This window comes from Solanum dulcamara, chromosome 5, assembly GCF_947179165.1.
Source record: "Solanum dulcamara chromosome 5, daSolDulc1.2, whole genome shotgun sequence".
NCBI lineage: Eukaryota > Viridiplantae > Streptophyta > Magnoliopsida > Solanales > Solanaceae > Solanum > Solanum dulcamara.
Genome location: NC_077241.1, coordinates 76,968,563 through 77,038,520, shown reverse-complemented (window position 1 = coordinate 77,038,520; position 69,958 = coordinate 76,968,563). Strand labels below are relative to the sequence as shown.

Below are 69,958 nucleotides of genomic sequence, written 5' to 3'. Positions count from 1 at the left end.
GGGCATAAACAAGAGAAAGTTGCTATGTTTTGTGACAGTCAGAGTGTTTTGCATCTTGCAAAGAATCCGACATTTCATTCAAGGACAAAACACATACGAGTTCAGTATCACTTTGTTCGTGAGAAGGTGGAAGAAGGCAGTGTGGATTATCAGAAAATTCACAATAATGACAACCTTGCAGATACGTTTACGAAGCCAATCAACAGTAACAAGTTTTGATGGTGTCGATCTTCTATTGGCCTAGCAGCAACGTAACATTGCAGTAAATGGGTAGAAAGGATAATGTGAAGACTTAATTGATTCTCAATTAAATCTTCAAGTGGGAGAATAATAAATAATGAAAATAAATTGGACATGGAAATTTTACGTGGAAACTCCTCAAACAGATAGAGAAAAAAACCCATGGGGTAGAAGAATTTTACTATGATATTATGGGAGTACACTACTCTCAAATACAAGAAGAAAACAACAATTAACACTACTCTCTTGTAAAAGGTACAACTTACTAAAAAGGATACTCAAGACTACAATATTTATGTTGGTGTATAACTCTCTTTGTGTTCTTACTCTTTTTGGATTGTATATTTTTTAAAGAAGACCCTCTATTTATAAGAAACAAAAACGAGTAAAAGAAACAAAAAATGCATTTTTTTTGTTTCTGTTATCTTTTCTTCAAAAAAGGACGGTGCATGTGCAACACCTCCTTTTTGACTTTCTTGTTTCCTACCTTTTCTGAAAAAAGGACTGTGCATGTGTTGCACCTCTTTTTTGACTTTCTTTCAGAATGTGTATCTCTAGCAACCATAAAAATGAAAAAAATACTAAGCCAATGTGGAAGCAGGGGTATAAATCTAACAAACCTTAACTATACTTTTTCTTATTGCATCATATGGATGCCTCATTTTCATGCACTTGTGATCTTTTTTTTTGTAGTCCATTTACGAAGAAATTCAACATTGACATGATCTACTTCTAGGCAAAAAGGTGATGATAAATGAAAAAAGAAAAGAAGTTATTTTTTGAAACTGGTCAGTAGAATATAATATTTTTAATGTGAATTAAAAATACATATAAGGAAAATTTATATTATTTGTGAGAATTAATCTAATTCGTCGTCTGCCTTATTTCTTTAAGAGAAAATTCAATAAATGACAAATCAATATATCGGGTGATTTCTCCTAAGAGTTATAACATATTACATTCTTTTTTGGACAAATTACACCCAATGGCCATTCGGCCAAAGTAATTATCAAAAAAATGATCATTCGTTATATATTTCATGTATAGTCAGCGTATATTTCATGTATAGTCAAGTTATATTCAGTTTTTGAGTGTATGATAATGTATATTCAGTGTATAATTCATGTATACATAATCTATATTGTATAGTCAGTGTATAGTCAATGTATATTTCCTATGATTTTGGTTATTTTTTATGTAAATAAAATATGGATATATTTGTTGTAAACTAATTAGTTTATTGAATATATTTGAAATTGTATAATTACATCAAATGACCATTCGGTCATTTCAATTACCAAAAAATGACCAATTTCTTCTCCACCTTCGTTGTCATGGTCGTCTTCTGTTGCTAGTTCTTCTTCTTCTTTCGATTTTTTCTTTCAGTTTATCTTCTTCTTCTTCTTCTTAAAAATTTGATGTATCACAAACGTAAATCGTTTTGAGTGAAGTATATCACAAGACTCGAAATATCGAGAGGATTTCATATCTAAATTTTGAGACTGTTTATAGGTGATTTTAAGTTGATCATGAATGAATCGGTGTATACTTCATGTATACTCAGTGTATATTTCATGCATAGTCAAATTATATTCAGTTTTTGAGTGTATCATAATGGTATAGTTATAGTATAGCTTGTATAGTCAGTGTATATTTTCTATGATTTTTGGCAAACTATATTGTATAATCAGTGTATATTTCTTATGATTTTTGACTATTTTTTATGTAAATAAAATATGATTATATTTGTTGTAAATTAATTACTTTATTATATATATTTTCATAATTTCAGTTATGGATCATGTATAAATTTAAAATTGGTAACACTTAAATTTATCTCATTTTAGTTATGCAACAATATGGGGATTAATTCGAAGAAAGACTAATGTAGAAGCACACAAAAATAAAATTCAGGGCATTTTTAGAATTACTGGAATCTTAGAGAAAACTGCAAAACCCAACCGTTTAGGTGCAGTTACAGGCGCGCCAAAACCGTATATAGCACACTGAAATTACCAATTCACACGCAAAAAAATTTCAAAATTTCACAATGAAACCGCTCGTTCTCCTATTCTTCGTCACTCTATTTCTTCTTCTCCAATACGCTTCCGCAATACAAATCCTCTCCAAATCGAAGCTTCAAAAATGCGAGAAAGTTTCCGATTCGAATAGCCTAAACTGCACCAACAAGATCATCATCGACTTGGCCGTTCCCAGTGAATCGGTAATCGATCTCTCTATCTTCTTCTAGAAACTTCTGATTTATCAATCGATTGTTGTAATGAACGAATTGCATGTTAATGTGAGTTTGATGTTTGAGTTTATTTTTTTTCCGGTGACGGTAGAGTGGAAATGAGGCTTCATTGGTGGCAGAGATAGTTGAAGTGGAAGAGAACTCAAGCAGTAACATGCGAACACTTCGAGTTCCGCCAGTGATCACGATTAACAAATCAGCAGCATATGCTTTGTATGAATTGACATATATACGAGTACGTCTTTAAAAAAATCTATGTTTGATTGGACACGAGGATTATATTAGTTTGACCTCGTATACTTTTGGAAGAAAATATTGAAGTCATTGGTGTAAAGTTAAGCTTTATTGAGAAATCGTTGCATCAAAGTTTAAATTTGAGTATTTAAATGAAGTGGATTTGCGAAAGCAGTAAGACAATCACGTTTTTATGTTGTTAGTTTTTTTTGGCAAATAGTTTGCAACATTTCAAAATGAAATATTTTTATATAAATTGGAACAGATGGAATATTTTGTGTTTTGCTATTTGGAGAAGTGAGTTGGAACTTTGTTTCATTCAGTCAAGCTGCTGAATTGTACCTTAGAAATATTTAGTTCTTCTGAGAACTTGCCGGAGTTTTTTGGAATAATTTATTTTTGCTAATACTAAGTTATCTGCTTGAAGCCGGAGGCCCTTAGATTACATCTTTAAGCAAAGCTGATTGTAGCATGGATATTACAATCCATTATGTAGATTTTCTTTAGCAATGCCTATTTCCAAGCAATCTTTCCATCTATGTGATCCAAGTAATTCCTCCAAATGCATGTCACATGTTTTCTCGTGGCACTTGTTCCCGAGAAAGCTTCACTATTTCTGTGTGTAGTAGTATCACACACACTTCCATTTCTCTTATGGCAAGTAATTAGCTCGTCTGATTTTCTTAGAATGATGGAACATTGAACAATGCTTGTAGATGGACATTGGAGTCAATGTTATGTAAGGCTTCATATTAAAGATTATACTCTTTTCTCGTACAAAAACTTGTTTAGGCCACCAGATAGTAGACAGTTCGATAAGCAAAGAAAAAGAATAGATAACATATCTGTCCTTATTTGAATTAATTCCATGGTTTTGCTTTCTCTCAGTTCAATTGACTTTTCTCGTGTAGGATGTTGCTTATAAACCGCAAGAATTTTATGTCAATACACGCAAGTGTGAGCCAGATGCAGGGGCAGATGTTGTGCAGATATGTGAGAGGTAATTCATTTGATAGTGTTCTTCTCCAAATTGGATTTCCTTTAGGCAATTTCGCTCTTTCATAAACAATCTTTGTTTCTGTTGTTATGATAGCTGAATTTGGTTAAGTCACAAGTATCTGGGGATTAAGTAGCTCTGCTATTGAATTTCATAAATATCAGCTTTGACTTTTCTATCTAATTGGTATGGTCTAATTTGATTCCATTTTCTGGCTTCCTAAAATATCTCGAGGCAATATGAAAGAGATAACCAAAAGAAAAAAATAATCAGTAGGGTATCTAGGTGGATACTTCTCCTTGGAACTTCACTGCGTTAAACATAGATAAATTTAGATCTAGTTTGTCACTCAAGTTAAGCTTGTTCAACTGAAGCTAATGCTATGCTGCCCTTCCCTTGTTCTAGAGAAAGTGAGGATTTAGTCCATGGCTGCTTCAAAACGTTATTCTTAGCTGCCCATAACCTTTTTGTCAAGGTTAAGCTTGTTCAATTGAAGCTAATTCTATGCTTCCCTTCCCTGTTCAAGAGAAAGGGAGGACTTAGTCCATGACTGCCTCAAAACATTATTCTTAGCTGCCCATATTCATAGGTGTTATGTAGCATAAGCTACAAACTTGTCTCCGAACCAACTGTGCCTTATAGCTTCCTTTTTGGATATATTTTTATAAAGACAATGGAATTGGTATGCCTGATTTAAAAAAAAAAAGTTCCCTAAACCAGATGGATGATTAACATCATTTGATGATTGTGAATCGATGTTTGATATAAACCTGTATTTCTTTTATGTTCTAGGTATAGATAATGAAAAAAAATACAGCACATAATTTAGAATGCAGGAGTTTTCATTCTTATAGACTTTCCATCACATCAGTAACATAATCAATAATCAAGATTCAGAAGACAGATAGGATGATAAGTTAAAGTAGCTTGAAGTATTGAGGATGTGTTTCCAGGCTTAGAGGACCCTGTTTCCTCCCAAATGTACACCTTCATTTGATGGGAACAGTTTGAATGCAAAAGGAGATTATTCAAGCTGCAAAAGATGCCCTATAGTGTTCCACATACATACCTTTTCCATTTAGTATGCCCAGACATACCACTGTCATGTCCGTAACACTATCTAACTATGTTATTAGGTTCCACAAAGACTCATACAGATAGAAAAAGAGAATACAGCCATCTATGTATCTCCATACTGCTACTTTTTTGAATTTCCACCAACCATATAGGAAGTGAGGAAATTGATCTAGAAATGATTGCTGGCCTAAGTTTTAGTTTGCCTCCGATTTGTGTGGTGCTAAGATACTAAGTTTAGACAAAATATTCCTGTCTTTATTGTGGTTCAGATATAATGTTTTTAATCGACATTTCATCATTAAACTATTTTTCCAGCAACTTTTCTGCTAACACTTTAAGATTTGATGTTTATATTTTTTTGTAATATCTTACAGTAATTTTTATGAAAGTGTTTTCTGTCAGCTGAGTAACTTTTTGATTTGTTTCCATAGGCTGAGGGATGAGAATGGACACATTATTGAGAATACTCAGGTAACATTTGAGATTCTTAATTGTTTTTCATCGTAGCAGAATGTAGAATATTGTTGCTGTTTGGTGATGACAAGTTCATCAACTTGTCATATCGACGACAAGCTTATCTGATATCTAGGCTGGGCGAGATATATACAATTTCTTAATAGCTGCTATAACTAAATCTCTAAGGAAATTTGTTGCTTATCATGATACCTAGGGGCTGTTTTTCAAATTGAATTTTTAAAGGTAAGTTATAGACTCCCAGTTAAAACTATATTTAGTGAGTCTTATTGGTGAAGTGAATGAAGATTTGTTTTGTTTATGAAATACATTATCTACTAATTATCTGCAGGTTACCTTCTCTTCACAGTATTTTCTCATATTGAAGATTTTCCTTTCCTGATTTCTCCGAGTATAGGATATAAATCTTCTTCTATTTTTTCTTCTCAGCCTACTTGTTGTCCGTGTGGGGATCAGCGAAGGGTTCCTTCGTCATGTGGAAACTTTTGTAAGTTTACCCTTCAGTTCTCAGAGAATATTTTTCTTCATTGCAGATTACAGCATTTGCAAGTAATTGCTTCCTAGCTCATATAGTTTCTTGATTTAGTTGACAAGATGACAAAAGGGAAGAAAAACACTGCTCACTGTCTGCGGTTTCCAGATGACTGGTAAGGCCTTTATAATTGTCTGTTGTTTGTGTCAATGAAATATTTATTGAAATTCCTGTTTTTATGATTTGAGATACATTACTTTTGAAGGTCATGTTTTTTTGGATAAAAATTGTTTCCACAAAATCCTGTTTTGACATGGCTTTTCTAATATTTCAGTTCCCATACCTTTTTCTTCTCTACCATCAATTCAATTTTATTGCTACGAGCTTTATGCAAGCATATATTGATGGATAATAATTAGCTAATGCTGCAACAGTTCTCTCTACATTTAGGTTCCATGTATTTGGCATTGGGCAGCGCTCAGTTGGATTTAGCATCCGAATTGACGTTAAGAAACAATCTCAGAATTCGGTATTTGCTCTGGAATCTTTTCCGGTGTCTATTGTATATGTGTTCCTTGGTGCATACTTGGTGCCTGATTCAGATATAATTTCTCAGCATACAGCACTTATTTCCTTTTGATTTTGCTTATCTTGTCTAATGTATGGTGGTGTCTTGTATGTTGGATCGCGTCTTTACAATTTGATTAGTGAACACCCCTAAGTTGTTCGGTATTGAGGCCTAGTTTGTTGATTTATGTATAAGAACTATTTTAGACAAGAAATCCAGCAGCATAAATAGGATAAAGACCATTGTCACAAATCAGTGTTCCTTTGCTAGTCTTCAGCACTGTGTTTTATCCCTTTTACACATCTTAATGTACAACTGGTTATTGATTCATCTGTCTTTCTAGGTTTTAGCTCCAAAAAATCAGCTAGAGACAAGGAATTTTTCTTAAATTCACCTTTCACCATTTCTTCTCCATGTTAATATCTACCAATTCATAACCCCCCCACCCCCCACATCTCATTTGTGTGACACTATTTAGTTTTTGGGTTGGAAAGTTGTTTTATTCCAGCTTCTTGTAAAATCTTAATCATGAATACAAAACTAGTATAATATGAACGAGAATATGCTGTCAAGCCAATTACTTTTGGTGATGTTCATGATGACTGATTATGATTGCAAGGATGAATATAGCAGAACCTAGGTTAAAATAAACAGTGCCCAATTTTTTTGTGGAATGATGATATTCCATTCACTTTTGCATGAAGGGTATAAGTGTCATAGTTTCATTGCTAATATTTGGTGGCAGGAAGTGATTGTTGGTCCGGACAATAGAACTGCTACATCCAGTGATAATTTTCTGCGGGTGAATCTGGTTGGAGACTATGTTGGATACACTGATATTCCGTCTTTTGATGACCTCTACCTTGTCATACCTAGACAGGTAGCTCTTGTCACTCATTTCACACTGGAACTCTTTAACAGCTTTGAGATTTTATATAGATCTCATGTAGATGCCAAATTGACATGCACCTTTTTGAATTGTTTTACAGCAAAGAAGTAGCCTAGCGATGGTGAACAAAATTTAATTCTAGAGTTATCGGCATAGACTGTTGAGTTTTAGTCTTAATTTCCCCTTTATTCTGGTAGCTATATTACCTGATAGTAATCACCGATGATATGCTATGCTGGAAACCACTCCTTAAATTGATGCATTGTGCAAATTTAATTCTTGAGGACAAAAGAATAGTGCAAACTGCATATTAAAATTAGAAAGAGCAGAATAGAATAATGATTATTGTTTTATTATAGATGCAATTGCTTATGTGAAACTTTTGGCTCGTTGATTATGCAAGCATTTCTATATACTCGCTGCAATTAGTTTCTTGATTCTGATGGAACTTTTGTTTGTCATTCTTGGGTAGTCTTGTCATTTGTGATTCTAAGAGGTTTTGTGTCCCTTTTGCTGAAGGGTGGCCCAGGTCAACCACAAAATCTGGGGAGCAATTTTTCCATGTGGATGCTACTAGAGAGAGTGAGGTTTACACTAGACGGTGTTGAATGTAACAAAATTGGTGTAGGTTACGATGCTTTCAATGCACAGCCAGATTTTTGCTCAGCACCAATTTGGAGTTGCCTGCACAACCAGCTATGGAATTTTTGGGATGTCAGTAAATATTAAACACCTAATACTTAAACTATGCTCTTTTTTTTTGTTATAAGATCTTATGTGTCTCGTATTTTCAGGACACTTGGTCCATCTTTGTTTCCTTTTTAAGTAATTTCTGTTCCATATTTTCTTACCACTACAACATTTGGTCTACAATGATGGTCTTTTCTATTTCTCATATATCTGTCTATACTGCATCAACAGACATCTCTGTTTTATATATATATATATATATATATATATATATATATATATATATGGGGGCTTGTACTACCCATGTCTTCTGTTTTTCTTTTGTTGCTAGTGTTTGAAGACATTTTGTCCATACATTTCTACAATTCCATTGGCTCATATAAAATTATCTTTCTTAATTAAAAATACCAATTGAGAATGACCTAAAGGTAAAATGGGTCGTGTTTATGTTGCTGTTTCTTCAATAATTTTACTAAAAACTTAGATATAAATAACATGGGGGAACCTCTGGTTTGGCTGCGGTTGAAGTTCAAATGGACCTTAGAAATTTTTTATAATGTTTCGGACTTGAACTTGAGTAATTTATCTTGCAGGCTGACCAGAATAGAATCAGTCGAAATCAGGTGCCGCTATATTGCGTGCAAGGAAGGTTTGAAAGAATCAACCAGCATCCAGTTACGTTTCAGGTTTATATTTTGTGACTGCACAGATGTCTTTTGCTTGTGCTTGTAATTTACAAGTGTCTGCAGAATGCAGGAAGTCATGCATTCTCTATTGGAATTACAGAAGTCCTGAACACAAATCTGTTGATAGAACTGAATGCAGATGATATAGAATATGTGTATCAAAGGTCAGTCACCTTATTTGGTATTAGTGCTTTGTCCTTGTTTTTCTTGGCATAATTTTTCGTCCATGTTCCCCTTTATCTGAAGAATGCGAGCAAATTTGATGGCTGATTTATATCAACTCCAGATTGAGCTTGCAATAACAAAGACCAACATATGAATGCCCTTTACCGTTCTAATTAAGTTGACACAAGATCAATTCCTCAGTGTTTCTTCATCAACTTTTAAGCAGGTTTAAATATTATATAGTCCAGAAAAAGCAATCTTATATTAACTTTTGATACTTTTCCTGTCCAAGATTTTTATAATCATATTACAGAGATTATTTAGTTTTGTTGTATTTTTCTGTATATGACTTTTTGTCTCTCTACCTTTGCTATTTATGTTGCTTAAATAAAACAATGTTTCCTTTATTAAGAAATTTCAACTTCTTACCAAATTATCTAATGATTTAAGAAGCATAGTACATCAAACTTTTAATGACCAGCAAACATTTTCAACTAATAGGAAAATAAAGAGAAAAGTTGTCCCTTCTAATATTAAGAACAATTTTATAAGTATGAGGATAACATGTGAATGGAATTATTATATTATAATTTAAGAAGCACAGTACATCAAACTTTTAATGACCAGCCAACATTATCAACTAATAGGAAAATACAGAGAAAAGTTGTCCTTCCTAAGAGTAAGAACAATTTAATGAGGATAATATGGGAATGGAATTAAAATATCAATACACTGAAACGTTAAAACATCAAAACAAAAACTTCTTTGTCTGTATAAATTAATTTGGACAGACTATGAGCATTGATTGAACATTTTGTAAGATTGATTTGGTCCTTTTATGCAGGAGCCCTGGGAAAATTCTCAGCATTACAATTCCAACTTTTGAAGCTCTAACTCAATTTGGAACAGCAACAATTACAACAAAAAATATAGGTGAAGTGGAAGCGTCCTATAGCCTCACGGTAAACAACTACTTTATGTTTAGACAGTTAAAATATGTGTTTTATCAGCTCATCAGTTTAATGTTCTTCTATGATTTCTAAAAGGATAAACTTTCATATTCACATCCCAGAAATAAGCTGCCAACCAATATGAGTTGGCTCAGTTAGTAAGGATTGAATCTTGAAAGGTCTTGATCATCCCCTATGGTGGACAACCTGTACGTCTAAAGTACTTTGAGGCATGCAGGATGCTTTGTCCCTGGACGAGTCCTCCTCTCACTGATCTGTTCCTTAGACCACCCCCACCCCAGCAATCCACAATAGAAAAAAGGAAGAAAAAACATAAAGGAGTCCCATAATAAGTCATGCTACATCATTATAGCATTATCTTGGTTTATCTTTGCTTTGATATATCAACTTGGTAATTTCCGTTGTGCTACCACGGACCACCAGATCTAATCTTAACAAATTTCACCAGGGAAGAAATGTTAAATTACTGAGAGGTCCTTGATGCATCATTTCCGATTTTCTCATTCTGAAAGTTCACAATTTTTGGTACGTAATTCTAGAAAATAACATAGATGTCTGAGAACAGAAACTTGATTAAAGTATCGCAAGCCTGTCGATTTAACTCTAATTTTAGTAGGTCAATTTGTAGTTTTTGTAGAGGCATAAATATACTTCATTCATCCGCTTAAATAATATGTGAAACTCTTATAATTGACCTTTTCATCATGCAGTTTGATTGCTCAGCTGGTGTCGGCCAAATGGAGGTCATCATTACTTAACTTCTGATATATGATACAAAGTCATGATACTTGTAGAAGAAGAAATAACCCTAGTAAACCTTATGGTGCTGCAGGAACAGTTTTATATAATGAAGCCAAATGAAGTCATGACTCGGGCATTCAAGTTGTACCCATCAAGTGATCAAGCTGCAAAGTATGTCTGTTCAGGTAATATATTAATGAGGAGGGCATGAAATGTAGTAAATGATCCCGAAGATGCCAAATTTTCTATGGTTACTCTTTGTTGCAGCCATACTGAAGGACTCAGATTTTAATGAAGTTGATCGGGCAGAGTGTCAATTTACAACCAAAGCTACTGTTCTTGATAATGGATCACAGGTCAGTTGTAGTTTATCCTGGAAATCTTGGCACACACCGTGCGTACATATTGTTTTCTAGCGATATAAAAAAAGAAAAAATAACAATGATATATTGGGCTACATGATGGGGAGAGTGTGTTGAAATGTGACCATCTCATCTACAAGCTTAAGTTGTTTGAGAGAGCGCACTTTTATTTGTTTAATTTTTTCTTCCAACACAACCTCTCACATACGGCTTGTGTTTTTTCATGGGCCAAGCATGTGGAAGTTTTTTTTTTTTTTGATAATGGGTGGTGGTGAGACTCGAAGCCAAGATCTCAGCCTGCTCTGGTACCGTGTTGAAATGTGTGACCATCTCATCAAAAAACTTAAGTTGTTTGTTAGCGAGAGCACACTTTTATTTATTTAATTATGTTTTCAACAAAGTGGAGCGGAGAGACCAAGAAAGAAGTTAGTAGTCTGACATGGGGGCCAGTCTGAGTAAAGTCTTTAAGAGAGAGGGTAAAAGTCTTTAAGAGAGAGGGTACTATATTTTCAAAGTTGTTGTTATAGGCTCAAGTTTGGAGTTGAGCCAGTGATGGTGTTGAAATCTTAGCACCTTGGATGAGTAGTTTGTTGATGGCCAGAATGCTAACAGAAAAGAGAATGGCAATATGTGCTTCTTTTCAATAGGACTATAAGATTTCAAAAATATGTGGACCTTGAAGCATTTGTTTTAGCACCCTGTTATACTTCTTTCCAGTTGTAATGATCTTTGCATTGTTCTGTAATCCGTATAGTTGTCAACCTGGAAACAGTTTTGGTTTATGCTGTCATTGGCTGAAATTAAGTGTGATTAAGTTCGCATAAAGGGTAGAGAAAATGGAATGGAAAAGATCTATTTCTTTTTTCTCTTCTTCCCTGATTGAAGTAAACAACCGCACTTTCAAAAACTGCTACTATCCCATCATTATTACCTCCCAGAGTTCGACGAAGTTTCAGTTTTACTTCCCAGTAAGAATTGCTTTGTTGGATTTCAATTAGTCTATAGTGAAACTAGCTTTTGAAAATATGTTTGCTTTTATCCTCTTACCCATCCCTTTTGCCATTAGATTATCCTAAGACTGATCTCTCTAGAATCTAAGTTTTATCCTAAGACTGATCTCTCCAGGATCTAAGTTTCTCAAACATTCTTCAGAAACATCGTTGGTAGAGCTGTCAGATAAACATGTAATGTCATGCACTCACTCTTATTTGTATTACTGATCACATGTCATCTTCTTAATGCAGATTCCGTTTCAACCTCCTACAACAAACATCAATGGTTTCTTTGAGAGCATTGAGGATCTATGGAAAAGAATGTGGGAAAATTTGACAGATTTTCTAACTGGGAAAAGCTGCAGGTACTTAATCTTTTAAAATGTCTTTGTTGTCAAATGATCGCCAATGAAGCATATTATAGATATAGAGTCTTGGAAGACTTTTATGTCAATTGCAGTGTTTTCAGTCTAGCTTCTGTGGAGGAGTAGCACTAGGCTAGTAATTTATTAGACTAGTCTCGATTCCTCAAGGTTGTACGAGCTGTAATAGTAGTTGAAAAACCTCCCATCCCGAGTGGGCTTAAGCCTTTCACTTCAGTTACATGCTGCTAATTGATTTTCAGTAAGATTTTATATACTTGAGTGCTCTAGGCAGGAATTCGAGATATCTTTGAATAGATATACCCTTAATGTTAAGTTTCTGGCTGTCTTACATTGGTCTCTGCTTGACCATGAACTATGGGGAATTAAAAGATTTATTGCATCATTTAAGGTTTTTGAATAATGTTTAAGGATTCCTATGTTGATATTGTTCATTTCTCTTTTTTTTTTCTTTTCAAAATGGCTTCTTCACTACTGTATTCCTTTTCCAAATATGCTCTGATATGCTTTACTTGAGCCAGGATCTTTTGGAAACAGACGCTCTACCTTCACAAGGTAGGGGTGAGATCTGGTTACACACCACTCTCTCCCTAGAACCCACTTGTGGTATTACACTGGGTACATTGTTGCTATTTTAGGATTCCTATCAAATAAATTCAATTTTCGTGCTAATTGTCTAAATAGCTTTTCTTTTGACAAATAATTTCCTGATTAGCTTGGTCAACAAATATTTGTTAACTAAAGAATTGGTAATCTTTTACAGATATTAATTTCTATTGATGATAGTGTATGAATTTGAATATAGGAGACCGACAACATTTTTTTTCTTCAAACTGAACTGACATAGCTACTTAGGTTCAGTTATCAGTTCTTTCTACATTATAATGTGGCATGTGCTTCAGATGTTGCCTCTGCTTTCTGGATCAAACGTGATATAATTTTTGATTTATTCCTGAGCAATGTGTCTCTCATAAGCATAGATGGACCAAATGAAGTTTTATTTGAGAAATTGATAAATCTCATTTTCTAGACTTCCAATTCTCTCTTGCAAATTGGTCACCTATTCTGATTAAGAAGTTGGCTGTTTCCATCCAGTTGAGTGCTTGAAAAATATATCATCAAGATATTTTCTATCATCCTAAGGACAATATTTGTCTATGTAAAAGAATGCTGATAACCATAATCTCATTTTGAGTGAAACAGGAAATATACTAGCATGAATTTTTACATTAATTTGCTATTTATTTTAGTTTGCTGATGTCTGATGTAGATGTTAGATTTTGTTTAAATTAAGACAAAGTCCTGTCTATTTCCTGAGAGAAGGTAGTTATGTCAGTTAGTTTTCAATTGGATTATGCAACTCTGGATCTTTCTGTGGACAGAATGAAGTGCTATGGATTCTTCAACTTCAGCTGCCATATACGGTACATCTGCATCAGTTGGGTGGTGATGTTTTGTCTGTTCTTGGCAATTATTCCAACAGGTTTCTTGCTTACATAATAACATTTGTAGTGATCTTTCAGAAGTTGAAAGTAGAAACATATTTGATGGTATGTTACTATTATGACTTGCAGTGATTGTACTACTCTGGCTTCTTCACCAGAAAGGTTTATTTGATCCTCTGTATGACTGGTGGGAGGATCATTTTTCAATTACTGAAGATAAACATATGAGTCGTTGGAAGCACAGTTATGATGCTGAACCATTAGGAAATCATCATAAGAGAAGTCATAAGAACGAGCCAAGGCGTCATAAGCATCGTGCACATAGAAGGCACACAAGGTTTCACAATGACACGCGCGAGAATCTGTTGGGAGAAACTGATAATCATTACTACCTTCATCATGTGCACAAGGATAAGCATAAACATGGAAAAACCAAGAGCTCAGGCATCACAAAGCCACTTCATTCAAGAGAGGGGGAGGACGACCACATGAGACATCACAGACGAATAAATGAGAGAGAAACCTTGGGAGGACCTATCATAAACAAGAAGAGAGGTGATGAAAATCAAGAGGAATATCTAAGGCACAAACATCCCATCTTAAATGACACACACCATAAGAGGCAAAGCAAGTGGAAAGAATGACTAAAGCTGGTTGACAGTGATTGTCAGTGCCTTGCCACTATTTCTCATGTACAGAAGTTGTTAAATGTGTTTTTTCTTCTTTATAACATGCTTTTGACCTCTCTTAACTTAATAACTAAATGTTCCAGGGATATTTTGCGGAGAAGAGCAGGGTTCTGAAATATGGGGGAGCAGGAAATAGTGAACTCTCTGATTCTAGGACTTCTTCATTCAAAACTGTACCATGTATTGAATTTATACACTTTTGTTCTTTCCTTCTTCAATATCAACTACACTTTTTGTTTAAATCATAAAAAAAGAAAAAAAAAAAAAATATGTATGTATAGGCGTCATATAAGTAAATTTTAGCAAAATTTTCCCAGACTAATGATTTGCTGAGTTCTTTCTTTCTTTGTCCCAGCATTCTTTCAGCGGCAATATCTTCTGCTGCTTTGAGAATATCCGGGTAAGTTTCAATTCCTGGTATTGCCTTTAGCCACTTTTTCTGACTATCCCATCAATTGTGTGTTGTCTATTGTATCTTCTCATCTTTTTCCGAGATCCTAATGTGGTAACCGTTGGGAAACTGTAAACCAGGAGTCCGCACTGTGTCTCCTCCTTCAATTGTTTGCCACCTGACAGTTTTTACCAGTTATAACTGATTAGCTCCCTCTCTTTCTTTCTCAAAAATATTAATGCGAGTAATGTTCTTACCTGTATTTGGTCACAAGGGAGTGGAGAAAGACAGCCATCTGCACCTTAGTGAAATCTGTACCAACGCAAAATCTCATACCACCACCAAAAGCCATGAAATTTCGAGTTGCTCCATTTATTTCTACTCCCTGTATTCCATGAATATTTCATAGTAAAGTTGAGAAAATCACTCTATGATAACACACAACCACTTTCATTTTCTCTAACCTTTAGTATCGTGCAAATACAGTAACAATAAATAAATTATGAAAGGCTCACCTCCCATCTCCATGGATTGAAGTCAAGGGGATCTTGATATTTGGCAGGGTTTAAGTGTACAGCTGGAGGACAAACCATAACCGCCCAACCAGCTGGAATGGTATATCCTGCATCAGATAAGTATTATATTAAGGTATGTTCCTATGAGTAAATCTGAAGCCTTATTCCCAAGAAGATGGTGGTAAAGATTTCTAATCATATACCTTTGAAGTTGATATCTCTTAGTGTTTTCCGGAAAATAGCAGGAACAATATTTGCCAGTCTGACTGTCTCATTAATAACCTACACATCCAGTATTAATGAAGAATGTTCTTAATGCTGGTTACTAAGAACTTTGGAAATGGAAAATCCGTTTTAATTGAAATACCTGAAATGTAAATTTCATTGATTTATATTCTTTCCATGTAAGTCCAGAAGCTGGATTTTCCCTGCTTCTAATTATTGCTTCATGTTCCGCCTGAAAAGCATTATATAACCATTAATTCTGGAGTTTAATGAGATTGATTAGTTGAAGAAGATTAGTCACACTTACTGTTAATTCTTTTAAAACCAAAGGATGATCATGAAGAAATTTAGTGGCTAAAGTTACAGCCAGGGAGGTGGTCTCGAAGCTGGCAAAGAGCAGGACAAACATCAAATCTAGAGCTATTGCCTCTGTGAGGATTGTGTCCTTCCTTTGAAGTTCTTCTAGGACATAATCAAAGAAATCAGTTTGTTCCTTCCTAGGCTGTTCTCTTCTTTCCTCTAGCATTGTCTTTAGCATCTTCATTGCCTTCTTTCTTCCCTGATGATCACCTTCTAGAGTCAATTAATCACTTCAACAAGTATATGGGCACACCATTCTAACCCGAATTTCGCAGAATTGCATTCTTGTACCAGATGGCTAAGTCTAAATATGTAGAGTTAATACCTGTAAGCATTTGTGATAGGCAGTTCCGGGAATGTCTATAGGAAAAGAAATCAATCCCTGTATAAAAGCGACAAAACTTTCCCGCAGATTTTCTGATGAGGTCTCAGAATCATAGCTGATTAGCTTTTTTGCAGTTAGATCAAATATCATCTGCAGAAACACCAGGAGACATTCTGATTAAAATTGAGAACCTTATAATATAGTAGTAGAGGGAAATTTTGAAGGGGAGCCTTGGTGCAACTCTAAAAGTTCCAACCGTGTGACGGGAGGTCACATATTCAAGCCGCGGAAATAGTCTCTTGCAGAAAGCAAGTTTAGGTGCATATATAAGACCCAATGTGGTCTGGTCCTTTCCCGAATATCGGGTATAGTGGGAGTTTTGTGCACCGGGCTCCCCTTTATTACTGAAGGGGAAATTTTGGCTCAACTTACATTGGCAGTTGCTTCCTTCATCTCTACACTTGTCTGACCTGACCACCGCTTCAATTTATTTTTCGCTACCTCTTCAACCTCAGGCAGCATCTTTTTCAGACTTTCAGAACCAAAAAGGTTTAGTACCATGTTCTTCAAGTACTTGTACATGAAACCATGCAAGGAACCTACATTTTGCCTTCCGAATATCTCAGTGAATGTATCTGGATACCAGCTCTGAAACAACTGTCCCTCTTGCTGAAAGATGAAGTAATTAAGGTCCGGGTCTGTAGATACAATAACAGGACGTCCAACCACGCTAGTTCGGAAAATCGGCCCATACCTGAAATAAATTGACAAAAAACTTTACTAGGATGGTAAAATGAAGTTCAGTAAATGTCAATTTGTAGTATTTCTACTAATATATAAGAAACCCAAATGAGTGGATTGCAGTAACCACCTTTTCATCCTCTCCTTCACAAAGGGAGCAATATCTGATGTTGTATTTGGGGCAAAGAACTGAATAGTCTCTCCTAGTAACGGCCAGCCCATTGAACCTGGTGGGAGTTTTCCATTGCATCTGGGATTCCTCCAGTTGTAAACCCAATGTATAATAATCAAAACCAGAAAAGCCCCAATGCACATACCAAATGATATCATCTTAGTCGTAATATGTATTATCTGCCCCTATATCTCTATAGATAAGATGAATTGAAGTGGAGATTTTCTGAAAGAACTTCCCAAGAAAAGGAAGTGGAAATGTATATCGCAGGCAGGTATGCAGTACCTTGACAAGAGAGTGAGGGAAAAAGTTGTTCAAAGAAAAAGAAATGTATTGGTTTTATTATCAATAGGAAGTGGAACAGTAATGGTAGGAGATGTTGTGAGAAAAAGACTCTTAGAATGAGAAGAAACTGCTGTCATGTATTCCATATCCACGAGGTGGAGTTCTTAAATAGGCAGGCTAGAATTACAACTAATTAGAATAATAATTTTAATTGTTTTTTCAAGTTGGTTGCTCAAAAAAAGCTGTACAAGTAGTTGGAGATAAGAATAGTATAGCCATAATAATTTTGCGTTGAGAACACCCTCATTCTTTTGTCAACGGCAATATTTAAAAAATTGTTAAAGAAAAGCCTAGCATAACGATGAAGCTTACACGATCCTTCCTCTAATTATTTCTCTCTCTTTGTAGATAATCTTTGAAAGGTCTTAAAACACACAAAACTGAGGGAGTACTTGCATATCTTTAGGAGCTTTATTAGGAAAAAAATATTCCCTTAATTCACAGATTTAATTGGGTGAAAATTGGACTTAAAATATCTCTTTCCTACATTTAGAAGTAAGAAATCAATCATCAAGATGGATAACAATAACTACAAAATCTAATGGTTGCATCAGCTGCATCAAATATCTTCTCAATATCTAAGTTAAATACTGTCTTTCAAACAAAATCAATGTAAACAATCAAGATTCAGTTTAGTTTTTTTCAAGATTTAGATCTCATCTTAGATCTTATTCTTCAGCTGTAGTTGGTTATACCATGTCAAATTCTGAATCTTAAATTACATAAGCAGTGATTCTAATTGGAGTCTCCTAGATATTGAGGCAACTACTGTATCAGATTCTCTACTAAATTATCTTTATCTTTTCCCTTTTGTTACATTGGAAAATACTAAATATTCAAGGGTCTATCAGAAACAGTCTCTCTAACTCTGAGGTGGGGGTAAGGTCTGCGTACGCTTTATCAGTCTCTCTAACTCTGAGGTGGGGGTAAGGTCTGCGTACGCTTTATCATTCAGAGACTCCACGTTGTGAAACTACAGTGGATACTTGTTTGAAAATACTAAATAGAAATATTAAAATCGTACATAAGCTGCATTGTTTATATTAGCCAGAAGTAAAGAAGTAAAAACTCCATTTCCTTGATCACATTTTCCCAATACTAGTTCAACTTCTTCATGTTCGTGACCTTCATTTGCCAGAAAAATCTACACATTTATTTGCCTCTCTTCAAATGTATGTGTCTAATAATCGTCTTGTTGGCTTCTAGGAAGTATTTGCAATCTTCAATGATAGCCTTACGAGAGTGATATTGTATATCCTCTTTTGTGATACGCTGAACAAGTAGACAATCCGTTTCCACCTCTATTCTTCTAAATTATCTTAATCTGACAAAATGGAAAATGTAACTATTCTTTTGCCTTATGGTAAACTCTTTTTCATTTTCAACACATAGAGCACCACCCCCACCGTCGAGCCACGGGCTTAATCCCACTAAACAATGAAAGATAGGTAGGTTTACTGTGGATAATGACCAACCATTATATGCAAATTTAGCATGATTCATCATAATAATCCTGCATTTTTTTGGACTTTAGTATTATAATAATGTACTTAAGATTCATGTATTAGACAAAAACAGAAAGGAGACAATAAGTTTATCAAACTGTTTAAGTCTTAAACTAAACCAAGCGCGGGAATCAAAATCTTTGTCTGGTTCTTGGGATTTTTATGACTAAAATAAACTCAACTCGTGTGCAGACTGAACTGTTTGGGTCAAAGGGGGTCCCCTTTTGTGTTTAACGTTTCATTTTCTTGGCTTTAAAGTGTTCCTTTTTGGTCACTATTACAGAGAAATTTGTTGTTTTCTCTTTCTCTGTTAAAGGAACATTAGGAAAAATCCTAGTTATTGCTGGAATGGTATGTCCTTAGTGCTGTACCATTGTACCAATTTATCGGTGATTTGTTTTAAAGGTTTTTTAAGTGGAAAAGTTTAAGTGAATACAGAGAAATAGACCAAATTCTGAATGGATTGCTTAAGAGGATGACACAGATTGCTCAACTGCCTTTTGGCCTTAGGCTTATGTGGAGGTGCAGAATAATGACAGCTCAATTTGACTCTTAGTTTGAAGCTCTTTAAATATTAAAAGAATAAAGAATTAATACTAATCCATAGATTAAGAGAGATAATGAAGTGCTTAATGAAGTCAAATTCTCTGGACCTTATTAAGTACTTGATTTTTTTAATAGCTTAAAGAGTAATCGACTTTTTCTTCTCTTTTTGGGGCTTCTAAGAACCGACACAAAAAGGTCCTACTTGTCTTGATGGTGTAAAGCACAGATCTATATTGGGGACCCACCTATTTTAAAGCTCAAATCTCGCCACCTGGTGTTAAAATTTTGCAGTTTTGCATTCCCGTAAATAAACCATTTCTTTAGTTTACCAATGAAATCTACAGTAAATGGTTTCATTTTTGTTGGTCTAACTGGGGTGGACATGGTGCGTAGGTGTGTCTTAAACAGTTTTGATAAGGTATTAAGAGGTATTTTAAGATATATTACTGATAAATATTAAATTATCATATTAAAATTAGAATTTTGATATTATGATATTTGATAAAAGTTTTGTAGACAGTTTAATTTTTATGGTATTGTTATGTATAAAAGAAGAAATATTAGTATCGAGTACTGTATTGAAATATATAATGGAATATATTATTATTATAATATAATATTAACAAATTTATAAATTAGTGTTAGTACAAAACTAGTTATTTAGACATATGTCAGAATTTTTGATTACTCTATCTTGATTGAAATGTCCTTTTTTGTATAATTGCTTAACGAAGATAATTGTTTGTATTTTTTTTTGAATATTTCCACATCTTTATAGTGTTAGTATGATATAATTGAGACGTTTTTTTGAAAAAAGAAGTCATAATTATCTATTATATGATTATAGGTAAGTCAAAGTCGAACACACTATGGTTATTGATTTATCATACTACAAAATACCAAAATCAAGCTTAAAATACCAAATCATATCGGCTTAATTTGATATAATAATAATATAATATTTTTTATTGTAATTTTTTCATATATTTTTTAAAAATATTTTAAATTATTGATTATCGGGATTCATAGAACTTTTTACATAAGTTTCAAACATGTAAATATATTTTAAACAATTTCATACCGTAATCATAATATATTGAAATTAAATTATTTGACTATCAAAATTTAAACTATGTCCGAGGAATAGGACCAAAGGAAGTACTAGTAAGAGTAGCATTTGACTTCAAAGACTGTCATGATCCGAATCCGGGTGTGATGACACTCATCTCAACCTACCGAGATAAGTCAGCCTAATATCCAACGAAAAGTAAATGCAGAAGTAATTGAGATAAAACAAGGTTTAACTTAGTCAAAAACAAGTAAATAATCTCAAAATCCCCCAAGACTGATTGTCACATGTACAAGTCACTAATACATTACCGAAGTACGAAAGAGAATACAGTCTCTTTGTCTCTAGAATAGGACTAAAACATATTAAAGAGTAAGAGGTGTCTGCTAGACGGATGTAACAGCTACCTCAACACTCGAGTTGATAGCCTCAGACGTGGTAGAGAACACTAAGAGATCAAACAGGTCTGAGCTCACAACATACACAAGTGTAGAAGTAAGGGGTGAGTACCAAACAACACGGTACTCAGCAAATGGACAACTAAAACTAAGCAAAGCTCAATAGATACAAGTACTCTTGTCCTCCCGACCGAACCTCCTTAACTACAACATGCATAAAACCAGCCCAACTCTACAATTGTACAATAACAATAGTAATACAGTCGACGAATACTCATCAATAGTCTTATCAATGAATCATATCAAATCAAGTTCAGCATATATAGATCAATAAGTGGTAAACACGAATTTTACAAATATCAACAAAATGCGATGCAATGCAATGAGATGATGCATGTCTGTCCTATCGGTACACATCCGCTGAATTACAGTTTGAAATCCATGGGAGACATTTCTGTCCATGTAACCTGCCACAAAGCGTGTGGCCTGTCCCCTCAATATATATATCCTGCCACAGAGCATGTGGCCCGACCACTTTATTTCATAATATCTGCCACGGAGCATGTGGCCCGACTCCTTTTGTTTTATATCATTTTCAATCTCAACACAATATGTCAGAACCAATGCAATCAATTCATGTTCATATAATTCACGATAATAACATGACAACAACAATAATTTTTTCTATCTCACATCAACGTAGTCATTTCACATATCCAAAATAAACCCATAATCACAACATATCAATTCCACCAATACATGTCATTAGATCACCATTTTATACCCCTCATCTCCATTTTTAAGGTCAATCATACAGTCAATAACCCAGTCCAATTTTCATTACTCTCTAGTACACATAACACGGAAATACAAGCATCTACAAGCTTAAACTGAGGTTTAGAAATTCACTTGCCTTAATTAATCAAGCAATCACTCCGGGACTTAAGCCTTTCCTTTTCGCTGGCCTCCAAATCAACGTAATCTAGACAAATAAATAATCACAATAAGATTTTTGAAACTAACAACACCCTTATTACCATATGTCAAGCTTAGACCCAAAAATTTAAGCAAATCTATAAACACGTTTCTAATCTTGATGCCACTTAATATGTCAATTCCCATATTTTCTGAATTTCAAAACTAGGGTTAAATCTCAATTAAATTGGATAATCACTTTAAAACTTGAGCGTTTCACAATGCTTTCTAACGATCAAAATATATTCAAATACATAATCTTCATAAGAATACGAATCCAATGACACTCATATTGCTATATTTATTTTTGGATCAAAATTGGGTCAAAAAGTCGTCCCGAGTCATTGAAGTCAAATCTGAAATTTTCTTTCTGATTATGTTCACTCATGATAAAATAAACTCACATGTCAAATCCAGCTAAAACGGATCGTTATTCGACCCCCAAATTAAGATTTTATGTGAAGAACCCTAGAGTCATATTTTCTTATTTCAACGTTATTTCTTCACCAATATACCCTAAAAATATGTTAATAATCGCATAAAAATTTAATGGAAAGGATGAGAATAATTACCTTGACGTTTTGGAATGAAAATCCCTATTTGTCTTTTCCCCTTTCTTTTCTTTCTTCCTCCGTATGTTTTTTTTTAGTTTGTAATAGTTTCTCGTTCGTCGCTGTTCTCGTCCAGTTTGTGTATATATATTTTATTTTATTTTTTTCCTTTTTTTTATTATTATTTATTTTCTTCTTTTTCTAATTAATTATGTACCAAAATAACAAACTCTACTAACCTATGTTATTAAATATAAAAAAAGTGGTATAAGTATTAAACAAATTAACACTTTAGCCCATCAATTAAATTAATTATTTAAAATCACTCATCATTTAATTAACTGAAGTTATCGAATAGTCCAAAATTCTCAATTTAAATATACGGAAGGTGTCTTTTATGAATGGAAGAAGACTCGTTCTCAAAATGACCTAGCGGGTCATTACATACTATCTGTGAAATAGTGTTTACTTTAAAATACACTTTTTACCCTCGCTTAACACCTTGTTTGGATGATTGTTACATGTTGTATTATATTGTACTATTAGTTAAATTAAAATGTTTATTTTGATTTATTTAAATTTTATTATATCGTATCGTATCGTTTAAATTCATCATCAGATAATGACGAAAAGTTATATTTATGTGATCGCATCGTTACCTTAATATTTTCTTCTTATTTTATCTTTACTTAGTATTTAATAATCATATTTTATCCTTTACACCTTTTCATAGTAGCCCTACATCGTACTCTACCTTTTTTTTTATGTTTATCATTCAAATTGTTGATGTGTGACATTATGTAACGACGGAGAACGATACAATAGATATAAACATTATATTCATTAAAACAAAATAATATAATACAATACAACACAATATAATATGATACGATATATTATGAAACAATACGTAACAATCATCCAAACCGCGTAAATGCATAGTAATTTCAAGTTACTACAAGTTCTGAACTTATTAACAAATTTCCATACACTGCCTACTGTTGGTCTCCCTATCTCAAGCGCCCCCTGTTTGTTTAATTTGTCTTTTCGATCACTCGATGGGCTTAGTCTCCAACCAAGCAAACCAACTCATGTTCTGACCCAAAAAAATAAATAAATCATGAAAGTAAATATAAAACACTGTTTAAGTACCAACACTTGATCCTCACCGGACCCCCCTCTTTCCTATCTCGGGGTCATCTTAATTAGGCACGAATTCAAAATTTAAAGTTTATAAATTTTATAGTGTTAACATATATACTACAATAACTAGGTTCACAGTAAAACATCTAATAAAATTATTAATACGTGAACATAGTCAACCAAACTACTGATTTCCCATGAATTAATTATAACATATAAGTTATATGTAGATCTGTCTCTGACCCGAACCACTTAAGAGGGAAAATGAGAGAGGGGGCCTATGTATGATTTGCACTTTTTTTTTGTTGAAGTTGAAAACATTTGATATATCCTTGTAATAAATCATCCTCTAATGAATTTAAGTTATCCTTGAGCAAAGGTTTCATCTCATATTTTGGAAATGCAAGATAAAATTTTGGATCTGTAGAGGTACACCTTATTACTGCTGTGTTAGGTTGTGTTAATTGTACACATTTGTTGGTGGGATTTGAACATAATTAACTCATAACCTTAAATCCTTTGTTCTGTATGGAATTTTTTTTTTTTTAAAAAAAATAAATTGGATTTGAGGTTCAGATATATAAATACATAGAAGATCAATTATTTGAATTTATATAGTGCTCTTTCTATATATTTCGACAATATTTGACGGTATCCATATTTATTCATCTCCAAAAATTTCAAGAATTAAACTCGTTTAACTATTCAAAATATGAGGTGACATTTTATTATCAAATTAACTTTTCAACCATATATTAGATAGTCTAATAAACACCTCGAACTTTGTTTCTAGTCTCACTCTATATATGAGTATGTAAGAGAGAATATACATTTCAACCCTTATGTCGAATTCATTTCAACATCCAAATAATAATGCAAAAAAATAGTTAGCAAGACATGGCCCTTCTAGAAAATAGCCTGAGCACGCCAGTGTGGGTAAAGAGCACATGCTTTGGAATTTGGAAGCACTCAACTACCACCTTGTAATATGCTCACACTATTAATATGTATGTAATACGTATACACTATATAGTGGTGTCTTCTATATCTTTACTTACAATTAATTATAGAAGAAATTAACAAAATTATATTAGGCAGGAGGAGGAGAAGATTGAGGAAAAAGTTGTAAGTTCTGTCTGTGCCGTGCGCATGGGGAAAGTATTATTTGAATGAAACTTAAGACAATGATCCTGGTCAACTGCCTTTAAACTAGTTCTCCCTCTTCCTAATTCAACTTCACGTACACCTACGATTTCTGAGCTAATGCTTAGTCAAATTCAAGATTTAAATTAGTAAAACATTATTTAAAAACAAAGAATTCGTGACAGACAAAATTTTGAAACTAAATAATAAAAATTTCATGTTAAATTCATTTAGTTATGGATTAGCGACAGATTATATGAAAATTCAATTAGCTAAGAGTTATTTAGCGATAGAGTAACTAGGGATTACTGACAAATTCCATAGCTAGTTTCATGTTTCTAGTTGTGAAAGTAATTAAAGTATCAAATTAAACTATATATATTATTTACTTTATAAAATAAAGAATTCGTGACAGACAAAATTTTGAGCTAAACAGTGAAAATTTCATGTTAAATTTTATTTAGTTATGGATTAGCGACAGATTATATGAAAATTCTATTAGCTAGGAGCTATTTATCGATAGATTAGCTAGGGATTACTGACAAATTTTGATAGCTAATTTCATGTTTCATAGTATTGAAAGTAATTAAAGTATCATATCAAAATATATATATATATATATATATATATATATATATATATATATATATATATATATATATATATATTATTTACTTTATACCTTGAGGTGTGGACCTTTAATTTCCTCGATTTCGCATGAACGTGAGATGTTTCTTGCATCGAATTATCCTCTATATACACGTTAGGATAATGAGAGCGAGCTTTATTTTTTTAAGTTTTTCATATGATGTCCAATATCTATTTTAGAACCTGACTAATTAATTTGAATTTGTGCCGCAATTTCCGATTTTGAATGACTCCATTCTCAAAAAACTCAAACTTAAAACCTCTAGTTAAAGATGGAGGAATATTTAATTAATTACCACCCCCATCACAATCTTTGACAGCGTGAAGGCAAGCTTCATGTGCATGTATATTAAACTATTAATCAGATTTAAGTTAGATAATATTACTTTTGTAAAAATATATTTTTTAAAAAAACACAGAAGATTATATCATTAAGTTCAACTTAATCGATTTTAGCAGGTTATTATTCTATATTATTATTGTTGGTGTAGCATGTAGGTACACTTAACTGAACGGTGTGGAAAGTTTTTACATAAATAGTGTACAAAACTTAAAATATATAATAATTCAGCTACATTACCAATGAAATCATGCCACTACTTTCAGGTGTTATAGGATAAGTTTAAAAAGCAGTCAACTTAATTGCTGAATTTATGTACCTACGTTGACCCAAAAAAAAAAAAGACTTGGCTAGAGACTAATAGGTTCATATCCAAGCAAAAGCAAATTCAACAAAATGAGAAATTAGAAGGTTTTGCATCCTCAATCTCAGGATTCCAAATCAACATTAGGTCGTAGAAATAGCATCAACTGACCACTTTTCGGCTGGCGCCCTATTTTTGAAAAATAGCTATTGTCTTAGAGTTTTCACTACCACACGTGAAACTTAATGATCACGTGAAACTTCATGATTGTACACTGAAGTTTCACTTATAGAAATTCAAATGTCATGACTATATCTATTTTTCAATTGCAATACAAGAGCTGAAAAAGTGGCTATTTATAAATTTTAGCCCATTAGGTTAGGGGTCTTGATAAGGAATTCCATTCAAAAGCGACCAGAATTCAAATATGCTGCATTTTTCCTGGAAATAATAGAAATATGAACATGTGCATCAAGCTCTATACATTTTGATTGACAATTTTGGGGGGGAAAGTTGTCTGTGGATCCCATGGGCAATCTTGGAAATGGTATTCCATGCAAGTGAATCGTAATTAAATTTTGCTCACATAGTTCTCGTGGTTTGACTTTTGAGTAATTGGGTGCTAGTTTTGAAATTTTTAATTCGTTGAAGTATGAATACATATAGGTTTTAGGTGTTATTTTTATGCTTAATTAGATAAAAAATAATTATTTCGGAGGAAGAAGTATAATTAGTGTTTGTCGCCCTGTATTCAATAAAGTAAAACATCAATACTTTTAAGATGAAAAGAAATATAGTATCCGAATTCACAAAATTTACTGTGAAATTTACTGTGTGTTCTTAAGGAATTTAATTTTCTCATTATACACGAAGTTATAGATTATTTCCTCTTAGGATAAAATGAATAAACTATTAAAAGAGTAGCGGTATCTCAAATTCGATAATTTCAGCGAATTAATAATTAATATTAAGAAAAAAAAGAATTTCTTTTGTTTGACTGATAGAAAAAAAAAATTAATGAGATTGATAAATAAATTTTATCTAAAAAATTATCAATCAATCACATTATTTATCAAAATCAAAACCGAGCATCGACGGCGCAAGGGGCAACCTTAGTTAACCATTAAGAGCTAAAGGAAGTGTTTTCTAATTTAAAGATAAAACTTTTCCTTCTTCTAACAATAAGGGAGAAATGACTTTTCATTTTTCCTTCGCTTGTTCCCACATTTCTCAATTCTTATTTCATCCAACAGTCTTCACATATCATGTATCGTACAATAAGTCTTCACTACAGTATCGATGAATTTGCCCTTTGAGATATTGTGAGAATAAATGTGGTTTGTGTGGATTTTTGAGGGCCCAAGCTCTCTGTCTGATCAATCAATCTCCTTTGAATCAAGACCAGATGTGACCCTAAAAATGTCGATCTTGACCTCAAATTAAATAAATTCTTGAAGAACTTATAAATAAACTATCCAAATCCCTAATCTGCAATCAATATGAGATTAAGGGTCCTGTTATGATCATTGTGTTTGTGGTTATTTACTTCCAATCATGTCTTATATTATATAACCAATCTAACGCAAAATTTTGCTATCTTTTAAATATATGTATATGTAGTGTTCATATATGCAGCATTTTCACACTAAATATATTAAATTATTTGCACTGACAGGAGTAGAAAATTTTGTTGTTTTATATATTATCTGACTCAATCGTGATGATTGGATACATAAAATAGAGTCATTTGGAAAACTTGATCGATTGTCAGATCTTATATTAACATTATTATTCAACACGTTGAGTGTCCTAGACTTCATATGAACAAACTTGATCATTAAATTAGTAAATTATAATGTTAAGGAATGTATACAGTAATATATCTTGATTAATCACCATATAAACTCTAGATTCTACTTTGTACTACGTAGGAAAACGGTGAAAACATAATTATAAATCAGAAACAATTATTACAGATTAATACTTCTGAGAATTAGTCAAAAAAGTAAAACTAAACAAAACTATGAAACAGTACGATGACCATAAGGAACTTAATGTTGGGTGTGTATGAACAAAGTCCGTCATAGAAAAAAAAATGAACATAAATAAATTATAAGGTGATCATTTTTGCTGATCGGCCAAATGTATAATTTGTTGAGTATCTTTGGATTATCTTAGTTCAATAATTAATTATATCAGAGTTAATGATTCGACAAAAAAAATATGAAAATCGGGGAGCAACGATGTGGGGCCCAGCTTAATGCATTTGGACATCTACGAGCTTGCGAGATTATTGAGTGTGTGCGAATTAAGTCTCACATGGAAAGTAGAGAAGAAAAAAATAGTTACTTGTAAGATAGTTGAGCATTCTTAATGGTGTTAGGCGTTCTGAAAAAAAAAATTACAAATTTGATTCAAAAAAGATAATATCATACTATATTAAAAGTATTTTCAAATTATGTTAGCCTGACACTTAAATTTACCAATAGCTAAAAAGCCATTGAATATAAGAAAAACAAAGAGAGAGATCGAGAGAAGAACTAAAGCACAATACTAAGAGATTCTTGATATTAATAAATTCCCTTCTACCATTAAAATAAGATAACACATACGGAAGAAAGTTGAATCAGTACACTAAAATTAGAAAATAACATATAATCCAATAGGTACAAGGGCATAAATTGTCCTACTGTCACTAGTATTAGAGTTTGACAATTTGTTCTGCTCTGCACGTTTTAATGATAGAATGTAATACTACAAGTTTCTGCGCTCCTCATACATGCATTTAATATAAGTTTCTCTTTTTAAAAAATAACATTTGGTTCGCAAATTAAATTACAGAAAAATTATAACGTTAGAATTAGGGATTTTGGACTTATACTTGAAGGTAAATAAAAAGTAAGACTATTGAAATCCAAGTTATTTTGATCTTTTAAGTGTTTTATCTTCGTATGAATATTTACATATTGGAGATCCAATACAAAATAATATTGAAATTACGATATAAAAATACATAAATATTAGTACTTATATACACCAGAAATGAATATGTCAACCAAACGAGGGTATAAAATTAGTGCCAGTATTATTTAATTTCTCGATAACCAAACGGTGTTTTGGTGCCACATTCACTTATGCACGGACATTTGCTTGTTGCATTAGTAAAATAATTTACTATGTAATGAGGGTAACTGATCTTACTAAGCTAATGCAAGTTTATGCTATTAATTAATTAGAATACTATAATCAACTACACCATGTACTGAGGATGTATGAATGAGGTGAATCGGTAGGATGGTTGAGATCTCTCCATTTTTAATAAAAGATTTTGAAAATGAAAAAAATATGTTGCGAATATCACTCTCAGATATAGATTTACAATGCCATAATTTTGATTTTATTGGACCTTAATGCGGATCTAAAAATTGGATAGGGAAACTAAAATGGGTTTTTCAATGTGTGAAATCAGATTTAATTGAGTCCAAATACAAATATCTATATCAAATGAAAAATAAAAAAAATGATTAAATACAAAGTCATTAGTGGAGCCTTTTAGTTCCACGTTCACTTATCCACAACCATTAGTAAGGGCGAATCTTAGGCATAATTTATAGAGGGAAAAATTATTTTGGTGATTATTTTTAATAAATAATTATTGATTTTGTTGATATTTTTTATTTATTATCATCTATAATAATATATAATAATATTGTGATAAATTTTGTATATATTAAGAGTGAATTATGCATGCAATTACAATGTATTATAAGTGTTTTAAAATATATTATGCTTATTTGGTAAGAAATTGACACACTTATATTAAAGTGTGTGATAAATGTATTATCCATGAATAAAACTTGTATTATATATGTTTTATAAATTATTCTCTATTATATTTATTAAAATTGTATTATAAGAATGAAAAAAAAATTATTGTTATAAATGATAAATATTTTTTTAATAGATTATATCTATATAAGTTTCCCTTTATAGATTTATTTGATTAATAATTTTGATTCCAACTTAGTATGTGTGTCAAAAGAATTATTAAATAAATATAACTAATAAATGTCGAACTCAATAATCAAATTACAATAATAGAATTTGGAACGTAAATCTGTAATATTTTTATTCTTGAATCCGCCTCTGATTTGCTTCCGTATAAGTATGATTAAGCGCTATTTAATTCTTTTTTGTTATTATGTTTGTTAACTTTTTTCTACTTATAATTATGACAAATGAAATTTTATTAAGAAAATAGGATCAAAGAGAGAGAATCATATAGTACTTGTGATATCTTTTTTAATGTGTTCAAGACTTCAATTATGTGATTTTTACCCATTATGAACTTTAAAGTGGCTTATGTATTACTCCCTTCGCTTCTATTTACTTGTCAAATATTTTCTAATTTGATTTTTCTTTTTACTCTACATTTTTGACAAATCAAGGAATGACAATTTTTTTTTCCTATTATACCTTCAATTTATTAATATTGAGTTAATGTCTTTAAAAAGTATAGTGAATAAATATATTTAAGACTTTATTAAGTAAAAGAGGTAAAATAGTAAACTCGTTATACCAATCATTATTTTCTTAATAGATGTGTTAAGTTAAAATTTGACAATTAAAAAAGAACGAAAGAAGTAGTAATTTATGAAACCGAGGACCCTGACAAATTAAGCCTAAATGAACATTTCGAGTAGAATTAAAGGAAGTATATTGGTTTTAGCAATGAATAAAAAATTAAGTAAAGAAACTAAACTTGGTGTATAGAGTCCGTATTGGAACTTGAACTAAATTAAGATCGTGCATTGCAGGCTTCATTCGGGGGTGACGCTCCCCAATAGATTTTCTCCATACCTAAGGCTCGAACCTGAGACCTCTGATTAAGGGTAAAGCAGTCTCATCACTGCACCACAATGCATATTGGTGAGTACATTATAAACATTACGGTGAGATGATTGTTGAATTGATTTCTTTAATATTTTTTTCATATATATTTCAACACGTATAATGTTTGGTGATCAAGGATCCAAGAACATGAAGCAAAAAATCAATTTGTTATTATATGTATGCATACACTAGAAACGGGATAAGGTTGATGTATATCCTATTATCCCCAAACTCCACTAATGAGATTACGTTGAGTATATTGTAGTTGTAGTTGTATTATATGTACATATACATGTATTTATACAACTCAGTCGAGGTGTTCTCTCATGAAAATTTCTTGATTAATTTGTCCGTGCTTATCGTACATATCTGATTAATTAAATAATCCATGTTTAATTTTTAAGTTAATAATTATACTATCGATTAGTACAAGTATAGTTGTAACTGTTTGTAACTTGTAGTACTGTACAAGTTGTTTTGGCTACTGATTAGTTTAATTAATCACTTCCTAAGTGAACTATAAGAGTTACCCACTGTTTTCGTTTTCCATCATCAAGTTTTAATTTTGTTAAATAACATCCCTTAATTGGAAATCAAAACCAAAACTATCATTTTAGGAAAAATTAATAGATGTAGATAATTAGACCTCTGTAACTCTTACGTACTCTTAGTTCACTTTGAAAGTGTTAAATTAGTATTAACTAAAGTAATTAATCAATAGCCGATTACTCTCTCTCTCACAAAATAAGTGTCATGTAAAAAAAATATCCCAAAAGAAGTCTTAAGAATTTGAGACAAAAATTAATATATTTTTTCAACTATACCCTTATACTTCATCTTTTTAATTACGCAAGTGTTAAATTTTCAAGAGACAATTATTAAATAGGAATAGCTTAGTAAAGTACGTACATATTATATTTAATGATTTTTTAATAAACATAATTTTACTAAGATGATACTTATTTTGGGACAGAAAGAATATTTATTATCCAAGAACAGTCGTACACAACTGTCCAATTGAGCTTTCATGGCTTCTTTAGAGTCAAGAAGAAAGGACAGTCCGGTGCACTAAAGCTCTCGCTATGCGCAGGATGCAGAGAAGGACAGACCACAAGGATCTATTGTACACAGTCTTATATTACATTTCTGCCAGAATCAAGAATGTAGAAATTAAATTAATTAACCTTTTGGTTTGCCTCAACTGTACTGCTACTTATTAGGGATAAATAAAAATAAATACTCATAATTTGATAAGCATATCCTTTACTACTTTCTTTTAAGTCAGAAAATGTCTGGTGGTGATTAATGTTAATTTTCCTGGAAAGAAGTGTTTTGGTAATGAATGGGGTTGTGGGGTGGGGAGGATCTTAAAGCAAAGAATGCAATAGTCAGAATTTTTATTAAGTGAATTTAATATCTAGGTATAATTAATAATGCATGACAACTTTTGAAGAAAAAAAGGATTGCATCTTTTTTTTCAAAAAGATGAATCATAACTGATTAAAATGTTATCAAGTTTCATTTTTTTTGTTGCAATCCAAATTTTCAGAAGAATGAAATTTAAAAAGTTAATGAACGAAGTAACCTTATCCAATGGCCTCCTTCCTCTCTTTTAGAGTCGAGTCACTTAATACTTTTCTAGCCTTCTATTTCAATCATACGGCGGAATCATAATTTTAATTGGACGAAGAAATTAAGGGGAGTCAATATCATTATATATACATAAAAACTAATTTTAATCAGATATATATACAAAAATTTTGTGGGTCAAATAATACATTAACTCTCAAAATTCAAATTAAATCATACTATAAATTAAAACGAAGAGAGTTATTTTCCAAGTATCATTAATTACCTTCCCGGAAAAAGAAGCAAGCATACTTCTCCATATTGAATAAAAAATAGGTTGAAGTGATATCATGCATGACCTGATATAAACAAAACCTAGGGACCATAAACTTTGTTTCTTTCTTTTTATGTTAACGTTAAAAATACAAACCAAAAACATTGATCAAGCTGAAAGGAAATACATTACTATTATACTCAAATTTCTTCATTTGCAATTTTTCATTTGCATATCACATGCTCTGACCCATTTATAACTTGTATACTTATATAAAAAAAATTATTCTATGTTGATGACATTAAAAGGGACAAAGCCATTAACTAGCAGACTTTTTTGGTTCTTGGGTACCAACCACCCACCCTTTGCACAACTTTTGTCACCTTTCAGTTTGTTTGTTGGAGGTCGTTTGGTAGAGTGTATTAGCAAAATTAATATATGTATTAATTAAGTGTATTAGTAGTACCTTGTTTGGTATACTTTTTCATATTATGTTGCATTAGTTATACATTATATTGTGTATATTATTAATATCATGAATTTCTAGGTATTAGTCCCAATTATCCCTCAAAATTCTTTTTACATCTTTTCCACCATAATTGTTGAGGATATTTTTATAAATAATTTTTTTTATGCAATGCATGCTATTTTAATACACTAAACCAAACAATGCATAAAAAATATTCCATCTATAATTAATGCAAGCATAACTAATACAAGTATTACTAATACACCCTATTTAGTATTATTTTTATACACTCTACCAAACGACCCCTTAGTTAATTAGAATTTTGACAAAAGAAAGAAAGAAAAGAGGTACATATAATAGATTTTAGAGTTTTATCGATAGAATATACAATTATGTTGTTATATGTAGTTTATATGTATCGTATATCAGTGACATATATTGGGCATACATCCGACATACAACTTGTTTTTCTTCTAAGTCGAATTTCAATGTGAAATTCTAACAAAAAATCAACTTTAATCTTCACAAACTACCTCAAAATTGACATATAAACTCAAATTTTTGCTAGTCTAGTTCGACAACAAAAGGCCAAAAAAAAAAAAGGGGGGGGGGGGGGGGAGGGGGATCATTCTTTGCATCGTGGGCCTACAGTTGAATGGGCTGACCAATAGTCTAAGATGAATTAGTTGTTACTCTCATTTGTCTCCGTTATTTCGTTATCAACTATATCGAGGGAGAGAAGGAAAAACAACAGCTTCAATCTGGCATCTGATTTGGGTTTTTGTTTTGCCTGTCCTAAAATGTATTTTTAAGGGAAAAAGAAATTATGGACAAGAAATTGGTAGGATTAAGTATGAGATTGAGGAGCCTGGTAAAATCATTCTAGGGAGATAGTTTAGCGGATGGAAATGGCATTTCTAGGAATGTAATCAAGGGTTAACGAGCAAAAGAAGCTTACATGAATGAAGAAACTTTCCGCTAAACAGTTCTGAAGTAGGTAGACGTGTGAATGAAGGTGTAGTAAGAAGTAGTGAATATTTCTTCCATGGAGACGAACCTCGTTTTAAAATTGGTAGGATTAAATTTGAGCTTAACCTTGAACATTACAACATTATGCATACAAAAGGACTCAGAGAGACTAGGAATAGCATAGCAAGGTGCATCTAACATTTCTTGCTTACAGTATCTCTTTTTCATCCATTGCTTTCTTATTTGTTTTCTGTCCTCTATTTACGACAATATGTCAACTTGGAGTCGGCCTAGGTAATAAGGCCATCATCGCCAAGCTCGTAATCAAGCCATGTATCGGTTGATGAGAATATAACCAAGCATATTGTAAATTATAATCAATCAGAGAGAGATCTTTAGTGGTTCTACCTCCTAATTTTTATGAAGAGAATGAATCTTTTTTCTCGAAGGATCAGAAAAAAATGGATCTGAATCTCCCGTGGGAATGATTTGGAAGATTCAAAACAAAAAATAGTGGTATTTGTTAGCTAGCCCCAATTGGTCTGTAACGAATATGAAATACATACACCAAAAAACATGTGTTAGAACATGCTGATTTACCAGGCAAGTCATCTGCCAGTTGGAAAGAAGCCAGGACTCATGCAAACAAAAAAGAGAGATTACATTAGTATACAACTTTCGTGTAAAAGCCAGAATTCAATGATTTGGTATGAGTTATCACGTGTACACCAATAAACAGTAGGACACGTCCATTAAATGGCCATTCCATGGCCATCAGCAGAAACTCTCATCATGGAAGTAAACTCAGACCCAGTTAAGTTGCAAAGGAGTTGATCAAAAGAAACTGCAACCAACTGCAATATGGATCTGTCTGGCCCAAAAATGCTGGCGTATGATCGGATTGCACTCTTATATAGTGTTTAGATCTCAAGCTTATGTAGCTGCAACCAACTTTTTGATCTTTCTGTCATGGTTCAACATGGCACTCACACTCTCAACAACCAATATAATCTGCACAGGTATTCATACAACATCAAATAAACAAATATAGATGAGGAGCAGGGTCCCAAAAACTAGGGTGAGCAATTATGCAATTTGAATGAACTGAAACTCCGTAGAACAAAACTGCTTAAGGGGTTGGTCCAGCTAATCTCAGAAGAGACTAGTCAATTTATCAGCTTAAATAATAGGAAATTAGGGATTGACACCTCAACAATGATGTAAAAACATGAATGATTGTACTGCATCCTATACGTTTAATCTAGCCAAATATTTACTTGATGACATGACTGCATTGGTAAGAGCAGATTTATGGGGTTCGAAACTTAACACTCAACTTCCACAGAAAGGAGTGACACTGTAGGTCCTCACATGACCAGTTTCTTGCTTAAGAAAAGATGAAGGCAAGAGTTTGTTGCCCTACTGATAGGAAAAGGCAATTTTAGAAGTAGTTCATTCAGATTTGCAAACAAAACCATGATTACAAAACCTTCTTTATCTATGAAGAAGCCATGTCACTCTACTAGAATACCTTTACCTGTCTAGCAAAGTATTCCATGACAAAGAAAGAATACAAGAAACACCAACAGGGCATATTTCACAAGCCAGATACCAATTGATTTGACCCAGAACTCTCTTAATGCATGACACGTTTCACAGGCCATACATACCAAGAAATATACCAGTAAAGGTACAAAAGCAAACCTGGAAGCAAGCATAAGCCATTCCTGTTGCAAAGTAAAAGTTGGCGTTGCCAGTACCCTGCAAAGGTAGTAAGTTATTTGCATAAGCACATAATGCATATCTGGAATTGCCAATGTTTAAAATACAGTAGGAGCAATAATGCATAAGCATAGAAATGAAACAGATATATACCCTCCATATCCACAAGTTGTGCATCACAGGACTAAGAAGGGAAACTCCAACATATCCACAGAAGAGGAAGAAGGAAAACTGCATTTCTGCAATGAATATAATGGTCAGATATAATCCAGTTAGGACCGTAATTGAGAGAAAAGGGTATGCCTAGTACCTGCTAACTCATTGAAAAACAAAGCTAACAAAGCCAAGTACAGAGCTGAGTCTCCAACCTGATCATTATTGAGCCAGATTAAGCAGGAGTCAAGAAATGATCATAATGTATTGGAAAAGACACAAGCAAATAGAAATACCGAGCACTAAATAAGCACTTTACTCAACATGATGAAAGTTAGCACTAGTAAAACTGAAACAAGCACTTATAATTTTTAAGAAGTTTGAGCACAGTAACAAGAGATAGTATTATCTGATGGTTCACCAATCATGCTAAGCATTCATAAAATCAGCTTTAGTTTCGTCAAACAAGGTACATCTCAGATCCATAAATTCAGAATCAGCCTAACATAAATACATGTACGACAGCATCATGACTGAACTTAAAGTGTCAGAAAGACTGAACAACCAGATAGGGTACTAGATGATAAATTCAGCATCCTACCGACAATGGAAAAAATCAAGAAACTCCCAACTACACAGTCCTCACACATCCTCTTAGAAAGGGGACTGCAAATTGTAGAAGATCCCCCAATCCCCGCTCCCACCCCCACACAAAAAGAATATAAATATAAATAAAATAAAAAAAAAAATCAGACACATGATTCCAGTTATCCTGCAGAGGTCATAATATCACATCGACAATTATCTCAAGATGTAAGAGGTTGAAGTACTCAATCTTCAAACATGAAATTCATAATTGTGTTAATATTCATGAGTGAAGTAAATTCAGGATAAGAGTACTCACTGAAGGATAGGGTTTAAGCATTGAACAGATTGCCATGTAAACAAAAGCCAAGAAGCACGGTCGGTGTTTTAGCCTTATGGCTAGGGGAAGTATCATGAAAAGGATGTTCACATGAAAAACAATCAAAAAGAAATCTCTGAAAAATTCAAAGACCTCGGCAAAGAAGTACCTGCAGCCAAGATGCACAAAGAGGTTACTGAAAGAAGAGACAATTCATGGAAAATGCAATTCTATAGTCACTTACCACAAGACACCTATGTTTGGAGACAAATCTTTGACAGTAAGAATAAACCCATAGGTCCTGCAAATCAATAAATGATACAAGACGTATCAACAAGTCTCAATAGAGATAAGCAAATAAACGCAACCAAGATATTTTCCAATAATGTACAGGAATATTTGCTGACAAACACAAAATTATAGCATGGCAATGAAATAGATAATTACCTTGTTACTATATACTTGGTCAAATTTACTTAGCTTAAAAAAAGACCTATAACTTGGTCGAATCACGAATGCAGTGTTCAACAATGAAATCAATTAACGCCATCGAGTTGATTCGGCAATACAGCAGAATGAAAAGCTTCAAGTGTTGAAACTTGATAGCAAGTAGCAACAAGGTGATAAATGAGAAAAAAGATGGGCTATCAATCATGATAGGCATGATATGAAGAAATACAACAGAATATCTGCTGCTTCACTCATACCGCAAGGAAAGAAAAGTCAATTTTTTCTCTGTCAAGTGAATTTTATAAAATAAAAAGGCTGTGGAAGTTGTCCTATCCCGAGCTAGTAAGTCTCGGCTACATGAATCTTTTCTATCAATATTGCTCCATTTAAACCCAGATCCATTGAATATTTAATAGTTAAGATTGTCTAGGCGATGACGAGCACGAGGAAATAACTAGTACCTGTTAAACATTTCTGAAAGGCCACCATAGTTTTTCATAAAGATGCCACACAGAACCAATGTATATAAGGTCCAAATAAAAACCCAGACAAAGAAGAGTCCAACTGGTCTCCATGAGAAGCTTTTTTGGTCTGATAAGCCACGGCCTTTACTCGACCTGTCGTCTTCATCTTTCTTATACATCAGGAACAATTTCCTTGGGGCTGCATCTGGACCATTACCTAACAGTAAGATTATCTGGAACGGAAAGAACCTAATAGAAATTAGAAGAACTCATAGACATTGATGTTCACAAAATAAAGTAAAACAGACTTCAATAGGTATTTCCACTCTTTCCATTTAAACTTATGCGTCATTTCAGCCTTTATGACATTAGGGAAGGAAAAAACTTACAGGTATAATCAGAATTGTCGGATAGAGAGACAAATGAGATGCTACAACCCACCCAAAAGCTGCCAATGGGACTACTCCTGTATACGAACGAGTAAATAAATCAGTTCGTGTACAAGCACCATAGGAAATTTTCTCTTTTTGTAAAGGAAAACAAAAGGCTATATTCATTACAACAAGATGAAAATTATAGAGTATGCCCTATCAAGAGCACCAAGAAGGAAGGAGCAAATATGCTTAGTTTCCCCTTCCATAAAAGCAAATATGAAGCGGATAAATGGAGTGGTGAGGAAACTATATAAAAAGAAGAAAAGAAAAAAACCACTAACATATAAAAAGGAATATTGACTTCTTACGGATGCAGGCTCCATAAAGTGACAAGATAATAAAAAGATTTTCCACAGGGGTTGTATTGAAACCCACACACGTGACAATGGTTAAAGGGTTCCACAAGTACACAAGAGCAGCAATGTCCTCGGATGGTAGAATCTCTGAAACAAAAGAATGGTGGTTATTGCATCATTAACTAGTGAAGAAGCAAATAAATTTCGGCATTAAAGCTGAATATTCACCAGAAACTTCAAAGAGCTTCCCCAAACCCAGCGATTTTAATCTCTCACAATATGCCATGCGAAGTTTAAGGCCAGTTGCCCGGATTAGCATGGCAGAGATGAAATCTGCAATCACAGAAACCAAACTATATCCAAAAATGGGTTGAATGTCCATGTGACTTCATAATTTTGAAAGAACTACTCAGAAATAATGCTGCAGGAGGAACTAACAGATAAAACTCAACATGAGATCTTTTCTATCTGCACATTTTATAGTCTCAGGCAATAACAGTAGAAAATATTATTCAGCACTGAAGGAACACAAAAACGGAAACATGTTACATGCAGGTTACTCGTTTCAAGCTGTATGACCTCTGTCTCATGTTACGTGTCTTCTCTGTTTGGTTTGGTGAAAATGGGTCTAATTTCCACAAAGGAAAACTCTCTGTACACTAAGAAACTTAATTTTTTTGATAACCATACTCAATAATACTTTTTCATCATCATACTACTAGAATCAAGAATAAATGAAAATGCCATTTACTGAAGTTCCTTAGAAAACCATTAATGAACCCATTCACAGGATAATCACAGTATGATCTTTAATACAATGCAGCCATTGAAGATTCTATAGTAACCAATCATTTTTTTCCATATAGGAGTTAGTAAGAAGTTGTTTAAATGTTATTTCCAAATTCAATGATGTAAAAAGTTATCATTGAACGAGTGCAAAGCTTAATTATATATCCGCACCAATATATATGCCTTAAATGAGTATTTCCATATTTTTGTAGAAAGCAAGAAAGAGATAATACCTGCACAGAAGATGATAAGGCTGTCCTTCAATTCTACAAATGACATCAAGAAGAAATTGAATAAGTTACAATAATAGAAAAAAAATCAACAATAATAGGAATGCTTAGCTGAAGCTGAATATTTTACTTTTTCATTGTAAGCGGACCGAGAACCGAGAGCAAAAGCGGAGAACCGTGATACATGGAACCTTCCAGAATATTCAAAATGAAAGCATCAAACAAGTGAAATTCTGACCACATCGAATCAAACAATCAAAAAAAAGATAAAACACTCCCTACTTTTACTTTTACATGTCATGTTTAGATTCTTAAAAGTCAAATTATATGAACTTCCACCAACAATCTTCTTTACCTATTTTTCATCATATTAATATAAGAAGGATTACAACTTACAGTATTTTTCATATAGTCTTTGGATACCTAAAATTTAAATTTAATGTATTGAATTAATCTAATTCAATTTAGCTAGTCAAATTTACTCTCATGAACCAAAATGTGACAAGCAAAAGTAAAAATGAGCTTATCAGTTGAAAGTAGGGAAATAAAGGAAACGAACCGGCATATGGCGACATCGATAACTGCGTTAACCAGTAACCTTCTGCCACTGCCGAGAGGTAAAAAAAAAAATGTCAATCAAAAAACTTAATACTGATACATCGATGTTCTGTATGTATAAATATGAATTCCGGCGAGTTAAATACGTCGGCGGAGGCTGGTGACCGGAGTGGAAACTTCTGGACGAGTAGCTAAGTTAAGGTTTTTGGGGAAGTAAATGAGAACTAATCTGAAGATCACTGATACTACTGCCCATCTCCAAAAGTGTGGCTTCGTTTTCATATTCTTCTTCACCTCCTTCATTATTGCTACTGCACCAGAGCTTCCAGATCCAGCTCCAATGGCTGTGGTAGCAGAGTTGCAGCGATCGAATTTCGAACCGGAGAAATGCCTAACTTGTGACAACTCGTATGGGTGATTTTAGATGGGCTTGGTTACTTAATTGGGCCTAGCGCAAGATATACGGGATTAGTGGAATGGATGGCCCATTTTGGGACTACTATTTAAGTCATAGCCGTGATTAGGAGTATCCATGGTTTGATGTTATATTTTCAAAAATCAATAATATTTTGTTCCATTAAAAAAATCTGAAAAAGAATTATATAAATATTAATATTTTTATGAAATTTTTTAACTATTTTATATATATATTTATCAAAAATTATATATAATTTATTTGTGAAAGCAAACAAGCCCAAAATGAGAAGTCCAGCAAAAGGCCATGTAATGCCCCATAACTTCTAAGCAAAGAACTGAATCATCCTCTGTATGCATATAGGCCCGAATTCGATGACTTCTAAGTTGTGCATATATGTTAAGGTCATTTTCAAAATATTTGAAGTGTATTGGATGTGATTTAAGGTCATAAGGAACCTAAACACCAAATCAAGTTCAAAGCATTTATATCGGTTAAGTTTTCGCATGATTTCATATAATGGTCAACTTCAAAAGATTATATATCTCAGCATATATAGAGTTAGATAGTCCGTGATCTATCAAATTAAAGATCTATGAATCTTCTTTTCCAACACACCAAGTATGCATCAATTGGAGTTCGGAGTAGAAATTTATGAAATAATATTTTCAACCATTTTAAAATAAAACACCTATACGAGTTTGTTTGTTTTTTCTTTATTATTTATTATGAAATTGTTGGAATATCGATATAAATAAATTATATTTTACTTTTTCAAAGCATGTGAATATTCATTTGATGCATAAATTGATTCATCCATTAAGTACATTTTTATGGGTACCTTGAGAAATATTACATGAAATGATGATAATTACCTCCTAATATCATTTATTTATTAAAAAAAAATGAAACTATTAAAAGTTATTTTACATTTAAAACGTTGACTTACGCAATTTGCTCGATATATTTGTAAACTATTATGAAAACTCAACTCATTCAAAATTATCGTGTTGGGTATTTGCCAATAGAAATTAAATTGACCAAAAGAAGGTTATAAAATTGAAGCCTACCTAACCTTTATTCTTACGTTCATATGGGGAACAAGGAAGGAAATTACAAAACAAATCTGTTCCATGCTTCTCTTCAATCTCCTACAAAGGGCTATGAGTACATCCAAATTGTTATAACCAAAAAGAGAAAAAGGAAATTACTCGAATTGACAAACATTACTATTATAATTATGTGATAAGGGTATAATTTCAATTAATTACACGAATTGGCTATAGTTTAATGAAATTGGCTATTATATAAATCCGGGGCACATATATAAATCTGAAAGTGAATATAAAAATCTCTAAAGCAAATCTGGAAGCGAATATACAAAATTGGAAGTGAATATATAGCGAATATACAAATCTCTTTGGAAGTCCAGTTTGTATAATGTAGCGAGATATACAAATGAGAAAGCTCAATTTGCATAATGCATCGAAATATACAAACGTCAATGACCATAACAAATATCAATATAGCTATAGAGAGTAATTAGGAAAACTATACCCGTAGAAAATTATTAAGCTTAATATGTTTGCCATTTTTAAAATTTCCCCCCAAAAATGATATAAATAGTCGTCCAATTTTTTTTTTATATTATATATAATTAATATTATATATTTGATTAACAATTGTAATTGTTTAATCGAGGATCAATTGTTTATTAAAATCCCCCCCCCCCCCAAATAAATAAATAATATATAAATAAATAATCTATTGTTGGACACCTAAGGATATTAATGGTCAACGAAGTGTGTTGAAAATTATGAGATCTCAGATTTCAATTCTAGCACAGATAAAAAACACATTTATCTAGTACTCGTCGTTGGTGGAAGGTAACAGATAGGTAGTTTGTGAAATTAATCGAAGTTCACACAATCTAACTCGAATATCATGATTATAATAATAAAATGACAATAATATATTGTTGAAAGATCGATAAAGAAGATAGCGAGAATTGGAATCATGTGAGTGATTTCATTGTTGGAAGATCGAGAAAGAAGATAGCTAGAATTGAAATTATGTGGGTGATTTCTATCAATATTACTAGACTATGCTCTTATTTTATCATAAAATTTGGGAAGTAAATTAAATATGTTGCTTGTTCTTAAAGTTTGACCAGTTTTTTTCTCAAAGTTTCAAAAACTCACCCAACTCAATTTTGTATATTTTACTTTCACTCACAAAATTCAAAAATCTTTAAATAAAATACATATTCAAAATAAATTTTAAAAACTCATTTTTTCAAGTTTCTCACTAAAGGCTAAACTATTCTATTCAAACTATATTTCTAATATTTTTAGTATCAATAATAGTGGTATACTTATTTAAAAATAAAAATCGGGATCCCTTCACTTGGGAGCAAAGATTATTTTATTTCCTCTCTTCGAGCTTTTTGATCCCACATTTATGCCAAATCACACAATAAGCCCCTAATCGACTTATTCTCCAAGATATCCAAATTTACAGTCTAGACCTTATTAACTTTTTACAGGCAAAGTCGTGGAAGTTAAAGAACATTACAGAAGGAGCAAGCAATTTCACTTTATTTACTTACAAGCCCCTCAAATTCCACCCTAATTTGTACTCAACCCTTCTATAATAATATTCCTTTCTGCTCATTCAGTTTCCCCCAAATACTCTCTCTATATATCTATATCTATTTTACTCTCTCACGTTTCCTTCACAAATCAGTTGTGTACAAAGATCGGAGAATCTCTGTTTCTTCTGCAGAATTTTGGGGAACTTTTGTAGAAAAATGGCGAGACCTAATCAAGAAGAAATCGAGACATTCATGAACATTACTGGTGTTTCTGAAGCCACCGCTATTCAGAAACTTGAGGTGATTTTTTTTTTTGCAGTTCTGATTTACTGCGATTGTTAGCGTACGGGTTTTCGGATTGTTTTTAGCTTATGATTATTGCTCAGTGTAGAATTTTATTGCTTGCAATTTGATATTTTTTGTGCTGTAATCAATCATCTGATGTTTATTGTGTTTGCTTGATAAGTTAATTTTCTGTAAAAATTAATAGATTACTGTGATTGTATTGAGTTCCTGATTTTCACTCAGTTTAGTATTTTAATGCTTGGAATTAATTAGTGTTTACTTAATTTTAATCAGCTACTTCGTCTGTTCAAAAATGTTGGCACTTTTTGCTTCCCATGATTCGAACTAATAGAACTTTGATCAACATTTTGAAATTTATCTCTTTCACTATTTTGGTATTAGGAGAATTGTAACTAGAAGTGTTGCGTAGTTTTTGGATATCTAAATTTTTAAGAAAATGAATTAGGAAAAAAGCATTTTTTTTTTTAGTTTCTGATTACTGAAGCTGCTAATCGGAGGCTTTCTGATTGTTTACAGCTCATTAGCTTCATCTAGTATTTTATTGCTTAGATGTTATATTTGCTTTCTGTAATCAGCCACTTTCCGTAGTCTCAAAACATTTGGCACATTTTGTTTCTCCAAGATGCTAACTGAGTGAATTCGATCTAAATTTTCCTAATGTATTCTTTCACTATTTTGATACGTGGAGAGTTATATCTTTTAGTAGGGGTAAATCAATTTTAATTAAGCTCCAAAAGTTTGTCAAATTGACTCTCTACAAGTTAAAAATGGCAAACAAATTGTTATAGAGGGAGTTATTTTTACTGTTCGTACCATAATGTATATTTGGATGAATTGGAAATGAACTTGACGAAGTCATGGATAATGTAATTCTGCTGATTGTGAGGCTTATTGCGGCAAGTATAATGAGGAAAACTTGGTTCTTGACTGGTTGATTGTAGTTTATTCTTCAGGTTCTGGAGACAGGTCTCTATTTGCTTGTGGTGTTCAATTTTGCTGGTTTGTGTTTACTCAATTGGATCTATTTCATCTGTTGTAGTGTAATAGAGTTTTATGCAGCCAGATATTATTTTACAAGATAAATAAATTAGTAATGTGAGAAAAACATTTGTACACCAGACCGTATACCAAAATTAGAGAACCTACGCAGTTATATTGTTCTCTACAAATGTCACCCAGCTTTCTATACAAAACCTCAAGGATGCACCAGAGAAACTATGAACAAGAGAGTCTATTACTTCTGTTATATGTGTATAAGGGCTCGGGTGAAGACATGGATCGCCTTCTTCTACATTGTATGCTAGTTTCTTGCTTATGGTGGGAAATTCTAGGGTGGTTTGGTTTATCTTGGTGTGATGCCAGATATTGTGAAAGAAGGTCGTGTAACTGGGACTATGGAAGATGGAAGAGAAAATGCTGGGCATGGAGGGTTTCTCCATTAGCACTTGTGTGGGTTGTCATGAAAGAGAAACAAGAGAGCTTTTGAAGGAGTAGAGATTTTTGACAGTCAAGGAATAACCTCTTATCCCTTATTTCTCTTTGGTGCACCCACGAGGTTCCTCTTTGTAGAAGAGATTGGATGACGTTCATAGAAAACCATATCTTTTTGGGGTATGCGACAAGTATACAGTTTTTGACCAAACACTTCAATAGAATTATTTACCTTATTGAAAAAAGGAGGTTATCCTCAAATGTATAAAATCATTTATGATGATCTAATACCCTGAGAGTTCCTTCGATTACCCTCTTTCCACAAGACCCACAAGTGTCTAACTGGAAAAGTCCTGCAGCCAGACGTTAAATGAACTTTATTTAAATACTAGCTAATATATGTGTTCTTGTGTCTTTTGAATTTGATGGGTTCGTGCCTATAAAAGGCTTTCCGATAATCATTAGAAAGAATCCTTTGAGTTTGAAAAGATAGGCAATATACCCCCTCCCCCCCTCCAAAAAAAAATGCTCCACTCAATGTACCTTTTCAGTTCTGTCTTACCGGTATAAGAAGGAGATGAATGGAGAGGTGATCTGGTCAAAACATATATGTGATGTATCAAATGTAGTCAAGAAAATGATAGAATTTCAGGAGAATCTGAGCATTGCTGTCTTGTCTTTATGGCTTCTCTAGATATTTTTGAGAAAAAAAGTTGTGTGTATAACTGAACTTAATGCTCATAGGATCTTGGTTCTACCTCCCCTGCCATATACTCGATAGATTCAAATTTTCATTTTCCCTCTCAATTAATATTGAATTAATTAAGTACCGTATTATCCTTCTGATACATGACCCATCTTTTGCTTAATCACTCTCCGCCACCTGATATAAAGAAAGCCGAGAGTCTTGTAGTGGAGGCTTAAATGTAAGCATGAAAGAAAATTTGTGAGATGGTAGTTTTGGGATGAGTGCTTTTCTTTTATCATGTTTTATCTTCTTGAAGTTCTGTTATTATCAGTCAGAAGTTACTAGGCAATCTATTGATTGATATAAGGTTGGAGATGCACTTTAGTGTCTTTTGCATCTTTAGGACATATTTTGCAAATGTTCAGCCATTGTCATTGCTCGGTGCTTGACGTAAAAACCATAACATTTGATATGGGAGCTCCATAAATCTGTTCTTTTGTTCTTTGAATAAAATAGCTTTCTTATTATCTTATATGCTGTGTTGATAGGAGCATGGTGGAAATCTGAATGAAGCTGTGAATGCACATTTCAACCAGGGTGACATTAATAGGTTAGTATTACATGTCCTTAGTCTCATTAGTACACCACCCTCCCCTTCTCTCCCATTTGGTAGCTGGTTATTTCTTACTGTCTGTTGCTGATTTGTTGTTTCTAATTATGTAGAGTACATGCAGCACCTGTTCCTGCTGCTCCACACGAGGATGATATGGAAATAGATGATCCGATTACAGAGGAATTTCACAGACCTCCTTTTTCAGTTTTTTCCTCTTCTAGAAGTCCAAATGCTTTCTCCCTTCTTGATCCTAGTTTGGCTAGAAGTTTGTTTGACACCGATCTTACAAGCCGTGCTCCATTTGTTTCACATCCAAGACAAGTAAGAGAGATCCCTATTGAGGTGAAGGATGGGGATGGACAATCTGGTCATTCGAGAAATGCTCCTGTTATTGAGGATGTTACAGATGCTGATCAGACCCATGGCCCAGAAACTCGCGGGACTGTCATAATTGACGAGGATGATGACGAAGTAGTTCCAGGTCCTCTGGCAACACATGCTGCCAGGCGTGATAGAACAAATGAAGATATCTTTGGCGGGGACTCTACAACTGTGTTCTCAGGGCCAAGCGCTCCTGGTGGTGATGTCTTGCCAGACTATGCCAATGATATTGAGGAGGAAATGGTTCGTGCTGCGATCGAAGCTTCCAAACGTGACGCTGAAATGTCGACCCAACAATTTGATGTCAACATTGTATGTAGTGATATTGTTAGTTGTGACGTCCTTAGAGCTCTTCCGCTTTCAGTCATTGATATTACTTTGTCATGCTACAGAATCTAAGTGATCCAAGGCCTCAACCAAGGGAGTCTCATCTGGAGGATGCTCAACTTGCACATGCAGTCTCTTTGTCTTTGAAGGTTTCATTTTTACTATTGCTATACTTTTTTTCTTAGCTGGTATTTCTCATGCTAACATGGAGGAAATTTAGGCTGCTGAGCAGGAGAAAGCAGTGCATGAAGAAAGCAAAGCTATACCAGAATCAGAAGGTTATAGGCCAGCTGAAGAGAATGAGCATGGAAAATCAACAATTTCAAATGGAAGGTACTGGTTATTGTCTGGAATGATTTTTTTTAATGAAGATAAAATTTCTCAATATATCTCTTTACGCATTGCTTACCCGTCTCACACTTGCAAACGGGGCATCCCTGCTTCAACCTACACCTACCCTCATGTATGTACTTTTTAGAGTAAAGAGAGCACATTTCTGCATTTTTGGATTATCTAACTAGTCTCCCCAGGCAATTTAGATCAGAGGTGGGGAGTTCATCAGTCCAAGATGAAGCTGAAGACTTAGAAGAGGAACCACTGGTTTGGCGCAGAAGAAAACCTATATCTTCAGGTTCTGAAACAGCTCAGGATGTCGAAGAACGTGTTGTTAGCCCATTATCAAGTCCCCGACAGAATCTTAATCACTCCCCGAGAAACGGTGCTGACTTCCAGTCTGATGAGGTATTTTTTCGCTGTTTTAGTGGTGGATTTCGTCGTACAGTCATTTTGGCTTTGTACTATGCATATGCTTAACCCTGTACTTCCATATGTTTTCTTTGAAGTGGGGTGGCATGTCATCCCTGGAACATGATGAAGCTGTCATGCTTGAAGCTGCAATATTTGGTGGAATACCTGAGGGTGCTGGATATCGTTTGCCATCTGCACCTCATCAGCCTATTCAGAATGGTGCTGATGGACCTATGGGTCCCTATCAATGGCGCATGCCTCGTGCCCCATCTCCCTCTCTTGTGGCACAGCGTTTACTTCGGGAACAGCAGGTTAGCATTTTAAGCCCTCAGCTGCAATTAAATTAGCTATTTCTCACCTGATTCTGCTTCTAATATTTGTACGTAGGATGATGAATATCATGCTGCATTGCAAGCTGATAGAGAAAAGGAATTGAAGGCCAAGCAAGAAGCTGAAGCTGCACTTGAAGAAAAGAGACTGGAGGAGGAGGAATTACGAAGGAAAGCAGAGGAGGAAAAGGTATAAAGTACCATATCTCTGGCCTAAAAAAAGGGGCGAAATAATGGGAACACTGAACCCCGTGCACTTTTTTCCCTTGTAAACTTCATTGGTAATGTGGATTTTTTGTCGTTCAATCTTCTTTTCACCATCTGTTTTTGCATCATTATTGTTCTTCAACATGATTTTCATTTTAGTTGGGTGACATGCTCCTAGCCTCTTTCTGTATGTCCGTGTCGTAGGGTGTTTGTGCATGCATGCACAAACACGGTTCATCCTTTAGGTGGTAAAAAAAATTCATTTTTCCTTCTCTGTGATTGTTATTAAATTGAAGATAGAAGGTATTGGTGAAACCCATATCTTCTCTCTGTAGTAGGTAAAGTATAGATAATCTGGTGGCTTTAGAATCTCTGACTCAGTTATTGATCAGGAAATGGAGAGACAATTAGCAGCAAAAGAAGCTTCTCTTCCTCAGGAGCCAACAGGAGATAACGAGAATGCTGTGAATCTCGTTGTGCGTATGCCAGATGGCAGCCGCAGAGGCCGGCGCTTTCTCAAATCTGATAGATTACAGGTATATTGGTGTTCAGGAGACGTGTTTTCTGCAAATTCTATGGTATTATTTTATGACGATTTAACTGGATCAATGTGTGCTTCGCAGTCTCTTTTCGATTATATTGATGTTGGCAGAGTGGTCAAACCCGGGACATATAGATTGGTAACTCTCTTTGAACTTTAGAAGTGGTATTTTCCTATTTGTTGGGGTTTGGATAATATATGTTTTTAAACAAATGTTCATCAGTTTGTTGCTCTAGGGTTGGTTTCAACTTTCAAAATTGTTAGGAACTTCCACTTTGACATTAATTGTGTCTTGCAAAATACCGTGTTGTAACGAGTTTATACACGTTTTAAAATGGTCGTGCACTTCTTTTTTCTTGGTTTAGATAGTGTGTGTGTGTGTTTGCTTGTTTCTGTTTCATGAATTACTAGTTCCATTTGTTTGTTTTTGTAACAACTAAAATTGATATTGAATACCTGCTCCCAAGGGTGTAAGGCCTAGTGATCAAAATAATGTGGGTTGAGAATCATGTCAAATCTCCATTCTCCTTTGTAAGTCTTAGTGGACAGAGTTACCCCGCAGAATTAGTAGAGTTGTGTGCAATTTGTCTCGGATACCATGGCTATCGAAAAAGAGAAATTGATATTGAATGGAGTACTTACTAATTTAACGTCTACTACATGCAGGTAAGACCATATCCAAGGCGTGCTTTCAGTGATGGAGAGAATACCCTGTCTCTGGACGAACTGGGGTTGACCAGCAAACAAGAAGCCTTGTTTCTGGAGTCTATATAAGTTCTTTACGTTGTATAGTAGTTTCAGATCTCTTCCTAAAGACAGATTTATACATACGTGAAAATGGTGTTCATGGGTTGGTTTGTTTTGGTTGGTAAACGTCACTGCAAATTTATCTGGTTGCTAGGGAGAACGCCATATGATGATCATGATAAGTGAGGAGTATTCCAACGATTTATGGTGCTTTATATATCGAATTAAATCATTTGCTTTTTGAAATTTGATTTTTATGAAGTTCGCCAAATTGTCGTCGTGTGACATAAAGCTGGAACTTAATACGCAATATGGACGGGCTTTAGAGAAATATGAGCATACTACCTCTGGTTTCCTTTTATTTTTTCATACGTCCCTTAACTAAAAGGATTATTTGATTAAGCTATTCTTATTTACTTTTTGATCTCAATAGTTGAGAGTTTTTCAGAAAGTCTCTCTGCTTACATGAGATAGGATAAGATTAACTTATACTCTTATTCTTTTCTGATTTTATTTTATGGGATTTTACTGGATGTTGTACTCTTTTTTTAATCTCAATTTAGTACCATCCTTTTTAGTTACATTATTCTCTCCACATTTATTAAAGGTGAAGGTGGAAATAATTAATCACTCATATTTTTCATTTTTTTTACCATGAGGAAATACATGTGTCATAATGAACTCAACTGGATATTTGACCAAATCAATCTGATGATACTGCCATGCTCCGCAACTCTTGGATTTCACCTGTAATGCTGAAATTAAGTACACCAGAACTTATCTACCTACTTTGGTTAGTTTTAAGAGGCATCTGCAACCTTCCATAATCATAGGTATCGGATAACTTTGTTCATTAAAGTTTAAATATTTTGTCTTTGGAATTGTACTTAAGGTCATAATTGTCAATTCACTTCATTAACCACTAATCTTTGAGTGCGACTCGCAGTAATTTTTTGTGGTCTTGTGAAAATTGTATTATTTATTTATTGTTATGTCTACTCTACGTTATCTTGAATGCAAGTTTAGTTTTCTTCTTTAACAAAGCACACGAAAAATATTTTTGTAAACAGATGGTGGCAAAACTCCAATTCAGCCATCTGCTTGCTCCAATATCGTTTTATCTAAAAATTTAAATTGTTCAAAAATTTATTTATTTTAGTCTTAAATGAAGGTAACTAACTTAGTACAGGGCACTAAATACTTTTCTTAATATAAAACTCTTTGCTTTATTTTTATTTGTCCAATACTGATTTGCATACCTTTTAAAATATAATAAATAAAATGATAATTTATTCTATCACCCTTTAACAATAATTTGAGAAATATATTAAAAATGATAATAAGGATAAATTAGGAACTAAGTGACAAATGAATATCTTTTTTTAATATAGTAAACAAGTAAAATGAACGAAGAGAGTAACAACTACAATAACAACATATTCAAAGTGGGGTCTTCTGAGGAGGGTGGTGTGTTTGAGGTCGAGAAGTAGTTTTCAATATATCATCACCTCAAGTAAAATATTTTACAACAGATTTGAAAAGGAACAAACCATATTAAAAAGAAAAAAGAAAAAAATAGTAGCAATAATAAATAATATGACGAAAATGAAGCAAAAAAAAAGTAATAAAATATTAATAGTAATAAAAAACTAAACTACATTTAATTATCGACTAATTTTGTATCCTAATCCCCACTTTCATATTCTCCTACAAACGCTTGATTGCCTAAAATAATTATCTTAAAATGTGTGCAAAAATCTTAAAAATACACGTAATATGAAACTATAAAACAAAAACATCACTCCAACATTGGTACGAATCTCTTTGCAACTGGCCCCCTTCTTTGTCCTCATTGATATGTCCATCATTAAAGCAATCTAATTAATTAACCTAAAATAAATTACACTACCACTGGCCTTTGTACTGTAATTTCCCTGATTAGTCAGTTAATAATTTGTAATTTCCCATAAAACTTCACTAATTAAAATGGTTAAACAAAAAAGCAACGGTCAAGTAAAAAAACGGGTATCATGAGACATGCACGTGCGTCGGACGTGACTTCACCTGCACCCTCTAAAAGAAAAAAAAAATTACATAATACATGATTGTACCTTTTAATTTGATTTCATCTAGTATTATATCCTTCAATTTTGGGTATATCCAAGTAGAAATTTAAATTTATATAAAGTTGAACAAATAGACATACACGTGATACTTGGTGTCTTACATGATAATTTGCGTAATACGCAACATGCTACTTATATTATGTCATGTAGAATGTGTGTGTATTTGTTTAATTTTATATTAATTTGAATATCTATTTGTGTACGTCCATAGTTGAAGAATATAGATGTCAGCTAATGCTAAATTAAAAAAATATATTTATGTATTATGCAAAAAAAAAATATCTCTCTACGTCCATTTTAAAATATGTCTTTTTTTAAGCTTTTGAATTCTAATTTTACATGTGACATGTTTAAGATCACAAATAATATTTTAATACTATATTTTATGTATCTTTTATTTAATACTATGAAATTAAAAAGGTTTTTTTTTTACTTTCTTAATCTTTATGTTGAGCCAAGATCATACAAATAAATTAAAATTAGGCTGAGAAATAATTTTTCACACTGTTCCCTACAATACCAACTCCCTTTCAACGGTTATATTCCTCTGACAAATACCTCAACGGTCATATTCTTGTTCCTTCTCTACCGTCTGATTAGAATCGGACGGTCATAGATCGAGGTTCCCCTCTCCCCTTTCTCCAACATCATCTTTACCAAGCCATCATTTGTTTCCCTCTAAAAGTGTAAAAACAAGAAGAGGGTTGTTTCAGTCTTGATATATAAAATAACACAGTTGTATATGGGTTATAGCTTTTTTGGGTAGTGGGGCTTTGGGAAGTTATTTCTTTTTCTTCAATTTTCTCTTAATGATGATGATGATGATGACAGTTGATTTGTCTGTTTTCATGCATGTTTGAAGGTTTTGTGAAAGGCTAAATTAAGGGGGGTGGTTTTCTTGGGGGGTTTTAGTTAAGTTTTAGCTAGGATTTGCTTGTGGGGTTGTTTGAAATCTTGTTTGGTGAAATGGGTTGCTTAAAGATTCAATTTTTGGAGTGTTGATTGGTTTAGATTTCAGCTGGCATGGGATTGTTGAAAGTGAATTTTGCTGAAGTGGGTAGCTCAAAGATTCAGTTTTTCTGCTGCATTTCTGGGAAAAGAATGTGTTCAGAGTTTCTTCATTCATGGTGTGAGTTTCTCTTCTTTCAATTCTTTGGGAAATCAAATTTCTAGACAATGAGTTTTGTTTTACTCTGAAAGTTTTGGAATCCGATGATCTTTTTTTGGTAGGTGTTAAAATTGTTGATAATAGGAGAAATTCTTTCCAATTCTTTGATTCTTTCCATTGGTGTGTTTGTATTTGTTGCTGATTCCATTCTTTGTTGCATATAGAAATATTATATATAGGACACACAGATATCACATTTTGTTTTTTTGGCATCGGATTCCAATTTTTGTTTTTCTTGGAACTTCACACACTCACATATAGACATTGTTCTGTTTCTCTTGGATCATCTATAGAAAATTTAGCATTAACATATTGTATATTTCATAGTGAAAATATATACATATATAGAAAGATAAAGAGAGACAGAGACATAGAGAAGAAAAGGGTGGGTGAGTTGGAGTTGTAAAGAAAAGGAAAAAAATTGGAAGGGTGTGAAGAATGTTGGCTGGTTGTTCTTCTTCATTGTTGTCACCTAGGCATAGATTAAGGAGTGAAGCATCTGCACAGTTTCAAGCTTGTAATTTCCCTTCAATGAGCACACAAAGATTGGACTTGCCATGTAGTTTTGCTAGAAAAGATACCTCAAGGTCCCAGTCCATTAGGCCAGTAGGAATTTCTGTTGAGAAGCCAATTGAAGCCAAGAACAGTACTTGCTCTCTCAAGCAGAACATTCGTATACCGCCATCCACAAGTGCTCAGACATCATATGTAGAAGGTAGGAGAGAAAGCAAAGATGAATTTTGGGAAAAAGGTAGGAGCTTGAAGAGGTATGCTGAGCAAGAATGTATGGATGATGAGACCTGCATGAGCAGAGCTAAGAGGAAAAAAAGTAGTAGGAAGTCAGGTGATTGTTCAGAAGATGGCTATGGTCTGAGTTTGAGCCAATTGGGTGGTGGCGATTTCTGGTTACAATCAGGTTTCAATGTGGCACGATCAGTTCCCCTAATTGCAGGCCTTCATCCACCTCAAGCAGCACCATTCTCCTTTTCTTGTTCCGGAGAGGAAGAGAGTGTATGTTATGTGCCTAGTGAGGTGATATCACCACCTCTGCCTTTGTCAAACAATCCTTGGATTGAATCTGTAGTGACTGAGATTACTAATTTTGGTGACAAGAATGTCTCAACAAGTCAAGATCCTGCCAAAGAGGCCTCAGTATCAAGTGCTTCTTTAGACAGCCATGGCTTGGGTCTTAGGCCTAATGAGAATCCGGGGGAGCATGAAATAGGCAATGGTTCTAGGCTACCTAATCCAAATGACAGGGGTGAAGTTGTAACAGCACATAATGGGCATAATAACCATAGGGAGGATGATGCAGCTGAGCTGATCAGCTTACTTGTGAGTTGTGCTGAAGCAATTGGCTCAAGGAATGTTACTGGTGTTAATCAACTGATAGCTAGGCTAGGGCAGCTTGCCTCTCCAAGAGGGTCTCCAATAAGCCGGCTAACTGCTTACTTCACCGAAGCTTTAGCTTTGCGTGTTGCAAGGCTTTGGCCTCACATCTTTCACATTATACCCCCTCGGGACCTTGATCGTTTAGATGATGATAGCAGTACATCATTGAGGCTGTTGAATCAGGTTAGTCCAATTCCAAAGTTCATCCATTTCACATCAAATGAGATTCTGCTTAGAGCTTTTGAAGGCAAGGACCGGGTTCACATTATTGATTTTGACATTAAGCAAGGACTGCAGTGGCCTAGTCTGTTTCAGAGTTTGGCTTCTAGGCCAAACCCTCCTACGCATGTTAGAATTACTGGTATAGGAGAATCAAAGCAGGATCTTGTTGAAACAGGAGATAGACTTGCCGAGTTTGCTGAGGCGTTGAATCTGGCTTTCGAGTTCCATCCTGTTGTTGACAGGTTGGAAGATGTACGGCTATGGATGCTTCATGTAAAAGAGGGAGAAAGTGTTGCAGTGAATTGTGTGTTACAGATGCATAGGCTTCTATATGATAGTTCTGGGGGGATCCTGAGGGACTTTTTGGGGCTGATTAGAAGCACAAATCCAACCATTATTCTGATGGCAGAGCAAGAAGCCGAGCACAATGAGCCTAGCTTGGAAGCAAGACTTGTCAACTCACTCAGATACTATGCTGCTGTCTTTGATTCTATTGGTTTCAGCCTTCCATTAGACAGCCCTGCCAGGATTAAGATAGAAGAGTTGTTTTCTCGGGATATTAGAAATATAATTGCTTGTGAAGGACGAGATAGGACTGAAAGGCATGAATGTTTTGGGAAATGGCGGAAGTTGATGGAACAAGGGGGTTTCAGATGCACAGGGATTACAGAAAGAGAACTGCTTCAGAGTCAAATGCTGTTGAAGATGTACTCATGTGAAGTCTACAGGGTCACAAAGCAAGGGAACGACGATGCTGCACTTACTCTGAGTTGGTTAGACCAGCCTCTATACACAATCTCCGCGTGGGCACCCCTTGATGCTGCTGGAAGTTCATCCTCTTATTATCAGCCAAGTTGATTGATTCGTCTTCTGCCGAAGCTCTTCATTCATTCACAGACACACAATCGCTGTTCTTTTCGTACACAGGAAAAAGGTTAACAAATTCTTTGTAGGTAGAGTCATTCTTTCATTCTTTATTGCAGATAGATTTGCCGATCTGGTAAGAAAAGAAAATCTTTTAGATAAAAATGCATAGAGTCAGGGTTTATTCTGTTCAGCACCTTTGATTTCATATTTGTATTCATTCTTTATTCTTCTTGTAAGCTAGGTATTCTTTCTTAGTTCAGTATATTCAGTCAATTTCATCAATGTATTTTTTCTTTGGTTGTAATGATTTGTCGTTTTTTCTCATTTAATTGTAGCAAGAAGATATCATATATTGTTTTCAATGAAGTGATTCTTTTAGTAATTTCTCATGTCAGTTACAAATTCTTTGCCTTCATTTATATATATTTGTATGTTTGAATCCTCTCTATCTTTTTGAGGGCAAGAAAGAAGAATAGAATCCAAATGAAATAATCACTTGAAATTTATGCAATTGCACACGATCTTATCTTAATATATAACTTGCCACTTTATCACCACAAGAACTTCTGTCTATAAATAACAACACGAGAATACAGCAGGAAAAAATATAGTTGTATCTAATGCACAATACAAGGTATACTGATAGTATCTACCGATGGTCATTTTCTGGCCTTGGGAATCAGAAGCAGCGGTTCTTTCTTTTGCAGTGCTATTCCAAACTTTTCAGTCATGTCTAGCTAGACGGGACATTTTCCATGAGGAAGTTCCCAATCAAAGAAATGAACAAGTGAAGCAAGGACTAAGGGAATTTTTATTGCAGCCATTGGCAGTCCTGGGCATATTCTCCTTCCTGCACCGAAGGGTAAGAACTCAAAGTCCTTCCCTTTGAAATCCATATCGGAACTCAGAAACCTTTGTGGTTTAAACATCTCTGGATCTTCCCATATCAAAGGATCCCTCGTGATAGCCCAGACATTAACCAAGATTTGAGCGTCTTCAGGAATTGTGTAACTCATCACTTGGCAGGTTTCGATAGCACGATGTGGAAGCAACAATGGTGCTGGAGGATGCAACCTAAGTGTTTCCTTCACACAGGCTTGGACATAGGACATCTGCAGCAATTGATATTCTTTTAGGTAATAATTTTCACTGAATTCTATCTCGAGCTCCTCTTGAACTTTCTTCATCGACTCTACATTTTTTATCAGTTCCGCCATCGCCCACTCGATTGTTGAGGTACTGGTGTCTGAACCAGCAGCGAGTAACTCCTTCACAGGGTTAGAAGGAAACTTGTTATATATACTACATCCCAATAAAGAATTTCATCTTTCTTGAATATAAGAACTCTAAAAAGAGAAGTGCTAAAGGCTCAATCCATCTTTATCAGTTGTCTAACATCATCTATGCACAAAGATTAACATGATTACTGTAAAACTTGGCTTACACCAGAAAATGAATCTCACAGATCCAATTCTAAGAGAAGGAGAGGAAACCGTTATCAAGGAGAGTCTCCAAGAAATCTTGTTGGCTAGAAGAACCATTTTCTCTACTGTTCCTTCTTTCTTCAAGAATCGGTTCCCAGTTGGAACAAAACTTTGTCGCTAAATCTATAGACCTTTTTCGCAGACCTTAAAGATCTAATTTACTTAAAATAGGATAAAAATCAGATATATTTGGAGCAGAGGCCACTTCCACTATTCCCCTTACAAGACTTTTGATCTCACCATCTTCTGTTTCTTCCACCAAATTAATCATATCCTTAGATATCAGAACATTACTCAGCATGTTCAACAAAGTTGCAAAGACTAGCTCTCCAATATTCACCACTTGATCTTCTTTTGACCTCAAGAATTCTACCAATTCCATCACTTTTTTCTCCCTCAGACAAGCTTGAGACTTCAATATTTTGCCAGCAAAAAGCTCAGTTCTGCATAAAGTTCTCAATTATCTCCATCCACTGTAACATTCAGATTTCCAGACCAATGATGTTTTGTCAAGATCTGATCCTTTTGATGGAACAGCATTTAGAACATGTCTCCCTGACAGAATTCTATCATGGTTTTTGAGGATTTCTATAGCAACAGAAGGTGATGATCCAACAACTAGCCATTTAGTTCCAAGCTTCAGGGACATAAGGGGGCCATAAGTTTTTGCAAAGTTTGTCAGAGTTATGTGAGGCATTTCTCCCATTTGAAAAATGTTTCCTATGACTGGCCATGGTGTTGGTCCTGGTTGGAAGTTGTGTGATTTTTGATGATTTGAAAACTTTTTTGATGAAAAGAATTAAGGGTAAGAAGAAAAGTGAAAGCAGGGAAAGAATTTCGACCTGCAAATGAACAAGTGTTTTTCTCTTTCAAATATATTTTAGTGTAGAATTTTCAGCTAGATTTATTGAAGTAACCACATAAGCTAGATCCTTTAGTTAAAAGTATTATCTTCTATTTGTGGAGCATGTGTGTTTGTACTAACGTGTTTTATTGCAATTGAAAGTGATTGATTCTAGGAGAGGGTGATATAGGGGAAGATATTTAAGGAGTCAATTTTCTCTCTGTTTGTCATGAAACAGAAATCTTAATAACAACTATAGGAGGTCATTTGGAGCATTTCTTTTTATATAGGTGAACTTCAGTCTTTTTTTAAAAAAAAAAACTTAATAAGTTTAAGAACCTCTTGTACAATAAAAGGCAATTTATCATCTAGGTTTTGAGATGCTCATGATTCATGACTTGCTTAAAGTTATTACTTATCCTGCCTAAAATTCTACTCCACAATTTTAGCACATTCATCTTAGCATCCGCATCTCTGCTACACTCATCTTGTAGATATTGTTCCATTGTCATTGAGGGCAAGGAGAGTAGATCCAAGTGAACCATTTTCACTTTGAAATTTATGCAATTGCACATGATCTTATTATCTTAATATATAACTTGCCTCTTTATCACCACAAGAACTTTTGTCTATAACTACACGAGAATACAACAACAGCAGCTCAGTATAGTCCCACAAAGTGGGGTCTGACAAGGTTGAGTGTACGCAGACCTTACCCCCTACCTCAAAGGTAGAGAGACTATTTCATATAGACCCTAGGCTCCTGAAAAGACTGTCCAGAAAAAAAAGTAATGGAAGTACAAGAAACAACAAATAGTAACCAAAACAATAGCCAGTAGCGGAACAATACTACAACAAAATAATACGATAGTCGAAGTACATGATACAACAAATAGTAACAGAAATTGAAGGACAACTACACGAGAATGCAGCCGGATAAAATATACTTGTATCTAATGCACAATGCAAGGTATATCACAGATAAGAGATACTAATAGTGTATCCAGATGGTCATTTTCTGGCCTTGGGAATCAGAAGCAATGGTTCTTTCTTTTGCAGTGTTACTCCAAACTTCTCAGTCATGTCTAGCTCGATGGGACATTTTCCATGAGAAAGTTCCCAATCAAAGAAATGAACAAGAGAACCAAGGACTAAGGGAATTTTTATTGCAGCCATTGGCATGCCTGGGCACTTTCTCCTTCCTGCACTGAAGGGTAAGAACTCAAAGTCATTCCCTTTGAAGTCCATATAAGAACTCAGAAACCTCTGTGGTCTAAACATCTCTGGATCTTCCCATATCAAAGGATCCCTCGTGATAGCCCAGACGTTAACCAAGACTTGAGCATCTTTAGGTATTGTGTGACTCATCACTTGGCAAGTTTCGATAGCATGATGTGGAAGCAGCAATAGTGCTGGCAACTTAAGTGTTTCCTTCACACAGGCTTGGACATAGGACATCTGCAGCAATTGAGATTCTTTTAGGTAATCATTTTCACTGAGTTCTATCTTGAGCTCCTCTTGAACTTTCTTCATTGACTCTACATTTTTTATCAGTTCTGCCATTGCGCACTCGATTGTTGAGGTACTGGTGACTGAACCGGCAGCGAGTAACTCCTTCACAGGGTTAGAAGCAAACTTGTTATATACTACATCCAATAGAGAACTCCAATTTTCTTGAATATAAGAACTTTAAAAAGAGAAGTGCTAAAGGCTCAATGCATAGGTATCACTAGCATAAATGCACAAAGATTAACATGATTACTTTGGTTTTCATTTTTGAAATACTAAAAACTAACTTGGTTTATACCATAAAATGAATCTTACAAATCAAATTCTGAGAGAAGGAGAGGAAACAACCCATATATAGCTGGTGGATATGACTATTGGTAAAACCATTATCAAGGAGAGTTTCCAAGTAATCTTGTTGGCTAGAAGAACCATTGTCTCTACTGTTCCTTCTTTCTTCAAGAATGGGTTCCCAATTGGAACAAAGTTTTGTTACTAATGCCTGAGAAAAGTTCAGTTCTGCATAAAGTCCTCAAGTATTTCCATCCACTCAGATTTCCAGGCCAATGATGTCTTCTCAAGATCTGATCCTTTTGATGGAACAGCATCTGGAACATCTCTCCCTGTCAGAATTCTATCATGGGTTTGAGAAATTCTATAGCAGCAGAGGGTGATGATCCAACAACTAGCCATTGAGTTCCAAGCCATAGGGACATAAGGGGGCCATAAGTTTTTACAAAATTTGTCAGAGTTATGTGAGGCATTTTTCCCTTATGAAAAATGTTTCCTAGGACTGGCCATGGTGTTGGTCCTGGTGGAAGTTGTGTAATTTTGGATGATTTGAAAACTTTGAAGATAAAAAAAATTAAGGGCAAGAGGAAAAGTGCAAGCAGGAACAGAATTTTAAATTGCTGAGCCATGACGTGTAAATGAACAAGTTTTTTTTCTTTCAAATCAAATATATTTTAGTGTAGAATTTTCTACTAGATTTATTGAAGTAACCTCATAAGCTAGATCTAGTAGTTAAAAGTACTTATCTTCCATTTGTGGAGCAAATGTTTTTGCATCCTGTTGTTAAAAGTACTTATCTTCCATTTGTGGAGCAACAGTTTTTGTATCCTGTAGTTAAAAGTACTTATCTTTGGAGGAAGTGTTTTTGTATCCAGTTAAAAGTACTTATCTTCTATTTGTGGAGCAAATGTTTTTGTATCCTGTAGTTAAAAGTACTTATCTTCTATTTGTGGAGCAAGTCTTTTAGTATCCTGTAGTTAAAAATACTTATCTTCTATTTGTAGAGCAAGTGTTTTTGTATTCTGTAGTTAAAAGTACTTATCTTCTATTTGTGGAGCAAGTCTTTTAGTATCCTGTAGTTAAAAATACTTATCTTCTATTTGTAGAGCAAGTGTTTTTGTATTCTGTAGTTAAAAGTACTTATCTTCCATTTGTGGAGCAAGTGTTTTTGCATCCTGTAGTTAAAAGTACTTATCTTCTATTTGTGGAGCAAGTATTTTAGTATCCTGTAGTTAAAAGTACTTATCTTCCATTTGTGGAGCAAGTGTTTTTGTATTTTGTAGTTAAAAGTACTTATCTTCGGAGTAAGTGTTTTTGTATCCTGTAGTTAAAAGTACTTATCTTCTATTTGTGGAGCAAGTGTTTTTGTATCCTGTAGTTAAAATAATTATCTACTATTTGTGGAGCAACTGTTTTTATACCAACTTGTATTATTGGGAATTGAAAGTGATTGATTCTAGGAGAGGGTGATATAGGGGAAGATATTTCAGCAGTCAATTTTCTCTCTATAGGAGGTTGGAGCATTTCTTTTTTTTATATAGGTGAACTTTCGATCTTTATTTCTTTTCTGTTTTTTTTTTTGAAAAGAAATAAAAAATTAACAGGTTTAAACACCTCTTGCATAATAAATAGACAATCATTATCTAGGTTTTGCAATGCTCATGACATCCTTCTAGCTATTACATGTTCTACCTAAAATGTTACGCCACTACTTTAGCACATCCATCGTAGCATCCACAACTCTGCAATACTCATCTTGTGAATACTGTTCCATTGTAATCAAGGGCAAGCAGAGTAGATCCAAGTGAAACATTTTCACTTGAAAATTTATGCACCTGGACACATGTTCTTATCTTAATAGGACTATAACTTGCCTCTTATCACCAAAAGAATTTCTGCTTATAACCACACGTGATTAGAGGAGGACAGAAAAATACCTGTATCTAATGCACAGGGATTACAAAAAAGGAACTGTTTCATAGTCAAATGCAGTTGAAGATGTATTCATGTGAAGACTACAGGATCACAAAGCAGAGAACAACAATGCAGCACAGCGTCTCCGTGTAAGCACCCCTTGATGCTTCTGGAACCTGGAAGTTCATCCTCTTATTATCAGCCAAGTTGATTGATTGGTGTTTTGTCGAAGCTCTTCATTCAGTCATAATCACACAATTGTTGTTCTTTTTTGTACACAGGAAAAAGGTAAACAAATTCTTTGTAGGTAGAGTCCTTTTTTCGTTCTTTATTGCAGATAGATTTGCCAATCTTTTAGATAAAAATGCATAAGGTCCGGTATAGGTTTCTAGTTCCTTAGGCTTCATTTTGTTCGTACCTGTGATTTCATATTTGTATTCTTCCTTAGTTCAGTATATTTAGTCAATTTCGTCGATAAATTCTTTGTTGATTGTAATGATTTGTTATTGTTTCTCATTAAATTGTAGCAAGAAGACATCAGATATTGTTTTCAGTGAAGTGATTCTTTTGGGAATTTCTCAAGTCAATCACAAATTCCTTGCATTGATTTATATATTTGTATGTATGTATCCTCTGTGTCTTTGAGGGAAAGGAGAGTAGAACCCAAATGAAATAGTTTCACTTAAAATTTATGCAATTGCACATGATCTTATCTTAATATATAACTTGTCTCTTTAGCACCATAAGAACTTCTGTCTATAACTAGACGAGATATAGCAGGACAAATTATACTTGTATCTAATGCACAGTACAACGAATAGCACAGATAAGAGATACTGATAGTATATACCAATGGTCATTTTCTGACCCTGGGAATCAGAAGCAGTGGTTCTTTCTTTTGCAGTGTTACTCCAAACTTTTCAGTCATGTCTAGCTCGGCGAGACATTTACCATGAGGAAGTTCCCAATCAAAGAAATGAACAAGTGAAGCAAGGAGTAAGGGAATTTTTATTGCAGCCATTGGCAGTCCTGGGCATATTCTCCTTCCTGCACCGAAGGGTAAGAACTCAAAGTCATTCCCTTTGAAATCCATATCAGAACTCAGAAACCTCTGTGGTCTAAACATCTCTGGATCTTCCCATATCAAAGGATCCCTTGAAATAGCCCAGACGTTAACCAAGATTTGAGCGTCTTTAGGAATTGTGTAACTCATCACTTGGCAGGTTTCGATAGCACTATGTGGAAGCAACAATGGTGCTGGAGGGTGCAACCTAAGTGTTTCCTTCACACAGGCTTGGACATAGGACAGCTGCAGCAATAGAGATTCTTTTGGGTAATCACTTTCACTGAGTTCTATCTCGAGCTCATCTTGAACTTTCTTCATGGACTCTACATTTTTTATCAGTTCAGCCATCGCCCACTCAATTGTTGAGGTACTGGTGTCTGAACCAGCAGAGAGTAACTCCTTCACAGGGTTAGAAGAAAACTTGTTATATACTTGCTACATCTCAATAGAAAACTCCTAACTTTCTTGAATATAAGAACTTAAAAAGGAGAAGTGCTAAAGAGGTTAAATGCATTGGTATCAGATGTATAACAGAATATATGCACAAGGACTAACATGATTACTTTGATTTTCATTTTTTCAGCTACTACTGTAAAGACCTAACTTGGTTTATACCAGAAAATGAAACAAAGCAAATTTTGAGAGAAGGAGACTGAACAAACCACAAATAGCTGGTGGATACAATCATTCGTAAAACCATTATCAAGTAGAGCTTCCAAGAAGTCATGTTGCCTAGAAGAACCACTCTCTTTATTGTTCCTTCTTTCTTCAAGAATCGATTCCCAGTTGGAACGAATCTCTGTCATTACATATCTAGCTTTTTCTCGCAGACCTTGAAGATCTAACTTACCTAAAATAGGATAAAAATCAGATATATTTGGAGCAGAGATCGCTTCCACTAATCCCCTTACCAGATTTCTAATCCCACTATCTTCTGTTTCTTTCTCCAAATTAATCATATCTTTAGATATCAGAACATTACTCAGCATGTTCAACATAGTTGCAAAGACTAGTTCTCCAATATTCACCACTTGACCTTCTTTTGACTTCAAGAATTCAACCAATTCCATCACTTTTTTCTCCCTCAGACAAGCTTGAGACTCCAATACTTTTCCAGCGAAAAGCTCAGTTCTGCATAAAGTCCTCAAGTATCTCCATTCATTATGACATTCAGAAGCCCAGCCCATTGATATCTTGTCAAGATCTGATCTTTTTGATGGAACAGCATTTGGAACATTTCTCCCTGACAGAATTCTATCATGGGTTTTGAGTATTTCTATAGCAGCAGAAGGTGATGATCCAACAACTAGCCATTTAGTTCCAAGCTTTAGTGACATAATGGGGCCATAAGTTTTTGCAAAATTTGTCAGAGTTATGTGAGGCATTTTTCCCATATGAAAAATATTTCCTATGACTGGCCATGGTGTTGGTCCTGGTGGAAGTTTTGTGATGTTTGATGATCTGAAAACTTTGAAGAGGAAAAAAGATAAGGGTAAGAGGAAAAATGGAAGCAGGAAAAGAATTTCAAATGGCTGAGCCATGACCTGCTAATTAACAAGTTTATTTTTTCTTTGAAATATATTTGTGTGTCGAATTTTCTACTAGATTTATTGAAGTAACCTCATAAACTAGATCATGTAGTTACAACTTACAAGTACTTATCTAATAGTAGTGAGGCAAGCATTTTTTGACTAACTTGTATTCTTGTGAACTGAAAGTGATTGATTCCAGAAAAGGATGATATAGGAGAAGATATTTAATTAGTCAATTTTCTCTGCTTTTATCATGAAAAAATCGTAACATCAACTATTCAGGTCATTTGGAGCATTTCCCTTTTATTTGGGTGAACTTTCAATCTATATTTCTTTACTTATTTAAAGGTTCAAAAACACTCTTGTACAAGTACTTATCTAATAGTACGAGGTGTGGGGCTTATTAGGCCTAAAATGCTACTCCACCATTTTTTTCACATCCATCATAGCATTCACATTTCCGCAACATATAGCATTCACATTTCCGCAACATTCATCGTGTGGATACTGTTCAATTGTCATTGAGGGCAAGCAGATTAGATCCAAGTGAAACATTTTCACTTGAAAAGTTATGCACTTGCACATAATCTTATCTTAATTTGCCTCTTATCACTACAAGAACTTCTGTTTATAAACCACACAAGATTACATAGATGGTGCTGGACTCTCTCAAAAAGCCCCTCTCTCGGATGAGTTATACATTTCCGGAAGATGGATATTATGTTATTACAGAGGAGACCATCCATTAGCTCGATTCAGCTGGAGGAAATTGACGTTATATATAAAACTTAAAAACTGATCGTTCACTTCTGGAGGAAAAGTTTAAATAAGATCAACTTATTTCGGATAACCAATTTGCTCCTAAATGAATCTTCAGCCAACAGAATGACAGATGATACCTTTGATATTACATGCCAATACACTTTGTTACATCTCATGATAGTGATCTCCATCAGCAATGCGATCCTGTGAAGCTCCTCATAAAAGTGAACATGCAGGAAAACTTTCATTCGATCCTAGTCCTTGGCGGTCTTTTCTAGTACAGGCAAACAATTGAATAAGATCTCAGCTGCATGGTCCAATTCTTGCTCTGTGATGGTCAATGGTGGTACAAGCCTCACAACATTTCCTTTACCTGCCGTCAATACAAGAAGGCCAGATTGTTGACATGCTTCAACCAGCGGAGATGCTGGTACATCAAGGTCGATCCCAATAATAAGCCCCACACCTCGTACTTCTCTCACATGTGAGTTCCCTCCTAATTTCTTAACAAGCAATTCCATGAAATATTGACCTTTCTTTGCGACACTGGCAAGGAAACCTGGTCCGGAGATCTTGTCCAGCACAGCAACTGCAGCATTGCAAACAAGAGGACCGCCAGCAAAGGTGCTACCATGATCCCCATAATTGATGGCAGCAGCAACTCTTTCAGTTACTAACACTGCCCCAATAGGTAGACCTCCTGCAAGAGGCTTTGCAAGAGTCATTATATCTGGGTATATGTCATAAGCTTCGTGCGCCCAAAGATGGCCAGTTCTTCCTAGGCCGCATTGAACCTAATAAAAGAAAATATAAGTAAAAGCTTCAGTATAGTGTTGTACATTGACACATCCCATCCAATTTAATTCCAGAATGACCATTGTTACAGTAGGAAAGAGAGCGTTAACGACCCAAGAAGTCGATCATCAAACTACACTTTGAAATGACATTTATAATTTGTAACTTTTTTTACAAGTAGATGGTGTTCATATTTCTTCAATTAGCTATTTATATACCCAACAAATATAAACCAATCTTAGGCAACATATTGCTCTTAGTGAATGAACATAGAGAACCTTAATCCTATATACCAGCTTTGGTGGATTGAGCAGTGTTTGACGGCGAAAGGCGACAAAAGGTGATAAGGGTCTGCCTTGCCACAAGGCAAGGCGAGCGGCGAGGCGCTCACATTTTTGAAGTGTGGCGACAATTAAATACCAAAATATTAAAATATTTGAATAGCATACATAAATAATCAAAATCTCAACTGCAATAACATATTAGCAAATATTTCAATTCAAAAACTGAAAATAGATAGTACATGCTAAAAGTCTAGAATTTGAATGAGAAAAAAAGGGAACAAAAGTCAAAATAGTGATAAAAAAACAGAGGTAGAAGTAACCCTGAAGTCAGAAGGAGGAAAAAAAAGAAATAAAGGAAGAAGAAAAGAAGAAGAAATTAGAAGAAGAAAAGGAGAAATACGTATTGGTTGGACTTTGGAGTCGCCGAAAAAATCTGGCTGGTCGCCGGAGGAGTCGACTGGTGGGAGTCGCAGTCTCAGTCTAAGAGTGCAACTGTGCAAATTAGGAAAGAAAACCCTAAAATTATCTTTTAACTTTTAAAACCCTAAAGTGGTCGCCTTTTTTTTTAAAGAAAATACAAAAGGCGACGCCTTTGTCGCCTCTAGCCATGGCGTCTCCTTTTGAAGATCGCCTCGCCACAAAGCTAATAGGCAATGAAGGGTCGGTTTGCCTCTCGCCATTGGCGACGAGGCAATCGTTTTTCACAATACTGGGATTCAGTATACATAAAACAAGAGCAGACAGTTTTTTCCTTAATGAAGTAATTGGGAACCAGTATTCATTATTGAAATAATGCTAACCAGTACAATCCCTGCATAACTTATTTCTCAACCAAATGACCCCTAAGCGCAAAATGCTGAACTTTTCTATCCATTTCACTATGAAGACTTCTGGCAAACATTTTCATATGTTTTCTTTTGATGAATCCTAGACAAATTACCGTACGAAAATAATACAATGTATTACTACTTTACAAAGACATGTGCTATTGGTCAAAGGTAACTGCATTTATGTAAGAAAAAAAAACTGATCAGGTAAGTTTGTTTATGTAATTTTCTTCAATGTAACAGACACTCATGCTTGTCAGATGAGACATTAGCTTAATGTGCTAAAGTGGTAGCAATGTATTCTGTAAAGTTTCTTACCTCATCAAAGACAAGAAGAGAACCTGCACTATCACAGGCAGTCCTCAGTGCTTGTAAAAATTCTTTTGTTGCACTATATATGCCACCTTCACCTTGGATTGGTTCGACAAATACAGCAGCTATTTTACCACTCTGAATTAGTTCTTTTGCTGCTTCAACATTACCATACTCCAGGAAAGTAACTCCTGGCATTACAGGTTCAAAAGGTGACCTGTAATATTCTTTGCTTGTCAAAGCAACAGCACCCATGGTCCTTCCATGGAAGCAATTGGAGAAGGCAATAAACTCCACAGGAGGTTGCTTCTCATCGGGATGAGAGAATCTCTGAAACTTCCTTGCAAATTTAATTGCAGCTTCATTTGCTTCCGTTCCAGAGTTTGACAAGAAAACACGGTCTGCAAAAGAAATAGCAACAAGGCGTTTCGCAAGCTCCAGCTGAAAGAAATAATAGAACACTATGTTAGTGTTATATACAAAGATCCTTTAGCAGATGGAGGAGAAAAGATGCTCCTTGAAGCCATAATAATTAATCATATACAAAGTTACAGGTAAGAAGGTAAGTAAGTGATATATCCAGTTATAGACAGAGAAGAACAAACATGTTCAGGAACGCTCTGCTGAATAAAACAAGAGGCAGAGACAGAAACTTGAGTTAATGGATTCTGCATTCTAAAATTGTAGCTTACACTGGGTTTTTGAAAAAATAAATTTACATACATAGTGAATTTCGTAACACAAATACAAGGTTTTGACTAAAGCTGTTGGGTTCTGCCAAATCTGTAACTTTTTCTCTAGCTCCGCCCCTAATAAGACCCCTCTCGCCAACATCTCCCAAAATATTCAGAAATGAAGAAACTTACACACTGCTAGTAAGTTCCAATTACCACATCATACCATTCAGTGGCACAAAATGAATCCACAATAATATACTGCTATTTTTTTCAATCCAGAATCATATCTACTTTGACTCTATTCAAAGAGGGCACATTCTAAGAAGAACTAGAAAACTTGAACATAATAAAATTGAATTAATATTCTCTGTCATCATTCTGACTACACAAGTACCCAAGAGTGTGACCTACTGGTCAATGAAAATGAAGTGGGTTGACCACCATGTGTTCTAGGTTCAAATCCCAGTAGAAACAATAACAACTAGCGAATTATTTCCATCTATTCTAGCCTTGTTAGACAGAGTTATCCAATTAAGTTGCTCGGACTCTCCTAAATTGTTGATGCACCCGTGTCGGATCCTTACAAAATGGACTACTTTTCTAGGATCCGACACGCTCCCATCGCAATTTTTTAAAAGAGGTACTCATACATGTTGCTAGGACCCGACACTCCCCCATCGGCTTGTCTATATTGATCATTAATATCCATCCCACTCTATTTGATCACGTTTCCTTCCAAAAATACTAGTAAAAAGCTTCAAAAGACTCTCTTTTTTAATCCCTATGCACTATAAAATTCCCAAAAAGAGAAAAGAAAACTTGTATCCATTAAAGAACCTCAAAAATAAAATCCCCTTTTTAAATCCCTGTGCACAATAATTCCAAATTAAATTTGTAATAAAAAGATACAAAATGAGAGCCCAAAAAAGGTTCACCTGAGGGAGAGAATAGTAAAGATTGCTGACATGGGTTAGGATATTAGCTTGTTGAGTAACAGCCCTAATCCAATCAGGATCACCATGTCCAAGTGCATTTACAGCAATACCAGAGGTCAAGTCCAAATATTCTCGCCCTTCAATATCATACAATTTACATCCTTTGCCACTCGACAAAACCAATGGAGCCCTAGCATATGTACCCACAAAAACCTTGTTAGATTCCTCCATCACCTCTTTGCTCAAATCCGGTGCCTGCACTTCCACGTTAAGGCTAGCGGCGATTCTAACACCGCCGCCGCCGCCGCCATATCTGACATTGTTAAAGGGACGGCGGAGATGGGTCGAACCGGAAACCGATGAAAAGGGGTTGGTGAGGAAAAAGGATGATGAAGAGCTCATTGTTGACAAAAGAAGAATTTTTTAGCCAAACTATAGAGAGGATTTTCGCCGAAAAACTTTTATGCTATATTTGAATTATTTAAACTTTGAGGTATTTGTATGTAAAAGACATAAAATTTAAATGAGATATTTTATTAATTATATTAATATATGATGTTCGTCAACCTTCTAGTAATATAATTATATTAATGACAATAATGTTGTCGATATTAAATAAATTAATTAAATAAGATACTTAATTACATTTGAATTTGAAATGTCTATATGAATCTATTGACGATTTGAATAAACAATTAATAATTAAATTTGAACTATTTAAATAAACAATCTCTAAGGCATAATTCTTGCCCCACCGTATAATTGTTTGACTATAATGCACATATTTTAATACCCAGGCATCATTTTTTGACCGTCATTTTTTGTTAAAAAATAAGTAGTAAATTCTTTTTTTTAATTTAATAAGTAGTAAATTCATGTATTGTAAATTAGGATTTTAAACACATTATTTATGTGATTTTATGTTGGGAAACTTACATAAATATACAATATTAAGAAAATATTTACCATCTATAGCAATAAAAAAAAAATTCACTGAACACTTATAATACATTAATAATACAGTTTTAATACATATTGCAGATAACTATTTATAAAACATATATAATACAAGTTTTATAGATAAATAATACATTTATCACATACTTTAATAGATTTATAATATATTATGTCAATTTCTTACTACACAAACATAATATATATTTTAAAACACTTATAATACATTTATATTATATGCATAATTCACTTTTAATACAAGTGTAGATTTATCATAATATTGCTATGTATTGCTATAAATTGTAATAAATAAAAAATATTACTAAAATCAGTAATTAATTTTTAAAAAACACTCAATTAAGTAATTTTTCCTTTTTTGTTTTTGTAACTATATACTGAGACGTTTAGAGCATAAGGCCCATTAATTGGCTAGACAGGGCCCAATACATTGTTTAATTGGGCAGACTTCTCTAACT

At 34.0% G+C, this 69,958-nt stretch overlaps 8 protein-coding genes, 1 long non-coding RNA gene and 1 pseudogene across 13 annotated transcripts; 4 read left to right on the top strand and 6 right to left on the bottom strand.

Annotated features, from left to right (window-relative positions):
• Window positions 1-2,290: 2,290 nt before the first annotated feature.
• Window positions 2,291-14,295, top strand: LOC129889992 (protein HAPLESS 2). The gene is made up of 18 exons (XM_055965482.1): window positions 2,291-2,464; window positions 2,586-2,729; window positions 3,640-3,728; window positions 5,234-5,273; window positions 5,706-5,763; window positions 5,863-5,923; window positions 6,199-6,277; window positions 7,062-7,196; window positions 7,725-7,919; window positions 8,489-8,569; window positions 8,645-8,745; window positions 9,591-9,708; window positions 10,428-10,460; window positions 10,550-10,643; window positions 10,726-10,814; window positions 12,065-12,177; window positions 13,578-13,678; window positions 13,770-14,295. The coding sequence occupies exons 1-18, from the start codon at window positions 2,291-2,293 to the stop codon at window positions 14,282-14,284; spliced, it is 2,220 nt and encodes a 739-aa protein (XP_055821457.1). The 3' UTR covers window positions 14,285-14,295.
• A 442-nt stretch (window positions 14,296-14,737) lies between these two features.
• Window positions 14,738-17,515, bottom strand: LOC129889991 (cytochrome P450 87A3). Its single transcript, XM_055965481.1, has 9 exons — window positions 17,017-17,515; window positions 16,578-16,899; window positions 16,146-16,295; window positions 15,768-16,019; window positions 15,603-15,692; window positions 15,439-15,517; window positions 15,236-15,342; window positions 14,978-15,105; window positions 14,738-14,898 (listed from the first exon to the last, which is right to left on the bottom strand). The coding sequence occupies exons 1-9, from the start codon at window positions 17,214-17,216 to the stop codon at window positions 14,796-14,798; spliced, it is 1,431 nt and encodes a 476-aa protein (XP_055821456.1). The 5' UTR covers window positions 17,217-17,515; the 3' UTR covers window positions 14,738-14,795.
• A 17,181-nt stretch (window positions 17,516-34,696) lies between these two features.
• Window positions 34,697-40,608, bottom strand: LOC129889990 (uncharacterized). Its single transcript, XM_055965480.1, has 14 exons — window positions 40,346-40,608; window positions 40,201-40,248; window positions 39,772-39,832; window positions 39,645-39,677; window positions 38,851-38,975; window positions 38,635-38,769; window positions 38,282-38,358; window positions 37,890-38,125; window positions 37,223-37,279; window positions 36,979-37,147; window positions 36,232-36,289; window positions 36,075-36,160; window positions 35,904-35,960; window positions 34,697-35,210 (listed from the first exon to the last, which is right to left on the bottom strand). The coding sequence occupies exons 1-14, from the start codon at window positions 40,500-40,502 to the stop codon at window positions 35,133-35,135; spliced, it is 1,377 nt and encodes a 458-aa protein (XP_055821455.1). The 5' UTR covers window positions 40,503-40,608; the 3' UTR covers window positions 34,697-35,132.
• Window positions 40,609-43,272: 2,664 nt separating this feature from the next.
• On the top strand, window positions 43,273-49,756 carry LOC129889989 (plant UBX domain-containing protein 8). Of its 2 annotated transcripts, none has more exons than XM_055965479.1 (11): window positions 43,273-43,507; window positions 46,181-46,242; window positions 46,356-46,938; window positions 47,019-47,102; window positions 47,174-47,286; window positions 47,493-47,694; window positions 47,796-48,011; window positions 48,088-48,219; window positions 48,629-48,772; window positions 48,860-48,916; window positions 49,444-49,756. In XM_055965479.1, exons 1-11 carry the CDS (start codon window positions 43,424-43,426, stop codon window positions 49,549-49,551), a joined length of 1,785 nt encoding a protein of 594 aa, XP_055821454.1. In that variant the 5' UTR covers window positions 43,273-43,423; the 3' UTR covers window positions 49,552-49,756. The 2 variants fall into 2 exon arrangements, with proteins under 2 accessions (XP_055821454.1, XP_055821453.1); XM_055965478.1 differs by having other exon boundaries at window positions 43,274-43,507; window positions 47,484-47,694.
• A 2,576-nt stretch (window positions 49,757-52,332) lies between these two features.
• Window positions 52,333-55,670, top strand: LOC129889987 (scarecrow-like protein 28). The gene has a single exon (XM_055965475.1). The coding sequence runs from the start codon at window positions 53,257-53,259 to the stop codon at window positions 55,288-55,290; it is 2,034 nt and encodes a 677-aa protein (XP_055821450.1). The 5' UTR covers window positions 52,333-53,256; the 3' UTR covers window positions 55,291-55,670.
• Window positions 55,671-55,822: 152 nt separating this feature from the next.
• On the bottom strand, window positions 55,823-58,172 carry LOC129890787 (probable (S)-N-methylcoclaurine 3'-hydroxylase isozyme 2; annotated as a pseudogene).
• Window positions 58,173-58,441: 269 nt separating this feature from the next.
• Window positions 58,442-59,826, bottom strand: LOC129890786 (probable (S)-N-methylcoclaurine 3'-hydroxylase isozyme 2). Its single transcript, XM_055966268.1, has 2 exons — window positions 59,684-59,826; window positions 58,442-59,314 (listed from the first exon to the last, which is right to left on the bottom strand). Exons 1-2 carry the CDS (start codon window positions 59,824-59,826, stop codon window positions 58,639-58,641), a joined length of 819 nt encoding a protein of 272 aa, XP_055822243.1. The 3' UTR covers window positions 58,442-58,638.
• Window positions 59,161-64,259, bottom strand: LOC129889984 (probable (S)-N-methylcoclaurine 3'-hydroxylase isozyme 2). Of its 4 annotated transcripts, XR_008766975.1 has the most exons (4): window positions 63,067-64,259; window positions 62,189-62,803; window positions 59,452-59,767; window positions 59,161-59,241 (listed from the first exon to the last, which is right to left on the bottom strand). XR_008766975.1 is itself a non-coding variant. In XM_055965473.1 (3 exons), exons 1-2 carry the CDS (start codon window positions 63,943-63,945, stop codon window positions 62,195-62,197), a joined length of 1,488 nt encoding a protein of 495 aa, XP_055821448.1. In that variant the 5' UTR covers window positions 63,946-64,259; the 3' UTR covers window positions 59,164-59,241; window positions 62,189-62,194. The 4 variants fall into 4 exon arrangements, 3 of the variants coding, with proteins under 3 accessions (XP_055821448.1, XP_055821447.1, XP_055821446.1); XM_055965473.1 differs by lacking the exon at window positions 59,452-59,767 and having other exon boundaries at window positions 59,164-59,241; XM_055965472.1 differs by lacking the exons at window positions 59,161-59,241; window positions 59,452-59,767 and adding an exon at window positions 61,435-61,514.
• LOC129889986 (uncharacterized) lies at window positions 61,461-63,105 on the top strand. The gene is made up of 4 exons (XR_008766976.1): window positions 61,461-61,626; window positions 62,243-62,397; window positions 62,562-62,671; window positions 62,988-63,105. It is a non-coding gene; the product is annotated as an uncharacterized LOC129889986 (long non-coding RNA).
• A 268-nt stretch (window positions 64,260-64,527) lies between the features above and the next one.
• Window positions 64,528-69,002, bottom strand: LOC129889985 (acetylornithine aminotransferase, mitochondrial). The gene is made up of 3 exons (XM_055965474.1): window positions 68,529-69,002; window positions 66,923-67,357; window positions 64,528-65,492 (listed from the first exon to the last, which is right to left on the bottom strand). The coding sequence occupies exons 1-3, from the start codon at window positions 68,928-68,930 to the stop codon at window positions 64,953-64,955; spliced, it is 1,377 nt and encodes a 458-aa protein (XP_055821449.1). The 5' UTR covers window positions 68,931-69,002; the 3' UTR covers window positions 64,528-64,952.
• Window positions 69,003-69,958: the final 956 nt, after the last annotated feature.

Excerpts from the sequence above, each read along its gene's own strand:
- LOC129889992 (XM_055965482.1), top strand. The coding sequence starts at position 2,291 with ATGAAACCGCTCGTTCTCCTATTCTTCGTCACTCTATTTCTTCTTCTC. Across the intron at positions 5,274-5,705 it reads ACATTATTGAGAATACTCAG|CCTACTTGTTGTCCGTGTGG; the intron begins GTAACATTTGAG and ends TTTTCTTCTCAG. Across the intron at positions 8,570-8,644 it reads AAAGAATCAACCAGCATCCA|AATGCAGGAAGTCATGCATT; the intron begins GTTACGTTTCAG and ends AAGTGTCTGCAG.
- LOC129889991 (XM_055965481.1), bottom strand. The coding sequence starts at position 17,216 with ATGATATCATTTGGTATGTGCATTGGGGCTTTTCTGGTTTTGATTATT. Across the intron at positions 16,900-17,016 it reads GTGAAGGAGAGGATGAAAAG|GTATGGGCCGATTTTCCGAA; the intron begins GTGGTTACTGCA and ends AATTTATTTCAG. Across the intron at positions 15,343-15,438 it reads AAGAGATATCAACTTCAAAG|GATATACCATTCCAGCTGGT; the intron begins GTATATGATTAG and ends TATCTGATGCAG.
- LOC129889990 (XM_055965480.1), bottom strand. The coding sequence starts at position 40,502 with ATGAAGGAGGTGAAGAAGAATATGAAAACGAAGCCACACTTTTGGAGA. Across the intron at positions 38,359-38,634 it reads ACTTTATGGAGCCTGCATCC|GAGTAGTCCCATTGGCAGCT; the intron begins GTAAGAAGTCAA and ends GTTCGTATACAG. Across the intron at positions 35,961-36,074 it reads ACAACTTGTGGATATGGAGG|GGTACTGGCAACGCCAACTT; the intron begins GTATATATCTGT and ends CTACCTTTGCAG.
- LOC129889989 (XM_055965478.1), top strand. The coding sequence starts at position 43,424 with ATGGCGAGACCTAATCAAGAAGAAATCGAGACATTCATGAACATTACT. Across the intron at positions 46,939-47,018 it reads AACAATTTGATGTCAACATT|AATCTAAGTGATCCAAGGCC; the intron begins GTATGTAGTGAT and ends GTCATGCTACAG. Across the intron at positions 47,287-47,483 it reads TCAACAATTTCAAATGGAAG|GCAATTTAGATCAGAGGTGG; the intron begins GTACTGGTTATT and ends TAGTCTCCCCAG.
- LOC129889987 (XM_055965475.1), top strand. The coding sequence starts at position 53,257 with ATGTTGGCTGGTTGTTCTTCTTCATTGTTGTCACCTAGGCATAGATTA.
- LOC129890786 (XM_055966268.1), bottom strand. The coding sequence starts at position 59,826 with ATGGCTAGTTGTTGGATCATCACCCTCTGCTGCTATAGAATTTCTCAA. Across the intron at positions 59,315-59,683 it reads TCATTGGCCTGGAAATCTGA|TTCTTATATTCAAGAAAATT; the intron begins GTGGATGGAAAT and ends CTCTTTTTAAAG.
- LOC129889984 (XM_055965473.1), bottom strand. The coding sequence starts at position 63,945 with ATGGCTCAGCCATTTGAAATTCTTTTCCTGCTTCCATTTTTCCTCTTA. Across the intron at positions 62,804-63,066 it reads GTATCCACCAGCTATTTGTG|GAGTTACTCTCTGCTGGTTC; the intron begins GTTTGTTCAGTC and ends AACCCTGTGAAG.
- LOC129889985 (XM_055965474.1), bottom strand. The coding sequence starts at position 68,930 with ATGAGCTCTTCATCATCCTTTTTCCTCACCAACCCCTTTTCATCGGTT. Across the intron at positions 67,358-68,528 it reads TTTACTATTCTCTCCCTCAG|CTGGAGCTTGCGAAACGCCT; the intron begins GTGAACCTTTTT and ends TATTTCTTTCAG. Across the intron at positions 65,493-66,922 it reads CTCTTCTTGTCTTTGATGAG|GTTCAATGCGGCCTAGGAAG; the intron begins GTAAGAAACTTT and ends TTCTTTTATTAG.